This window comes from Gnatocerus cornutus, chromosome 8 (genome assembly GCF_029298725.1).
Source record: "Gnatocerus cornutus isolate USDA-ARS CGAHR chromosome 8, icGnaCorn1.1, whole genome shotgun sequence".
In the NCBI taxonomy this organism is placed as follows: domain Eukaryota; kingdom Metazoa; phylum Arthropoda; class Insecta; order Coleoptera; family Tenebrionidae; genus Gnatocerus; species Gnatocerus cornutus.
In genome coordinates, this window is record NC_142240.1 from 430646 (window position 1) to 501179 (window position 70534).

Consider the following 70534-nt stretch of genomic DNA (forward strand, 5'->3'; position numbering starts at 1 on the left):
GGACTCCTCTGATGACGGCCCTTGCCGGTCGGGTTTCGGGGAGCGAGTAGGTGAAATACTCCACCTTCTCTTGTTCCAGGAGTCGAGTGAGACCCCTGAATTCCTCCGACGAAGCCGTCTGGATCCTCATGCCGCCGTCAGCGGTGGCGGCAGCCTTGTGGATCGCGATGCCGGCGGTCCTCGCTTTCCTCTGGACGGAGAGGAATTTCGTCGAGTCCAACATTGTGATGGGCGGGACTCGAGTTTTCTTTGGTGACGCTTCGGCGTCGTCACCGTCGGAATGGTCTTGCGACCTGGTGGAGGAGGATCTTCGTTCTTCCCCGATCTTGTCGCCCTCTTCGCCGACGCCTTCCATGGCGTCGTTGACGAGCTGGTTCGCAATGATGGCGATGCTCGTCTGGGAGGTGGTGGTTCCCCGTGAAGTGGAGGGGACGATGTCGGAGTCGGGGGCGGCTGCAGGGGTCGGCCTGCTTACCGCAACGTCGCGGAACGAGGGGGCAGTTGTCGTCTTTTTTGACGACTTGGAGCCCTTGGTGGACTTCTTGGAGTCCTTTGATGTCTTCGTGGTTTTCTTCGTCTTTTCTGGCACGGGGCGGCCGAGCGGTGCCAGCTTTTGGCTGCTCGGGGCGCTGGGGCGCAGGTTCAAGACTTCCGTCGGGATGGGGGAGGCGTTCCTCGGCGTCGTGAGGCGGCTGCCTTCCTGGCTCCACGAGGGGCGGATCGCAGGGCGGAGTTTGGGTTTTACCCCCGAAGTGGTCTGGAAAGGGAAGAAATTAAAGCCGGGCTCCGGCGATTTCTTACCCCTGGTCCTCTTGGGGATGGATTGGCCGTCCTCGTCCTCGAGGTCGGCCAGGGCAGCAAACTTGTTGCTGGTGGCGAGCGGGGCGTCCCTTGTTGGGGACCTGGGGAACGACCTCTTCGAGGAGAATGACATCTCCGAAAAGGCCGGGCTGAAGGACCTCACGGTCCTGGGAGTGGCGATGGCGGCGGTGGTGGTGAGTTCGCTGATGGCCGCTGTGGTGACGGCCATTTGGAGCTCGAGTCCTCCGAGTCGGGTTGAGAAGTTCTCGGTGAACTCCTCGAACTGCTGCTGCAGTAGTTGCTGCAGTTGCTGCTGCTGCTGTTGGAGGGCCGTCGAGAGGGACTGGGCGAGGGACTGCTGGAGTCCAGCGATGAGTTCCTCCATCCTGGTGGAACTCATGTTGTCGGGGGTTGATTCGCACTTCACTGAGTGTCCATCAGGGGAAAAGGCGCAGAAACGTCTTTTGTCGTTGCACTGCTTGCAATGCACCGCTCACTTCGCAGCTCACGGGCACTGCTCTCTGGGAAAGATGTGTGGAGCGCAGCAGCGCCGCTTCCCGTCCGGCGTTGGATGGGTGACCGCTACTTGTCGCAGCAACGGTGTCCGCGGTCCGACGTGGATGGGTGGGCACTGGGTCGCACTGGTTGCAGGGATGTCGCAGAAAATTCGCTGTCGGGAACGATGCTCTGAAGACACGTCTTCTCACTTCGAACGCTCGACTCGGAATAACAAATGCCGAAAGCGTGGAAGGCTAGAAATTTATATGGTCGGTACAGCGCCATCTCGTTAAGGCAATGGTCGAACGACGAACTAAGGTGGAGCGTCTGTTTGACGCTCGCTCGTTATAAATAGAGGGATTTTAGGTGTGCGGCGTTAATTTCTCTGACGACCTGTCGTGCTGAGAACATCACTTGTGAATTCGCTCGAAGCCACAAATCTCCAAACCATCTTTCGAAATGGCCGCATCTGGTACCTGGGACCTCAACACCATGACGGTGGACACCTTGGATCGCTTGATGGAAGTGATCGCCATGCGTCGGGAATTTCTCGTCGCAATGGGTGCCCCGTCAACGTCTGAGCCCCAACCCAATTCGGCCCCCATCGACTCCGACCCGGAAATGGACGTGGAAGTCCGCGAAGAGGGTGAAGCCAAGAAGAAAGGAAAGAAGAGACAATCGAAGGAAGAACAAGAAGAAGGGTACGAAAACCCCAAAAGAACGTCGAAAAGATCGACTCCGAAAACCCCCAAACCCGTGGAGACGAAGAACATCTTCGAAAAACTCCGCAACGACGACCATCAAGACGAACCGGAAAACGAGAAGACCGAAGAAAAGGAAACAAAAGAGGACGAACCGCGCCGGAATAAGGTAGGTGATAATTCTGGACAAAATACTACACCGATCATTTTAAGAGACCGAACGAAGTGGACGAGAGTTTGCGCCGCTCTCAAAAGGAAGCACATAAACTGGACGAAGGCAACGTCAACGAGGGAAGGAATCAAAATCCAGCCGGAAACGGTACAGGATTACCGGGCAATGTACCGGTTCCTGAAGGAAGAAGGCCAGGAATTCCACACTCACCAACTCAGGGAAGAAAGGCGACTGAAGGTGGTGATCAAAGGAGTCCCGCAAGAAGTCACAGAGGAAGAAATCAAAGAAGAATTGCATCAAGAAGGATATCCGGCGGAAATGGTCCGTCGGATGAAAAATCGAGAAGGGAAACCACGACAGTGTGTCATCGTGGAGATTGGTAAGGATTACAAGTCGATATATAATAAAAGGAACATTTTAGGTCTGTGCGTCACCGTCGAGGCGCTGAGGGCGCGCACGGAGGCACTGCAGTGCCACCGGTGCCAATTGTTCGGGCACGTGCAGCGGAACTGCTTTGCAGAATACCGCTGCATGAAGTGCGCCGGCAATCACAGCACACACGAGTGCACGAAGCAAAGGACAACGGCCGCGAAGTGCGCCAACTGCGGGGGAGAGCACATCTCCGCCTGGAGAAGGTGTCCCGAGCGGCCAGGAATGGAGAAGTCAAGGGAACCGAAGAAGTGGGCCGAAATCCCGAAGAAGCCGCAACCAACACTCAAGGAAATTCAGCAGGAGGAAAGGAAGAAAAAAGAAGAGGAGAAACCACACTCCTCCAAAAAATCGGAATCAAAGTCCGCCCCAAAAACGGACACAGGTAAGTTAGCTGAAGAACTGTCATCTCTATTGATTCAATTTCAGGCTAAAAATCCAACGGATGAGGAAATCCTCCAATTCCACAAAACCATCGGTCGCATCATCAGGATGACCGCGAATTAAGAAGAACACTTTGAGTGGGAGTAAGAAAAAAGAAAAAATGAAGAAACAACTGGCGGACGGTTTGAAAATCGCCGCCTGGAACGCAGATGGGATCAAGAATAAGAAGCAAGAGCTGGAGCTCTTCCTCAAGGAGAAGGAAATAGATGTGGCCCTCTTAAATGAGACCCATCTATCAGGTAAGGACAGTTTAAAATTTCAACATTTTTATTGTTTTAGAAAAGACAGAGAAAACAGACAAGGAGGGGGTGTGGCCATTCTCATCAGGAAGAACATCCAGCACCACCCACTCAACAACACAGCCGCCAATGAAAACGTGGAACAAACCGGAATCGTGGTCTCCACGAAGAGCGGTAAACTCGCGTTGTTCGCGGTTTACTCGCCGCCAGGAGCACCAATCGACGAAGAGGAACTCGACGAAATCTTCAAAAGGAGGGAACCGACGATCGCAATGGGCGACTTCAACGCCAAACACATCGTCTGGAACAGCAAAATCACCAACACGCAAGGAAGAAAACTTTTAAGGTACGTAGAAAATCGAACACTCACCGTTATTTCCACAGATGAGCCGACAAGATACCCGCCTGGAAACTGTGGACAGCCGGACATCCTGGACATCGGAATCATCAAGGACATCAACAAAAGGTTCAAGCTGGAAGTGGAAGACGAGCTCAGTTCCGATCACAACCCGATCGTGCTGACGCTGGACGGAAGCCGAAAGCGAGAACCAAGGATCATCGAGAAGGTCAACTGGAACAAGTACGAAGAAAACTTCACCATCGAAGAAATCGACATCAACAACGGAGAAGAACTAGAAGAAGCAACGAAGAAACTTGAAGGAGCCATTCAATCAGCGATGGAAAAATCCAAAACGAGTAAGATTCAATATGAAATACCAGAGAAAGTTCGCGACGAGATCAAAGAGATCGTCAAGAAAAAAAGAAAAGCTAAAAAAGTGTTTCAGAGAACCCTCGCACCACAGGACAAGAGCGAACTCAACAGATGGAACCACGAACTCAGCCGGATTCTCAGGGAAGAAGAAAACCGGAAGTGGGAAAGAAAAATGGAAGAACTCAACGAAGAAGATCATCCACCATGGAGAATGGCAAGAGCACTGAGGAAGAAAAGAGAAGAAATCCCCCCCCTCGAAACGGAAACCGGAACGGCGTACGAAGACAGGGAGAAGGCAGAAGTTTTCGCGGAGAAGATGGAAGAACAATTCACCAACAACCCCTCACAGGACAGGAACTTCGAGATGGAAACCGACCAGAACGTCCAGCATCACCTCCAGGTACCAGAAGGGTACAGGATGGATGAAGCAACCGAAGAAGAAATCGAAAGAATCATCAAGGACCTCAACCCGAAGAAAGCTCCGGGAAAGGACGGAATCACCAACACGGCAATCCAAAAATTGCCACAGGTAGGTAAACAAGCACTACTGAAAATAACCAATGCAATTTTAGGTCTCCGGAAGTTCCCGGAAGCATGGAAGGAAGCAAGAATCATCATGATCCACAAACCAGGAAAGAAGAAGAAGGACCCCGCCAGCTACCGACCCATCAGTCTGCTCTCCAGTCTGAGCAAGGTAGCCGAACAAGTCATCCAAAGAAGAATTCTCGAAGTAATTGAAGAAAGAAAAATCATCCCGGAAGAACAACACGGATTCAGAAGAAGACACGGAACCATCCACCAAACAACAAGGATCACAGACTTCATCATCCAAGGATTCAACGTCTCAAAAGTGACAACAGGAGTCTTTTTGGACATCGAAAAGGCCTTCGACAGAGTCTGGCACCAAGGACTCGTCCGGAAACTTATCGATTTCCGGATCCCGTTGGCCTACGGTAAGTTAATCCACTCGTACCTTACTAATCGCTGTTTTCAGGTCAAAGTCAACGAAGAGGAATCCACCAAGAAGTGGAGCAAAGCAGGAGTCCCTCAGGGTTCTGTCCTAGGGCCGCTCCTGTATTTGCTCTACACCGCGGACGTTCCAACGACGGATGACACCGTCATCGCTACGTTCGCGGACGACACGGCCATCCTGGCCCAAGGAAGACACACCGCAGGACTCGCCAAGAAGATCAACACCCACCTGGAGGAAATCGAAAAATGGACAGAAAAATGGAAGATCAAAGTCAACGGGAAGAAGAGCAACGGAATCATCTTCACGAAGAGACCAAAGAAGCACAAACCAATAAGAAGCATCAAGTTCAGCGAAGAAGACATCCCATGGAAGACGGAAGTCAAGTACCTTGGAATCACCATGGACCAAAAACTTGACTTCCAGAAGCACATCAACGAAGCGGAAATCAAGGCGAAAAGGATCAACCAGGAACTCTACCCACTCCTCAACCGGAGGAGTAAGGTAAGTATTGAAAACAAAATACGTATTTACACTTCTGTTATTAGGCCCACCATGACGTACGGAGCACCAACCTGGAACCAAGCAGACGAAAGAAGAAAGAAGAAACTCCAAATCGTGCAGAACAGGACCCTGAGGAACGCCATCGACGCCCCATGGTTCATGACCAACGAACAAATCCACAACGACCTGAAGATTCCACCCATTGAAGATGTCATCCAGAAGATCGCCAGGAGGCACTTCGAGAAGGCAGCAGAACATGACAACCCAACAATTCGGAAGCAAACAGAGGAAACCACCACGAGAAGATTCAAGAGGCCAAGACTCGCAATGGAAGAAGAATAGAAGAAAGAAGAAGAAGAAGAAGAAAAGGTCCCACACTGGAAACACAAGACCCACCGAAGAAGAAAGAAGAAAAACCACCGAAACAATAGGCCACCGAAGAAAACAAGAAGAAAGAAGAAAACCACCGAAGAAAAGGATCCATGACTGTGGAAGAACACGAAGATCGTGAGACCACGAAAAAGTAACCACAGACCAAATGATGATGTGCGGCGTTATTCTCTGACGACCTGTCGTGCTGAGAACATCACTTGTGAATTCGCTCGAAGCCACAAATCTCCAAACCGTCTTTCGAAATGGCCGCATCTGGTACCTGGGACCTCAACACCATGACGGTGGACACCCTGGATCGCTTGTTGGAAGTGATCGCCATGCGTCGGGAATTTCTCGTCGCAATGGGTGCCCCGTCAACGTCTGAGCCCCAACCCAATTCGGCCCCCATCGACTCCGACCCGGAAATGGACGTGGAAGTCCGCGAAGAGGGTGAAGCCAAGAAGAAAGGAAAGAAGAGACAATCGAAGGAAGAACAAGAAGAAGGGTACGAAAACCCCAAAAGAACGTCGAAAAGATCGACCCCGAAAACCCGCAAACCCGTGGAGACGAAGAACATCTTCGAAAAACTCCGCAACGACGACCATCAAGACGAACCGGAAAACGAGAAGACCGAAGAAAAGGAAACAAAAGAGGACGAACCGCGCCGGAATAAGGTAGGTGATAATTCTGGACAAAATACTACACCGATCATTTTAAGAGACCGAACGAAGTGGACGAGAGTTTGCGCCGCTCTCAAAAGGAAGCACATAAACTGGACGAAGGCAACGTCAACGAGGGAAGGAATCAAAATCCAGCCGGAAACGGTACAGGATTACCGGGCAATGTACCGGTTCCTGAAGGAAGAAGGCCAGGAATTCCACACTCACCAACTCAGGGAAGAAAGGCGACTGAAGGTGGTGATCAAAGGAGTCCCGCAAGAAGTCACAGAGGAAGAAATCAAAGAAGAATTGCATCAAGAAGGATATCCGGCGGAAATGGTCCGTCGGATGAAAAATCGAGAAGGGAAACCACGACAGTGTGTCATCGTGGAGATTGGTAAGGATTACAAGTCGATATATAATAAAAGGAACATTTTAGGTCTGTGCGTCACCGTCGAGGCGCTGAGGGCGCGCACGGAGGCACTGCAGTGCCACCGGTGCCAATTGTTCGGGCACGTGCAGCGGAACTGCTTTGCAGAATACCGCTGCATGAAGTGCGCCGGCAATCACAGCACACACGAGTGCACGAAGCAAAGGACAACGGCCGCGAAGTGCGCCAACTGCGGGGGAGAGCACATCTCCGCCTGGAGAAGGTGTCCCGAGCGGCCAGGAATGGAGAAGTCAAGGGAACCGAAGAAGTGGGCCGAAATCCCGAAGAAGCCGCAACCAACACTCAAGGAAATTCAGCAGGAGGAAAGGAAGAAAAAAGAAGAGGAGAAACCACACTCCTCCAAAAAATCGGAATCAAAGTCCGCCCCAAAAACGGACACAGGTAAGTTAGCTGAAGAACTGTCATCTCTATTGATTCAATTTCAGGCTAAAAATCCAACGGATGAGGAAATCCTCCAATTCCACAAAACCATCGGTCGCATCATCAGGATGACCGCGAATTAAGAAGAACACTTTGAGTGGGAGTAAGAAAAAAAGAAAAAATGAAGAAACAACTGGCGGACGGTTTGAAAATCGCCGCCTGGAACGCAGATGGGATCAAGAATAAGAAGCAAGAGCTGGAGCTCTTCCTCAAGGAGAAGGAAATAGATGTGGCCCTCTTAAATGAGACCCATCTATCAGGTAAGGACAGTTTAAAATTTCAACATTTTTATTGTTTTAGAAAAGACAGAGAAAACAGACAAGGAGGGGGTGTGGCCATTCTCATCAGGAAGAACATCCAGCACCACCCACTCAACAACACAGCCGCCAATGAAAACGTGGAACAAACCGGAATCGTGGTCTCCACGAAGAGCGGTAAACTCGCGTTGTTCGCGGTTTACTCGCCGCCAGGAGCACCAATCGACGAAGAGGAACTCGACGAAATCTTCAAAAGGAGGGAACCGACGATCGCAATGGGCGACTTCAACGCCAAACACATCGTCTGGAACAGCAAAATCACCAACACACAAGGAAGAAAACTTTTAAGGTACGTAGAAAATCGAACACTCACCGTTATTTCCACAGATGAGCCGACAAGATACCCGCCTGGAAACTGTGGACAGCCGGACATCCTGGACATCGGAATCATCAAGGACATCAACAAAAGGTTCAAGCTGGAAGTGGAAGACGAGCTCAGTTCCGATCACAACCCGATCGTGCTGACGCTGGACGGAAGCCGAAAGCGAGAACCAAGGATCATCGAGAAGGTCAACTGGAACAAGTACGAAGAAAACTTCACCATCGAAGAAATCGACATCAACAACGGAGAAGAACTAGAAGAAGCAACGAAGAAACTTGAAGGAGCCATTCAATCAGCGATGGAAAAATCCAAAACGAGTAAGATTCAATATGAAATACCAGAGAAAGTTCGCGACGAGATCAAAGAGATCGTCAAGAAAAAAAGAAAAGCTAAAAAAGTGTTTCAGAGAACCCTCGCACCACAGGACAAGAGCGAACTCAACAGATGGAACCACGAACTCAGCCGGATTCTCAGGGAAGAAGAAAACCGGAAGTGGGAAAGAAAAATGGAAGAACTTAACGAAGAAGATCATCCACCATGGAGAATGGCAAGAGCACTGAGGAAGAAAAGAGAAGAAATCCCCCCCCTCGAAACGGAAACCGGAACGGCGTACGAAGACAGGGAGAAGGCAGAAGTTTTCGCGGAGAAGATGGAAGAACAATTCACCAACAACCCCTCACAGGACAGGAACTTCGAGATGGAAACCGACCAGAACGTCCAGCATCACCTCCAGGTACCAGAAGGGTACAGGATGGATGAAGCAACCGAAGAAGAAATCGAAAGAATCATCAAGGACCTCAACCCGAAGAAAGCTCCGGGAAAGGACGGAATCACCAACACGGCAATCCAAAAATTGCCACAGGTAGGTAAACAAGCACTACTGAAAATAACCAATGCAATTTTAGGTCTCCGGAAGTTCCCGGAAGCATGGAAGGAAGCAAGAATCATCATGATCCACAAACCAGGAAAGAAGAAGAAGGACCCCGCCAGCTACCGACCCATCAGTCTGCTCCCCAGTCTGAGCAAGGTAGCCGAACGAGTCATCCAAAGAAGAATTCTCGAAGTAATTGAAGAAAGAAAAATCATCCCGGAAGAACAACACGGATTCAGAAGAAGACACGGAACCATCCACCAAACAACAAGGATCACAGACTTCATCATCCAAGGATTCAACGTCTCAAAAGTGACAACAGGAGTCTTTTTGGACATCGAAAAGGCCTTCGACAGAGTCTGGCACCAAGGACTCGTCCGGAAACTTATCGATTTCCGGATCCCGTTGGCCTACGGTAAGTTAATCCACTCGTACCTTACTAATCGCTGTTTTCAGGTCAAAGTCAACGAAGAGGAATCCACCAAGAAGTGGAGCAAAGCAGGAGTCCCTCAGGGTTCTGTCCTAGGGCCGCTCCTGTATTTGCTCTACACCGCGGACGTTCCAACGACGGATGACACCGTCATCGCTACGTTCGCGGACGACACGGCCATCCTGGCCCAAGGAAGACACACCGCAGGACTCGCCAAGAAGATCAACACCCACCTGGAGGAAATCGAAAAATGGACAGAAAAATGGAAGATCAAAGTCAACGGGAAGAAGAGCAACGGAATCATCTTCACGAAGAGACCAAAGAAGCACAAACCAATAAGAAGCATCAAGTTCAGCGAAGAAGACATCCCATGGAAGACGGAAGTCAAGTACCTTGGAATCACCATGGACCAAAAACTTGACTTCCAGAAGCACATCAACGAAGCGGAAATCAAGGCGAAAAGGATCAACCAGGAACTCTACCCACTCCTCAACCGGAGGAGTAAGGTAAGTATTGAAAACAAAATACGTATTTACACTTCTGTAATTAGGCCCACCATGACGTACGGAGCACCAACCTGGAACCAAGCAGACGAAAGAAGAAAGAAGAAACTCCAAATCGTGCAGAACAGGACCCTGAGGAACGCCATCGACGCCCCATGGTTCATGACCAACGAACAAATCCACAACGACCTGAAGATTCCACCCATTGAAGATGTCATCCAGAAGATCGCCAGGAGGCACTTCGAGAAGGCAGCAGAACATGACAACCCAACAATTCGGAAGCAAACAGAGGAAACCACCACGAGAAGATTCAAGAGGCCAAGACTCGCAATGGAAGAAGAATAGAAGAAAGAAGAAGAAGAAGAAGAAAAGGTCCCACACTGGAAACACAAGACCCACCGAAGAAGAAAGAAGAAAAACCACCGAAACAATAGGCCACCGAAGAAAACAAGAAGAAAGAAGAAAACCACCGAAGAAAAGGATCCATGACTGTGGAAGAACACGAAGATCGTGAAACCACGAAAAAGTAACCACAGACCAAATGATGATGTGCGGCGTTTTAGATCGAGTATACTCGTCGTAACGTGCACGTCGTGTCTGTCTCGTTTTCTCTGTTTTTTTAAACGTTTTTATAACTCTACGACCAGAAAAAAAGTATATAATGCCACCCAAGACCAGCGGTAAGGCGGCCAAGAAGGCCGGAAAAGCTCAAAAGAACATCTCGAAGAGCGACAAGAAAAAGAAGCGCAGGAGGAAGGAGAGTTACGCCATCTACATTTACAAGGTGTTGAAGCAGGTCCATCCCGATACCGGTATCTCCAGCAAGGCTATGTCTATCATGAACAGTTTCGTGAACGACATCTTCGAACGTATAGCCGCCGAAGCGAGTCGTCTCGCTCATTACAACAAACGTTCGACCATAACCAGCAGGGAGATCCAGACGGCGGTGCGTCTTCTTTTGCCCGGTGAATTGGCGAAGCACGCCGTTTCTGAAGGAACCAAGGCCGTCACCAAATACACCAGTTCAAAGTAAAAATCCTCCTCGAGCAGCTTGGAAGTTGGTTGGAAAAACAACAACAAAAAAAAAAAAAAAATCGGTTCTTTTCAGAACCACAAATTCAACTCGAACGAATTAAAAATTTTTGTCTTAATAAACTATAAGTTCCTCAGAGAGAATATAAACGACGATGGAAAAAAAAAAAATATATATATATTTAAAAAAAGTTTGACATCAGAAATGTTAATTAAAAAAGAAAAGAGGAGAGACAACGGCACGCGGTGTTCCCAAGCGGTCACCCATCCAAGTACTGACCGCGCCCGACGTTGCTTAACTTCGCTGATCAGACGAGAAGCGGTGCATTCAACGTGGTATGGCCGTTGCCTGGTAAAATTTTCCAATATGGTAGGTCGTCGTTGACGATTTTTTGTGATTGTTCTATCGTTTGAATGTGACAGTCTTCGATGGTACGCATTTCAGAAAATATACAAGATTTAAAAGAAGAAATTAAATTTTTTCTTTTTTGCGAGTGGCTTTTCTAGTATTTTTTTTTGCGACGAAATGACGAGAAAGAACTCGTCGTATCAGGCGTCAAATTGTTGTTCGTTTGACGATCTGTACGAATCACTTGCGATTAACGTAATTTAAAATTTGATTTAAAATTGATTTTACTTACTTGCTTAGATGAAAACGGCACCCACTTGATGTAAACGCCGACACAGACCGTAGATAAATGAACCCCGAACGGGGTTAATTCATGAACTGACCGTAATACTACGGTTGAAGGTTCGCCGCCGCCGCCGCTACCTGCTTTCTTTCTGCGAACTGATAACAGGGTCGGTTTCTTTGTCCGTTCATTCATCGAAATTCCCACCACTCTGGTCGGGCGAGGCGAGGTGTTGTTGTTTCATGATTTGTTTTCGATTCATTCTTTTTCTGACGTTCGATTCATAGTGATGTGTTGTCGAAAGTGTCGTCGTCGTCACGTTTAAACAAGAACGTTTAAGTGAGTACATATTTCATTTAAAAACGTTCGTCGTACGTCGTTTCTACTCGAAATGTCGACGATTAAGAGGGAATGTTTTGTGAATTTGTATGTTTTTCGTTTTTGTCAAGAACGAATGAAAATTTCGTTCGATTTCTGTCGACCGACGACCGACCGAAAATCCGCCGACATCGACGTAGTTTTGTTTGGAGTGTCGGTAAAATGCAAACAATGCAAGATTTTCGTATTTTTTTTGGTTTGTGGTGTTTGGGTATTTTTTCTTGGATAATAAAATGGTTTCTTCGAGAGAAATTGCTTCTTTCGAAATGAATTGCCGAGAAAAATTAAAAATCTCGTCCGTTCCCGTCGCTCGATGTTCGACGGTCGTCTGTCTGATTTTCTCTTTATTTTCGTTAAATTGACGAGAATTTCGCCGTCAAAACTGTTTTCGGTCAAGCTTCGATGATCGGATTTTGTCGTGTGAGGTCATTTTTGAGAAAAAAATGCCGATTTTGCGGAAAAAGTCGTTGAAAAAGTCCGTTCGTCGTATAAATTCGTTTCTCATGGTCGAGTCCGAAATTGACGTCGTTTTTTTTCCGACTTGTTCGTCAAGATCGTTTTCAAAAATCAACTCACACGAAAGGGGACGGTTTTATCTTCGTTCTTGAAAAAATTCGACCTCTTCGGACGTCATCTTCGACCTTTTGGGAATTTTTTTCCTACACTCTGCACGTTCGTCGGTCGTCGTTCCGATCCGTGCTGCGTCTCTTTGCGAGGCGATTTTCGATAACATCGCACGTACTTTTCGACCGTTTCGTTCGTGAAACTTGTAGAGGATGGTTCCAAGTTTGTCTGGTCGAAAGCGTAACTTTCCTGTTATTCGTGGAAAACGCGTAACGTCTACGTCGAACTTGGATGTCATCTCCTTGTTTCGGAAGGTCTTTGTTCGAGTCGACGTTCGATCGGTCCCCGTTCGCTTTTGGAGGTCGGCTGGTCGTCCGGGAAAACTTGAGGTAATCCAGGAGGCCATCGCCGACCGAATCGCTCACGTTCCCGCACCCGGAGGCGGTGATCTTCGCGTAAAGAGAACGATGCCATCACGCGAAAGCTGGATTCGAGTAGTAGTAGTAAAATGTAGTTTATTCAGCAGTTGTACAGTCATGTGATACAAATTGACAAAAGATGTTAAAAACAAGCTGCTGAAAGCGCCGCTATAGGCTTGTGCCTCTTCAGCGCTGTGTACATGGTGATTGTGTTGGTACAAAAAAGAAAAAAATTAACATGTTTATCAGAGTACAAAAAAAAAAAAAATTAATTGATTGATTGCGTGTATTTGGTGTCTTCGGTGACGTGTGAAGAAGAAGGTGCATCCTGAAGCGTCCACGGCCGACTTATCGACGTGATTCCCGCATTTGCGCAGAGTACATAGGAAAACCGTGGAAAACCTATGTCGGAATCGTCTCGCGGATGCAGCGAAGAAAGGTGAAATGAGGAAACTGAGTGAAGAATGGCTGTTTGTGGGTTCCGAGAAGCCGATGGTCGCGCTGCCCATTCTCCGCCACTTCCTGTTGCCAACCTTGGACGTCGAGACGACCTTGGGTGGCTTCGGGGATGGCGGCCGTTGTCCTGCGCGGCGTGGCAATCTCAACTGGAACAAAAAACAAACGGCAGAAAACAGAAAACAAGATTGTGTGTGTGTGTGTGTGTGTGGTTTTGTGTTTATGGAAACTGCAGAAAAAAGAAGAGAAAAGAGTATGAATTGGAGAAAGAAATAGGAAAGATGGGAAGTGCAGCTTCGAGGTTTTTGGTCGACTTGTTTTCCGTTGCGGCGATCGGGCGAGAAATTGAATTTGTGAGACGGGAGACTTGCGTCGTGGAACAGAGAGAGAGAGAGACTTGGCGCTGGATTGAGTGTTGGATTACACACGATCGGAATGCGGTTGTGGAATTACGCTGGCGGAGCAGCGGTGAAGGTTCGTTGTCCGAGGTGGACAGGGCCGGCTTAGGTTTGCTTTCAGCTGTTGTTGTTTCGGGGCGGTGGGAAATTTGCCCCGAAAATTTGTGGAGGGCGTAACGAAAGTGGAGTTTCGTCAATGATGTTAGTTAAACCTGGAGAAGATTCGAAAAAGAGCGAATGTGCCTGAATGAGGGCGCTGGGAAGATGGATTTTCTTCTGCCTTGGTTTGACTGGAAATCTCCTCTGGTCGCGACCTGTGGGAGCAAATGGAGTAAGCCAGTGTTCAAAAATCGTGTTCTTCGCCAATGCGCTGTTGCTCCGAAGGGAGCGTTGCACATACGACGCCTGGAGTTTGATGAGACGTTCCAGGATTGGTTGGGTCCGTGTGATCTCGGGCAACTGGGCTGAAGGGTACCTAGGACTTAGGCGGAAAATTTTTCTCAAGATTTTTCTTTCGCACGACGCGATGGACTCCAAACTGGATCGGTCAAGAGAGGCTAAAAGGGCTGATTTAAATTCGAAAAGAGGTCTGATGTACATCTTGTAAGTGTGGAGGAGGGTTGGGGGTGAACACCCCCTGAGTCCACCCCTTAACCTGGAAATTAAGCCAACTCTTTTTCTGACCTTGGAGATTGTGTTTTTGAGATCGGGAGAAGAAAGGGAGCCGTATCTGTGGAATTCCACACCCAAGTATCGAACACTGTCCTTTAGCGGAATTTCTTTGTTCCAGAGAGTGAGCTGGACGTTTCTTGGAAAGAATTTCTTCGCTCTCGTCTGCTTTCCATTTCTGAAAAGGACGGCTGATGACTTCTCTGGATTTGGTGAAATTCGCCATTTCGAGGCCCATTCCTGGATGGTGTCGAGGACGCTCTGGGCATCGTTTGCCGCTCTCAAAGAGGTGGTGTTTCCGGCCCAAAGTGCTGTGTCATCCGCGAATTGAAACGTTCTTATTGTTTCGTTGTTTACTGCCGGAAAATCGTGGCAGTAAATCAGGTAAAGAAGTGGCGAGATGACTGAACCTTGGGGAACTCCCGCTTCGATTTCGATCGGTTCCGAGAGTTCTTTTCCGACTTTGATTTTGACGGTCCTGTTCGTGAGGAATGAATCGATGAGGCCGGTGAATCTGTCCGAGAATTTGAGGGTCTTGAGTTTCTGAATTATCCCAGCGTGCCAAACTCGGTCAAATGCCTTCTCAATGTCTAAAAAGACACCAACAACACACTGTCCCGAGTTTAGGTACCTTGCGATGTCAGTCTGCAATGCTACGAGAGGATCGGTGGTGGATCGACTTGCCCGAAAACCAAATTGTGGGTCAGGCAGTATTCGATTCCGTTCACATCTGTCGCTGAGTCTTAGGGTAATAATTCTTTCGAATATTTTGCCTATCGAGCACAGGAGCGTGATGGGACGGTAAGAGTTGGGATCCTCTGTAGGCTTGCCAGGTTTCGAAATTGCTATGGCCAACCCGCTTTTCCAGTCCTTAGGAAAGTAGGAGGCGTCCAGACAATTGTTGAAAATCTGACATATTGCAGCAATGACTTCATTGGGAATTTTCTTCAGAGTGAGGTTGTTCACTTGATCCGGACCTGGAGCTTTTCGCGTCTTGAGGGCTGAGATTGTCGCCTTGATCTGACCTGGAGTGACCGGATCAAGCAGTTCGTCTTCTTCCTGGGCGTCTTCGCGGTCTTGTTGCGAGAGAAAGATGGTGGAACTGCGCAAGCGCTTCCTGAATTTTTCTCTGAAAGCTTCTGTTCTTTTGATGTGATTTTCATCGTGCCGTGGGTCTTCTGGAATTCGGAATGAATTCTTGAAGTGGTTGGCGAACGCTTCAGATTTTTCTTTGTCGGAAATCATGACGTCATTTCCGACCTTCAGGTGGTTGCGAGTTCTCGTTTTCTGGCCGGTCAAGACCTTGAACTTGTGCCAGAAACTGGCGCCGTTTCGGAAGTCGAGTTCTGAACACGCTTGAATCCATTGGTTTTCTCGGTGTTTGTTGATCATTAGCCGAATCTTGGCATTTAATCTGTTCCACTCGGTCTTGATGTTTGGATCTCGTGAAGCGACGAATTCTCTGTAGATTCTGCGCTTTTGTCGGATCAGTGAAACGATGTAGGGCGGGAGAGGCTTTTTCGTGGGATTAATTAATTTCTCGGGAGTCGAGTCGAGGACACATGATTGGATGTGTTGGGTGAGGTCAGCGACTTGTTTGTCGATGACGTCAGGATTGCGTGTTTCGAGAATTGAAGGCAGCCGCTCGATGCAGGTGGCTGAAAACTGGTTCCAATTTGTTCGCTTGAAATCTCGAATTTTAACCAGCGATGGAATTGCGGTCACGGGCCTACCTAAATTAATTTCGACGATGATCGGAACGTGATCAGATGTTATTGTTGTGCCGATGGTCGCTTCCTCGCTGCACCTGTGTGAGAATGAGTCATGCACAAGAATGTGATCGATGTTTGATGCCCCATTGTTGCTTAGAAAAGTCGGTTGACAATTTCTGATGCGACAAATGGAGAGACTCTGCGTTGCGTTGAGGAGGATGCGGCCGTTGGAATTTGTGTAGGTGTCGCCGAAATCTGCATGACGCGCATTGAAGTCACCTAGAATTATCGAATTTTCGATCGAAGCGACAAAGGTTAAAAAGTTAAGACTCAAGCGGGAACCTGGAGGAACGTAAATTGAAAAAACGGTTAAAACAAAATCGTCGATGTTCACTTGGGCTGCAACGCATTCAAGATTCTGAAAATTAATTGGCAGAGCGAATTGTTTAAAACCGTAGACATTCTTGACGAGAAGAGCCACTCCTCGATGATTGGGACCTGCAGGTGTCACTGACGGACGGTGGATGGCATTGAAACCTCTGAAATTCGGAAGACTTGGAGATTTTGTCTCGGTCAAAGCGAGAATGGAAATTTTGTCAGTGACAATGAAATTTTCGACGGCTGCCTTTTTGCGGCGGATGCCGCAACAGTTAACGGTAGCGACCTTGACCTTTTCAGCCACACTTGTTCACTGAGACGTGGAGATTTGAACCGGAGAAGTTGAAGATTACTTCCCGGTTAAAGAAGAGTTTGGCGTGTCGCTTGATGTTTTCAGCGACCAGGACTCGACGTTCAGGGAATGAGTTCACCAGGGTGTAACTCAGCATCCTGACGAGGTTGTCGATGTGGGGGACTTCCTCGGGTTTTTTGGGAGGAGGAAGGGGGGTGTCCAGCGGGTTGATCCTCTGGACCGGGGCTCCGGGGACGACCGGAGTTTGCCTGGCTGGACACCGGAGTGAAAAGGCGAGATGTTGTCCGTTACAGTTAGCACAACGAGTTTCCTCGCTGGTGCAAGCTGAGAGACGGTGCGGACCTCCGCATTTGGGGCATTTCACCTGATTTTGTGGGCAGGTGTTTTGAGTGTGACCCACGCCTTGGCAGCGTGGGCACATTGCTGGAATTGGGGCGGGCACGTGGGAAGGTTCGCAACGGCGAACCTTGAAAAAGACCACCAACCCTTTTTTGAGGAGGGCGTCCAGAGAGGGTTGGTGACGAGTCACCAACCGGAAGAGACGTGTTGGGCGATTTGTCGCCCGGGACTTGATCCTCCAGGTCCTTTCGACCTGGAGCTCTGCCTCCGCGCAGGCCTCGAGAACGTCTCTCTCGTTGATGTCGAGGTCGACGTCTCGCATGACGCATGAGAAGGTCGGGTTGGTGGGTGGATTTCTTGGCCGGGCAGTTTTTTGTGCCTTTATGGCCGAAGAAATCCGACAGTCGGGGGTTCCAAACTGGTCCTGCAACATCTGAAGGTGTTGTTGTTGAGGAGCAATTGTTGTTGTGAAAGTGGCTTTTCCATCCCTGAAGACGTTTAGGGATGAAATTTTGATCGCCGACGCTTTGAGAGCGTTGGCCAGCGCCTTTGTCGAGCGGAAATTTGCCGGCAAGTTTTCGATGACAAACTTGTTTTGTGCGGCGGCTCGAGGTTGAGTTTGACGACCCGTCTGGGTGGTCTGGACTGGTGACGTCACTGCTGACGTCACTGGCGGGACTTGTTGCTGACGGCGGCTTCCTGACGAATTGGAAGCCGGTTTGTCGGCAACTTTTGTTTTTGATGATGAGGTGGTGCTTCCGGAAGTGGAAGCGAAAAGCGGGGGAAGAAGAGAAGTCTGGGCTTGGTTGGTGGAGGTTTGAGCTGCTTGTCTCAGGCTAATCAGTTGATTAACCTGCTCTCGAATCGAGAGTAGCTCCTCCAAGGAGGGGTCAATTGGGGGCAGAGGGGTAGCTGCTGGAGGAGGACTCACCGAATTCCTCTCCAGGGGCTGGGTGGTTGTGGGAACTTCGCTCTGGGCTAGCACTGAGGCGTAGCTTCGAGTCTGGCTTCCCTGACTGGTCCTCTGGGTCCTGGGGGCCGGGGTGGGGGGCGTCCTCGAGGTGGACGGGATGGGGTCCTCGAACTGGAGGTCGAGGAGGGAGAGCAGCTCGGACGGCTGCTGGGTTTTCGGACGCTTCGAGGTCCTGGGGATGAAGAGCTCCTCCGAAGAAGACGAGATCGGAGAGCAACTCCGTGTCTTCTTCTTCTTGTTCTTCTTTTTTTTCTTCTGGTTTTTCCCAGAAGAATGTTGTTGGGTTTGCGGGTTGCCTTTCAAGAACGACTCCCCCGCAACGGAAGCCGCTCTCGCCTTGGTGTTGCGCAATTCGCGCATCGCGTATTCTTCGCTCTCTCTGTGACGTCTGCACTGCACGACGTCTGAACTCAGAATGCTGCTGGATTCGAGGCCCACTGAATTTTCTAACTTGACGAGAAGGCTCTCGTTTAGTCCGCGGTCCGCGCGTTTTCGAACGCGCCAACACTTTGACTTTGGCGCCCAATTCGTTCTGTAAAGTTCATTCGTTCTTTCACGAAGAATAAGTACATACCTGCCCATAATAAAAAGAAAAAAAAACACGAAAATATGGCCGACGTAGAAAATCAAGCAGCTTCGACGGTCGCCGGTGCCACTTCCGGCTCCTCACCGGTGAAGAAAGAGAAAAAGCCCAAAAATCCGAGAAGCAAACCTTCTCATCCGCCCACTTCGGAGATGGTCACCAACGCCATCAAGGGTTTGAAGGAACGCGGCGGTTCTTCGTTGCAGGCGATCAAGAAATACGTCGCGGCCAACTACAAAGTCGACGCGGAAAAATTCGCGCCTTTCATCAAGAAGTACCTTAAGGGGGCCGTCGCTTCAGGTTCGTTGGTCCAAACCAAAGGAAAAGGAGCTTCCGGTTCGTTCAAGTTGGCTTCTGCCGTCACCGGTGCAGCTAAGGCTCCGTCCGCCACGAAAAAGAGGTCAACCGCTGCGACCGCGTCGTCATACTTGGAACAGTCGGGTCACAAATGTCAAAGGACGGTTGCTGCACAGATTTGTCGATCAGCGGGACATGGTAGTTCTTGGACCGGAGGAGCCGACCCATTTCGGGCATGTCGGCCGACCTGACGTCCTAGACATCGCAGTCCTGAAAGATGTCGTCCACCAGACGAGAATCCAAGTGATCGGCGGCGAGTTGGACTCGGATCATGACCCGGTGATTCTTCACCTGGGGCGTGAAGACGAGATGGACCCGCCGGCAGAATACGACAAAGTTAACTGGCAACTTTTCAAGGAGTCATTAGCTACCAGAGTCGGTCCAGTGCCGCGGATTTGGGTGAAGGAGGATATCGATCTAGCTATCGAAAACCTCGAGAGCCGCATCCGAGAGGCGAAAACTGACGCTACGACCACGGTGTCTCTAAGAACACGTCGTGACGGCCTACCGCCAGACATTCGAGACCTAGTGCGAGATCGAAACCGAGCTAGAAGGCGGTACCGCCGCACCCTAGCTCCAGTAGATCGAGCCGATGTGAATCGTTTGTGTGCGGAAGTCAGACGGAGACTTCAGGAGTACCGTAACAGTAAATGGTGCCAAAAACTCGAAGAGTTGACCACGGAGGACTGTTCATTGTGGAGAATGACCAAAGTCCTTCGAAATCAGCGCAAGCCGCTTCCTCCAATTCACGGTGAAGACGGAGTCGTCTACACAGATGAGGAGAAAGCTGAGGCTTTTGCGCTAAATCTTGAACGACAATGCAGCCCCAATTGGGAGCATGCAGACCCTGACTTTGTCGAGCTGATCGAAAGATGCGTCGAAAGACGCCTCAACCAAGTGCGCGCTCCTGAGATTCGACCAGTTTCTCCAGCAGAAGTACGGTCGATGATCAAAAAACTGAAAGTCAGAAAGGCCCCAGGTCCTGATGGCATCAGCAACAAGATGGTACGACAATTTCCTGATCTCGCGGTCATGCATCTTGTCGCCATCTACAACGGAATGCTGCGATTAGTACATTTCCCCGAGAAATGGAAAATCGCCGACGTGATCTTTCTCCCGAAGGGGGGCGGAGCTCAACAGTTTCCACAAAATTATCGCCCAATCAGTCTACTTCCCTGCATGGGGAAAATGGCGGAGAAGGTGATATTGTGGAGACTAAAGGACTTCGAACGAGAACACGACATCATCCCACCGGAGCAATTCGGATTCAGGGATGGACATTCTACCACCGACCAAGTGCTGCGAGTAGTGGAACATGTCACAGACAGTTTCAATCGAAAACGGCACACTGGCGCGGTGTTCTTGGATGTGGCAAAAGCATTTGACAAAGTGTGGCACGAGGGGCTTCTCCACAAGCTACTCGACGCCGGCTTTCCGATCGGTTTGGTGCAAATCATCCGATCATACCTGGAAAACAGGAAATTCCGAGCGAAGATTGGAACAACGAGATCGACAATGAAAGACATCACTTCTGGGGTACCTCAGGGGTCCATACTTTCGCCGTTCTTGTTTGCCATCTTCATGTCAGACGTCCCGAAGCCAGTAGACGCCGACTCCACAACGGCACTCTACGCTGACGACACAGCAGTCTTGGTTCGAAGCGGTTCCGCTGAGACCGTGACTCGCAAACTCCAAGAAAACCTTGACAGGTTGGAGGAGTGGTTCACTCGCTGGAGAATTGAAGTTAACGCTGCCAAAAGCAGCGCGGTACTCTTCACCAAAAAGCGAACCAGGGACAACAGAGTAATAGACCCAGATGGTGAAGTCTTCATGTTCGATACCCCAATCCCATGGAGATCCGAAGCCAAATATCTGGGTGTTACTCTGGATCGAGGAATGACCTGCAAAACTCACACCACTGGTGTGAGGAACAAGGCTTATGGCATCATCTCGCAGATTTATTCCATGATTGGGCGACGCAGTCGTCTCTCGATTGGCAATAAACTCTTGATGTATAAGACCATCGTCCGACCGGTAATGATGTACGCGTCCCCAGCTTGGGGTCACGCTGCAGCGACGCACATCAGACGCCTCCAGAGGGTTCAGAACAAGTTCCTTCGCATTGCACTCAACGCACCATGGTTCGTTCGCAACACCCAGCTTCATGAAGAAGCAAAAATGCCGTCTCTTAAAGACTTTATGCTGGCAACAGCAGAAAAGTACTTCCAAAGAGCGGCTCAACATCGAAACCCACTCGTTCGCGTAGCCGTGGACTACGACGAACAAATTCATCACAAGCACAAGCGCCCGAAAATGGCGCTTGTGAGGTAAGGTACTCTGTATCTCAGGCCGAACAAGTTCGGCACAAATCAGTTTTGGTTTAATATTAATTCATTTGTATGTTTCAGACAATCAAGCAGACGGAAGAGTTCATGGCACGTCCCAACACTCTGCAAGCAACAAGTTGCTCCTTTTAAAAAAAAAAAAAAAAAAAAAACCGCGTCGTCATCGGCAAAATCCAAAAAGACGGGCGTTGCGAAACGTTCCGTCGCGTCAGCGCCGACGTCCGCCGAAAAAGGATCCGCCTCTAAGGCCGGTAAGAAGACCGCCCCCGCCGCTTCGGCGAAATCTAAGAAAACTGCCGCCGAAAAGAAGAGCGTCGCCGTATCGAAGGCGAGAAAGGCTGCGTCCGCTCCCGAAAAGAAAGCCAGCGCCGCCTCCAGATCGCCCGTCAAACAACCCAAGACCCCATCGAAAGCGAAGAAATCCAACAAGGCCGGTCCAACGAAGAAACCTAAAGCGCCAAAACCGAAAACGGCGAAAGCCGTCACCGCCAAAGCCAAAAAAACCGCTTCACCCAAGAGAAAGAAGTGAAAAGTCGACGACGATGATGATTTAATTTTTTCAACGGCGACGACGACGACGTCCTGGTGGTTTCGGGAACGTGCTCCGATCGTATATATCGACGTAGGGGCACCATCGATACAACAAATAAATGGCCCTTTTCAGGGCCACAATTATTTTCAAGAAACGAACGAAAGATTCGCTTAAAATAATGCATACATTCTTGAGATACTTATTTCATTCATAATTTTCCCGCCTCGTAACTCGATATTCCAAACAGTGTTTTACAAAGAATGATAAACTTAATATAATAATGTTGTTTCAAATAGTCTCAGTTAAAAGAAGCTGGGTGATAATTTGGCAACATTTCTATTACATTTCATGAAATGAAAAAGAAAAAAAGAAAAACAAAAGTTTATCGTTTTATGTAAGTACGAGTTTTGTGAATAAATCACATAACCTAACTTTTTTTTTTTTTTTTTTTTTAATATTTATCTCAAGAAGTTGCATGCGCGAACGATAAATTTTTAATTCGTTGGAAAATAATTGTGGTTCTGAAAAGAACCGATTTTTTTTTTTTTTTTCTCCTTTTAACACCTTCGTAGATGAAGAATTTGTTAATTCCAGGTGGTCGAATCGTCATCGGATGAAATTTAAGCCCTCTCGCCACGAATGCGTCTCGCCAATTGGATGTCTTTCGGCATGATCGTGACACGTTTGGCGTGGATGGCGCACAAGTTGGTGTCTTCGAAGAGGCCGACGAGGTACGCCTCGCTGGCTTCTTGAAGTGCCATCACGGCCGAACTTTGGAAACGGAGATCGGTCTTGAAATCTTGGGCGATCTCTCGGACGAGACGTTGGAAAGGCAGCTTGCGGATCAAAAGTTCAGTGCTCTTTTGATAACGACGAATCTCACGAAGGGCGACCGTGCCGGGCCTGTAACGGTGAGGTTTCTTGACACCTCCTGTCGCGGGAGCGCTTTTTCTGGCCGCCTTCGTGGCCAACTGTTTCCTAGGTGCCTTGCCACCGATGGATTTACGAGCCGTCTGTTTAGTTCTCGCCATCTTGGATGAATTGAAACTTATCAATTAACGTAGTAGCTTCGACTGACCTGACCGACCGACCGTACGTACGAACGTTCGAAAGTCAACTGAAAATTTGCGTCGCTCGAACGGCCGTTTTATAAACTCGATGAGTCATACGGCGACGCCATTGGTGGATTCGTTTTTAACGCGAGGTGGAGCTGCCGTAACTTATAAATAGTCTCCTAGAATGAAATTATGACGGTAGTTCCATAACGAACTTGGTCGAAGCTACGTCGTTTTGTACGAAGAATTTCCTAATTTTATCAAGATGACCGGTCGTGGTAAAGGTGGCAAAGGATTGGGTAAAGGTGGCGCCAAACGTCATCGCAAAGTTCTCCGCGATAACATCCAAGGTATAACGAAACCGGCGATCAGAAGATTGGCTCGTCGTGGTGGTGTGAAACGTATTTCCGGTCTCATCTACGAAGAAACCAGAGGTGTGTTGAAGGTCTTCCTCGAGAACGTCATCCGTGACGCCGTAACTTACACCGAACACGCAAAACGTAAGACCGTCACCGCAATGGACGTCGTCTACGCCCTGAAACGTCAAGGTCGTACCCTTTACGGTTTCGGCGGTTAATTTTATCATTTTATGACGTGTATATCCGCACCCTCAGAGGAATAACAACAACCCCCCCCCCGCAGGCAAACAAAAAAAAAACGGTTCTTTTCAGAACCACAAAATAAATCAAGCGAATTAAATATGTTGCTCATATGTGTTTTGTCTTTAATTCGAAATAATAATAATAAAAAAAAAAAAAAACGTACGGAGTGATCATTTTAATTTGTGATCCAGGTGGCCTTGACAATTTTAACAGTTTTAGGTTAGAACCTGGAAAAAGCGAAAAACTTTGACAAGTAATAAATAAATCCTCTCATCAAATGACGATCGTTACATCCGGTCGGTCATTAAGACACTAAAATAGCTTGAGGTTTCAAAAAAGAATGTTTTTGCCATGATGAGTAAATTTGAGGTTATGTCAAATGTGGGGTAGAAGTTACTCTCAGACGTGACTTGAAACAAAATCTCATAGCCGCCTACGTCACAAAATAAAACGATTGATTGTATTAGGATGTTCGAGACGGAGAGCACGTATAGGCTACCATCGGTGTCTGTATGCATGCATGCGTTCTTAACAGTTTCATGTGGGAAATGTGCAAAAATTTACGACGAATCGGAATGTTTCTTGAATTAAATAATCAATAGATAGTTTTGTCGAGTTCGTGCTTTCGTCGGGCGTTGAAATTTTCTAAAAATTACGATAAAAAGTCGTAAAAATCATCTTTCTTGGTTGAACGCAATCGAAAATTTTCCGTTCAGTCTGCGCTCGTATAATGAATTAATTAATTAATCGATTTAACTTCTTAAAATGGATCTTTTTCGATAAATCAGTATGAATAAATTATTAGGTTTTCTTTCGATCAAAAAAAAAAAAAAAAAAAAGTAACAGAAATTCCGATATTTATGCGTTTGTTTTATTAAATCTAACGACGTTTGGCTAAGTGAAATCGAAAAGACTTTTTTGGTCTCATGAATTGTAAACGTCAAATTAACATTCAATTGACAGCTTCGGAAACACTAGATTTACAAGCGCCCTGGACGTTTACACACGCCGTGCTGTAAAAAAATTGCCCAAATCGTCTGCTCTTCACATGCGTTTATAAATTAAAATCACTTTACCCATAATGAAGATTGATCACCAAAGTGGAATCTACCTAAATTATTATCTCAATTAAGACAATATTTCTATTTTTTAAGTAATATTAAAACGTTTTTTATACAGCGCCATCTTGTGTACTTTTTGTGCACCAACTACAAAATTGACAGAATTGACAGATGATGAAATTTACAAATGTCAGATGTGACAGTTCCCATAAATTTTGAAAAATCCAATTATTTAAATTAAAATTTTACGGCCAAAAAGTTTAATACAACTCTTGTGCGTTAACCATTTTACAGAGCTCAATGATTAAAGCACTCCGGGGCTACGCCGTCGTGCTTCAAACTGATTTCGCGCTGTAAAATGTAAGTTACCACACGCGACTGTAAATAACTATTAACATGATTCTCATAGGTAGGTTGTTGTTTTTTTTTTTTTTGGCGAAAAAATCAATTCGTTCGAGTTGAATTTTTGGCCCTGAGAAGGGCCGATGTGAAGATGGTCTTTTATACAAGTTTTTGTTTTTCGTTTGAGAAGACGACGACGAACGAATTAAATTTAAGGCTTCTTTTCGGTCTTCTTTGGCAACAAAACCGCCTGGATGTTAGGCAAGACACCGCCTTGGGCGATGGTCACGCCGGAAAGGAGCTTGTTTAACTCCTCGTCGTTCCTTATGGCCAATTGAAGATGTCTCGGAATGATACGTGTTTTCTTGTTATCTCTGGCGGCGTTTCCTGCCAATTCGAGTACTTCAGCGGCGAGATATTCCATAACGGCTGCCAAATAAACGGGAGCACCTGCACCCACTCTTTCGGCGTAGTTTCCTTTACGCAGAAGACGATGAATTCTGCCGACGGGGAACTGAAGTCCGGCACGACTGGAACGAGACTTCGCCTTTCCCTTCACTTTACCGCCTTTTCCTCTTCCGGACATGTTGTTGTTTGTTGTATTACGTTAAACAGCCAAAACACCACACCTACTGCGACTGACGACACGAAGCGCACGGACAAACGTACTGCTTCAAATAAATGCCGAAAGCGTGGAAGGCTAGAAATTTATATGGTCGGTACAGCGCCATCTCGTTAAGGCAATGGTCGAACGACGAACTAAGGTGGAGCGTCTGTTTGACGCTCGCTCGTTATAAATAGAGGGATTTTAGGTGTGCGGCGTTTTAGATCGAGTATACTCGTCGTAACGTGCACGTCGTGTCTGTCTCGTTTTCTCTGTTTTTTTAAACGTTTTTATAACTCTACGACCAGAAAAAAAGTATATAATGCCACCCAAGACCAGCGGTAAGGCGGCCAAGAAGGCCGGAAAAGCTCAAAAGAACATCTCGAAGAGCGACAAGAAAAAGAAGCGCAGGAGGAAGGAGAGTTACGCCATCTACATTTACAAGGTGTTGAAGCAGGTCCATCCCGATACCGGTATCTCCAGCAAGGCTATGTCTATCATGAACAGTTTCGTGAACGACATCTTCGAACGTATAGCCGCCGAAGCGAGTCGTCTCGCTCATTACAACAAACGTTCGACCATAACCAGCAGGGAGATCCAGACGGCGGTGCGTCTTCTTTTGCCCGGTGAATTGGCGAAGCACGCCGTTTCTGAAGGAACCAAGGCCGTCACCAAATACACCAGTTCAAAGTAAAAATCCTCCTCGAGCAGCTTGGAAGTTGGTTGGAAAAACAACAACAAAAAAAAAAAAAAAATCGGTTCTTTTCAGAACCACAAATTCAACTCGAACGAATTAAAAATTTTTGTCTTAATAAACTATAAGTTCCTCAGAGAGAATATAAACGACGATGGAAAAAAAAAAATATATATATATTTAAAAAAAGTTTGACATCAGAAATGTTAATTAAAAAAGAAAAGAGGAGAGACAACGGCACGCGGTGTTCCCAAGCGGTCACCCATCCAAGTACTGACCGCGCCCGACGTTGCTTAACTTCGCTGATCAGACGAGAAGCGGTGCATTCAACGTGGTATGGCCGTTGCCTGGTAAAATTTTCCAATATGGTAGGTCGTCGTTGACGATTTTTTGTGATTGTTCTATCGTTTGAATGTGACAGTCTTCGATGGTACGCATTTCAGAAAATATACAAGATTTAAAAGAAGAAATTAAATTTTTTCTTTTTTGCGAGTGGCTTTTCTAGTATTTTTTTTTGCGACGAAATGACGAGAAAGAACTCGTCGTATCAGGCGTCAAATTGTTGTTCGTTTGACGATCTGTACGAATCACTTGCGATTAACGTAATTTAAAATTTGATTTAAAATAGATTTTACTTACTTGCTTAGATGAAAACGGCACCCACTTGATGTAAACGCCGACACAGACCGTAGATAAATGAACCCCGAACGGGGTTAATTCATGAACTGACCGTAATACTACGGTTGAAGGTTCGCCGCCGCCGCCGCTACCTGCTTTCTTTCTGCGAACTGATAACAGGGTCGGTTTCTTTGTCCGTTCATTCATCGAAATTCCCACCACTCTGGTCGGGCGAGGCGAGGTGTTGTTGTTTCATGATTTGTTTTCGATTCATTCTTTTTCTGACGTTCGATTCATAGTGATGTGTTGTCGAAAGTGTCGTCGTCGTCACGTTTAAACAAGAACGTTTAAGTGAGTACATATTTCATTTAAAAACGTTCGTCGTACGTCGTTTCTACTCGAAATGTCGACGATTAAGAGGGAATGTTTTGTGAATTTGTATGTTTTTCGTTTTTGTCAAGAACGAATGAAAATTTCGTTCGATTTCTGTCGACCGACGACCGACCGAAAATCCGCCGACATCGACGTAGTTTTGTTTGGAGTGTCGGTAAAATGCAAACAATGCAAGATTTTCGTATTTTTTTTGGTTTGTGGTGTTTGGGTATTTTTTCTTGGATAATAAAATGGTTTCTTCGAGAGAAATTGCTTCTTTCGAAATGAATTGCCGAGAAAAATTAAAAATCTCGTCCGTTCCCGTCGCTCGATGTTCGACGGTCGTCTGTCTGATTTTCTCTTTATTTTCGTTAAATTGACGAGAATTTCGCCGTCAAAACTGTTTTCGGTCAAGCTTCGATGATCGGATTTTGTCGTGTGAGGTCATTTTTGAGAAAAAAATGCCGATTTTGCGGAAAAAGTCGTTGAAAAAGTCCGTTCGTCGTATAAATTCGTTTCTCATGGTCGAGTCCGAAATTGACGTCGTTTTTTTTCCGACTTGTTCGTCAAGATCGTTTTCAAAAATCAACTCACACGAAAGGGGACGGTTTTATCTTCGTTCTTGAAAAAATTCGACCTCTTCGGACGTCATCTTCGACCTTTTGGGAATTTTTTTCCTACACTCTGCACGTTCGTCGGTCGTCGTTCCGATCCGTGCTGCGTCTCTTTGCGAGGCGATTTTCGATAACATCGCACGTACTTTTCGACCGTTTCGTTCGTGAAACTTGTAGAGGATGGTTCCAAGTTTGTCTGGTCGAAAGCGTAACTTTCCTGTTATTCGTGGAAAACGCGTAACGTCTACGTCGAACTTGGATGTCATCTCCTTGTTTCGGAAGGTCTTTGTTCGAGTCGACGTTCGATCGGTCCCCGTTCGCTTTTGGAGGTCGGCTGGTCGTCCGGGAAAACTTGAGGTAATCCAGGAGGCCATCGCCGACCGAATCGCTCACGTTCCCGCACCCGGAGGCGGTGATCTTCGCGTAAAGAGAACGATACCATCACGCGAAAGCTGGATTCGAGGCCCACTGAATTTTCTAACTTGACGAGAAGGCTCTCGTTTAGTCCGCGGTCCGCGCGTTTTCGAACGCGCCAACACTTTGACTTTGGCGCCCAATTCGTTCTGTAAAGTTCATTCGTTCTTTCACGAAGAATAAGTACATACCTGTCCATAATAAAAAGAAAAAAAAACACGAAAATATGGCCGACGTAGAAAATCAAGCAGCTTCGACGGTCGCCGGTGCCACTTCCGGCTCCTCACCGGTGAAGAAAGAGAAAAAGCCCAAAAATCCGAGAAGCAAACCTTCTCATCCGCCCACTTCGGAGATGGTCACCAACGCCATCAAGGGTTTGAAGGAACGCGGCGGTTCTTCGTTGCAGGCGATCAAGAAATACGTCGCGGCCAACTACAAAGTCGACGCGGAAAAATTCGCGCCTTTCATCAAGAAGTACCTTAAGGGAGCCGTCGCTTCAGGTTCGTTGGTCCAAACCAAAGGAAAAGGAGCTTCCGGTTCGTTCAAGTTGGCTTCTGCCGTCACCGGTGCAGCTAAGGCTCCGTCCGCCACGAAAAAGAGGTCAGCCGCTGCGACCGCGTCGTCATCGGCAAAATCCAAAAAGACGGGCGTTGCGAAACGTTCCGTCGCGTCAGCGCCGACGTCCTCCGAAAAAGGATCCGCCTCTAAGGCCGGTAAGAAGACCGCCCCCGCCGCTTCGGCGAAATCTAAGAAAACTGCCGCCGAAAAGAAGAGCGTCGCCGTATCGAAGGCGAGAAAGGCTGCGTCCGCTCCCGAAAAGAAAGCCAGCGCCGCCTCCAGATCGCCCGTCAAACAACCCAAGACCCCATCGAAAGCGAAGAAATCCAACAAGGCCGGTCCAACGAAGAAACCTAAAGCGCCAAAACCGAAAACGGCGAAAGCCGTCACCGCCAAAGCCAAAAAAACCGCTTCACCCAAGAGAAAGAAGTGAAAAGTCGACGACGATGATGATTTAATTTTTTCAACGGCGACGACGACGACGTCCTGGTGGTTTCGGGAACGTGCTCCGATCGTATATATCGACGTAGGGGCACCATCGATACAACAAATAAATGGCCCTTTTCAGGGCCACAATTATTTTCAAGAAACGAACGAAAGATTCGCTTAAAATAATGCATACATTCTTGAGATACTTATTTCATTCATAATTTTCCCGCCTCGTAACTCGATATTCCAAACAGTGTTTTACAAAGAATGATAAACTTAATATAATAATGTTGTTTCAAATAGTCTCAGTTAAAAGGAACTGGGTGATAATTTGGCAACATTTCTATTACATTTCATGAAATGAAAAAGAAAAAAAGAAAAACAAAAGTTTATCGTTTTATGTAAGTACGAGTTTTGTGAATAAATCACATAACCTAACTTTTTTTTTTTTTTTTTTTTTAATATTTATCTCAAGAAGTTGCATGCGCGAACGATAAATTTTTAATTCGTTGGAAAATAATTGTGGTTCTGAAAAGAACCGATTTTTTTTTTTTTTTTCTCCTTTTAACACCTTCGTAGATGAAGAATTTGTTAATTCCAGGTGGTCGAATCGTCATCGGATGAAATTTAAGCCCTCTCGCCACGAATGCGTCTCGCCAATTGGATGTCTTTCGGCATGATCGTGACACGTTTGGCGTGGATGGCGCACAAGTTGGTGTCTTCGAAGAGGCCGACGAGGTACGCCTCGCTGGCTTCTTGAAGTGCCATCACGGCCGAACTTTGGAAACGGAGATCGGTCTTGAAATCTTGGGCGATCTCTCGGACGAGACGTTGGAAAGGCAGCTTGCGGATCAAAAGTTCAGTGCTCTTTTGATAACGACGAATCTCACGAAGGGCGACCGTGCCGGGCCTGTAACGGTGAGGTTTCTTGACACCTCCTGTCGCGGGAGCGCTTTTTCTGGCCGCCTTCGTGGCCAACTGTTTCCTAGGTGCCTTGCCACCGGTGGATTTACGAGCCGTCTGTTTAGTTCTCGCCATCTTGGATGAATTGAAACTTATCAATTAACGTAGTAGCTTCGACTGACCTGACCGACCGACCGTACGTACGAACGTTCGAAAGTCAACTGAAAATTTGCGTCGCTCGAACGGCCGTTTTATAAACTCGATGAGTCATACGGCGACGCCATTGGTGGATTCGTTTTTAACGCGAGGTGGAGCTGCCGTAACTTATAAATAGTCTCCTAGAATGAAATTTTGACGGTAGTTCCATAACGAACTTGGTCGAAGCTACGTCGTTTTGTACGAAGAATTTCCTAATTTTATCAAGATGACCGGTCGTGGTAAAGGTGGCAAAGGATTGGGTAAAGGTGGCGCCAAACGTCATCGCAAAGTTCTCCGCGATAACATCCAAGGTATAACGAAACCGGCGATCAGAAGATTGGCTCGTCGTGGTGGTGTGAAACGTATTTCCGGTCTCATCTACGAAGAAACCAGAGGTGTGTTGAAGGCCTTCCTCGAGAACGTCATCCGTGACGCCGTAACTTACACCGAACACGCAAAACGTAAGACCGTCACCGCCATGGACGTCGTCTACGCCCTGAAACGTCAAGGTCGTACCCTTTACGGTTTCGGCGGTTAATTTTATCATTTTATGACGTGTATATCCGCACCCTCAGAGGAATAACAACAACCCCCCCCCCGCAGGCAAACAAAAAAAAAACGGTTCTTTTCAGAACCACAAAATAAATCAAGCGAATTAAATATGTTGCTCATATGTGTTTTGTCTTTAATTCGAAATAATAATAATAAAAAAAAAAAAAACGTACGGAGTGATCATTTTAATTTGTGATCCAGGTGGCCTTGACAATTTTAACAGTTTTAGGTTAGAACCTGGAAAAAGCGAAAAACTTTGACAAGTAATAAATAAATCCTCTCATCAAATGACGATCGTTACATCCGGTCGGTCATTAAGACACTAAAATAGCTTGAGGTTTCAAAAAAGAATGTTTTTGCCATGATGAGTAAATTTGAGGTTATGTCAAATGTGGGGTAGAAGTTACTCTCAGACGTGACTTGAAACAAAATCTCATAGCCGCCTACGTCACAAAATAAAACGATTGATTGTATTAGGATGTTCGAGACGGAGAGCACGTATAGGCTACCATCGGTGTCTGTATGCATGCATGCGTTCTTAACAGTTTCATGTGGGAAATGTGCAAAAATTTACGACGAATCGGAATGTTTCTTGAATTAAATAATCAATAGATAGTTTTGTCGAGTTCGTGCTTTCGTCGGGCGTTGAAATTTTCTAAAAATTACGATAAAAAGTCGTAAAAATCATCTTTCTTGGTTGAACGCAATCGAAAATTTTCCGTTCAGTCTGCGCTCGTATAATGAATTAATTAATTAATCGATTTAACTTCTTAAAATGGATCTTTTTCGATAAATCAGTATGAATAAATTATTAGGTTTTCTTTCGATCAAAAAAAAAAAAAAAAGTAACAGAAATTCCGATATTTATGCGTTTGTTTTATTAAATCTAACGACGTTTGGCTAAGTGAAATCGAAAAGACTTTTTTGGTCTCATGAATTGTAAACGTCAAATTAACATTCAATTGACAGCTTCGGAAACACTAGATTTACAAGCGCCCTGGACGTTTACACACGCCGTGCTGTAAAAAAATTGCCCAAATCGTCTGCTCTTCACATGCGTTTATAAATTAAAATCACTTTACCCATAATGAAGATTGATCACCAAAGTGGAATCTACCTAAATTATTATCTCAATTAAGACAATATTTCTATTTTTTAAGTAATATTAAAACGTTTTTTATACAGCGCCATCTTGTGTACTTTTTGTGCACCAACTACAAAATTGACTGAATTGACAGATGATGAAATTTACAAATGTCAGATGTGACAGTTCCCATAAATTTTGAAAAATCCAATTATTTAAATTAAAATTTTACGGCCAAAAAGTTTAATACAACTCTTGTGCGTTAACCATTTTACAGAGCTCAATGATTAAAGCACTCCGGGGCTACGCCGTCGTGCTTCAAACTGATTTCGCGCTGTAAAATGTAAGTTACCACACGCGACTGTAAATAACTATTAACATGATTCTCATAGGTAGGTTGTTGTTTTTTTTTTTTTTGGCGAAAAAATCAATTCGTTCGAGTTGAATTTTTGGCCCTGAGAAGGGCCGATGTGAAGATGGTCTTTTATACAAGTTTTTGTTTTTCGTTTGAGAAGACGACGACGAACGAATTAAATTTAAGGCTTCTTTTCGGTCTTCTTTGGCAACAAAACCGCCTGGATGTTAGGCAAGACACCGCCTTGGGCGATGGTCACGCCGGAAAGGAGCTTGTTTAACTCCTCGTCGTTCCTTATGGCCAATTGAAGATGTCTCGGAATGATACGTGTTTTCTTGTTATCTCTGGCGGCGTTTCCTGCCAATTCGAGTACTTCAGCGGCGAGATATTCCATAACGGCTGCCAAATAAACGGGAGCACCTGCACCCACTCTTTCGGCGTAGTTTCCTTTACGCAGAAGACGATGAATTCTGCCGACGGGGAACTGAAGTCCGGCACGACTGGAACGAGACTTCGCCTTTCCCTTCACTTTACCGCCTTTTCCTCTTCCGGACATGTTGTTGTTTGTTGTATTACGTTAAACAGCCAAAACACCACACCTACTGCGACTGACGACACGAAGCGCACGGACAAACGTACTGCTTCAAATAAATGCCGAAAGCGTTGGAAGGCTAGAAATTTATATGGTCGGTACAGCGCCATCTCGTTAAGGCAATGGTCGAACGACGAACTAAGGTGGAGCGTCTGTTTGACGCTCGCTCGTTATAAATAGAGGGATTTTAGGTGTGCGGCGTTTTAGATCGAGTATACTCGTCGTAACGTGCACGTCGTGTCTGTCTCGTTTTCTCTGTTTTTTTAAACGTTTTTATAACTCTACGACCAGAAAAAAAGTATATAATGCCACCCAAGACCAGCGGTAAGGCGGCCAAGAAGGCCGGAAAAGCTCAAAAGAACATCTCGAAGAGCGACAAGAAAAAGAAGCGCAGGAGGAAGGAGAGTTACGCCATCTACATTTACAAGGTGTTGAAGCAGGTCCATCCCGATACCGGTATCTCCAGCAAGGCTATGTCTATCATGAACAGTTTCGTGAACGACATCTTCGAACGTATAGCCGCCGAAGCGAGTCGTCTCGCTCATTACAACAAACGTTCGACCATAACCAGCAGGGAGATCCAGACGGCGGTGCGTCTTCTTTTGCCCGGTGAATTGGCGAAGCACGCCGTTTCTGAAGGAACCAAGGCCGTCACCAAATACACCAGTTCAAAGTAAAAATCCTCCTCGAGCAGCTTGGAAGTTGGTTGGAAAAACAACAACAAAAAAAAAAAAAAAATCGGTTCTTTTCAGAACCACAAATTCAACTCGAACGAATTAAAAATTTTTGTCTTAATAAACTATAAGTTCCTCAGAGAGAATATAAACGACGATGGAAAAAAAAAATATATATATATATTTAAAAAAAGTTTGACATCAGAAATGTTAATTAAAAAAGAAAAGAGGAGAGACAACGGCACGCGGTGTTCCCAAGCGGTCACCCATCCAAGTACTGACCGCGCCCGACGTTGCTTAACTTCGCTGATCAGACGAGAAGCGGTGCATTCAACGTGGTATGGCCGTTGCCTGGTAAAATTTTCCAATATGGTAGGTCGTCGTTGACGATTTTTTGTGATTGTTCTATCGTTTGAATGTGACAGTCTTCGATGGTACGCATTTCAGAAAATATACAAGATTTAAAAGAAGAAATTAAATTTTTTCTTTTTTGCGAGTGGCTTTTCTAGTATTTTTTTTTGCGACGAAATGACGAGAAAGAACTCGTCGTATCAGGCGTCAAATTGTTGTTCGTTTGACGATCTGTACGAATCACTTGCGATTAACGTAATTTAAAATTTGATTTAAAATTGATTTTACTTACTTGCTTAGATGAAAACGGCACCCACTTGATGTAAACGCCGACACAGACCGTAGATAAATGAACCCCGAACGGGGTTAATTCATGAACTGACCGTAATACTACGGTTGAAGGTTCGCCGCCGCCGCCGCTACCTGCTTTCTTTCTGCGAACTGATAACAGGGTCGGTTTCTTTGTCCGTTCATTCATCGAAATTCCCACCACTCTGGTCGGGCGAGGCGAGGTGTTGTTGTTTCATGATTTGTTTTCGATTCATTCTTTTTCTGACGTTCGATTCATAGTGATGTGTTGTCGAAAGTGTCGTCGTCGTCACGTTTAAACAAGAACGTTTAAGTGAGTACATATTTCATTTAAAAACGTTCGTCGTACGTCGTTTCTACTCGAAATGTCGACGATTAAGAGGGAATGTTTTGTGAATTTGTATGTTTTTCGTTTTTGTCAAGAACGAATGAAAATTTCGTTCGATTTCTGTCGACCGACGACCGACCGAAAATCCGCCGACATCGACGTAGTTTTGTTTGGAGTGTCGGTAAAATGCAAACAATGCAAGATTTTCGTATTTTTTTTGGTTTGTGGTGTTTGGGTATTTTTTCTTGGATAATAAAATGGTTTCTTCGAGAGAAATGGCTTCTTTCGAAATGAATTGCCGAGAAAAATTAAAAATCTCGTCCGTTCCCGTCGCTCGATGTTCGACGGTCGTCTGTCTGATTTTCTCTTTATTTTCGTTAAATTGACGAGAATTTCGCCGTCAAAACTGTTTTCGGTCAAGCTTCGATGATCGGATTTTGTCGTGTGAGGTCATTTTTGAGAAAAAAATGCCGATTTTGCGGAAAAAGTCGTTGAAAAAGTCCGTTCGTCGTATAAATTCGTTTCTCATGGTCGAGTCCGAAATTGACGTCGTTTTTTTTCCGACTTGTTCGTCAAGATCGTTTTCAAAAATCAACTCACACGAAAGGGGACGGTTTTATCTTCGTTCTTGAAAAAATTCGACCTCTTCGGACGTCATCTTCGACCTTTTGGGAATTTTTTTCCTACACTCTGCACGTTCGTCGGTCGTCGTTCCGATCCGTGCTGCGTCTCTTTGCGAGGCGATTTTCGATAACATCGCACGTACTTTTCGACCGTTTCGTTCGTGAAACTTGTAGAGGATGGTTCCAAGTTTGTCTGGTCGAAAGCGTAACTTTCCTGTTATTCGTGGATAACGCGTAACGTCTACGTCGAACTTGGATGTCATCTCCTTGTTTCGGAAGGTCTTTGTTCGAGTCGACGTTCGATCGGTCCCCGTTCGCTTTTGGAGGTCGGCTGGTCGTCCGGGAAAACTTGAGGTAATCCAGGAGGCCATCGCCGACCGAATCGCTCACGTTCCCGCACCCGGAGGCGGTGATCTTCGCGTAAAGAGAACGATGCCATCACGCGAAAGCTGGATTCGAGGCCCACTGAATTTTCTAACTTGACGAGAAGGCTCTCGTTTAGTCCGCGGTCCGCGCGTTTTCGAACGCGCCAACACTTTGACTTTGGCGCCCAATTCGTTCTGTAAAGTTCATTCGTTCTTTCACGAAGAATAAGTACATACCTGCCCATAATAAAAAGAAAAAAAAACACGAAAATATGGCCGACGTAGAAAATCAAGCAGCTTCGACGGTCGCCGGTGCCACTTCCGGCTCCTCACCGGTGAAGAAAGAGAAAAAGCCCAAAAATCCGAGAAGCATACCTTCTCATCCGCCCACTTCGGAGATGGTCACCAACGCTATCAAGGGTTTGAAGGAACGCGGCGGTTCTTCGTTGCAGGCGATCAAGAAATACGTCGCGGCCAACTACAAAGTCGACGCGGAAAAATTCGCGCCTTTCATCAAGAAGTACCTTAAGGGAGCCGTCGCTTCAGGTTCGTTGGTCCAAACCAAAGGAAAAGGAGCTTCCGGTTCGTTCAAGTTGGCTTCTGCCGTCACCGGTGCAGCTAAGGCTCCGTCCGCCACGAAAAAGAGGTCAGCCGCTGCGACCGCGTCGTCATCGGCAAAATCCAAAAAGACGGGCGTTGCGAAACGTTCCGTCGCGTCAGCGCCGACGTCCTCCGAAAAAGGATCCGCCTCTAAGGCCGGTAAGAAGACCGCCCCCGCCGCTTCGGCGAAATCTAAGAAAACTGCCGCCGAAAAGAAGAGCGTCGCCGTATCGAAGGCGAGAAAGGCTGCGTCCGCTCCCGAAAAGAAAGCCAGCGCCGCCTCCAGATCGCCCGTCAAACAACCCAAGACCCCATCGAAAGCGAAGAAATCCAACAAGGCCGGTCCAACGAAGAAACCTAAAGCGCCAAAACCGAAAACGGCGAAAGCCGTCACCGCCAAAGCCAAAAAAACCGCTTCACCCAAGAGAAAGAAGTGAAAAGTCGACGACGATGATGATTTAATTTTTTCAACGGCGACGACGACGACGTCCTGGTGGTTTCGGGAACGTGCTCCGATCGTATATATCGACGTAGGGGCACCATCGATACAACAAATAAATGGTCCTTTTCAGGGCCACAATTATTTTCAAGAAACGAACGAAAGATTCGCTTAAAATAATGCATACATTCTTGAGATACTTATTTCATTCATAATTTTCCCGCCTCGTAACTCGATATTCCAAACAGTGTTTTACAAAGAATGATAAACTTAATATAATAATGTTGTTTCAAATAGTCTCAGTTAAAAGAAACTGGGTGATAATTTGGCAACATTTCTATTACATTTCATGAAATGAAAAAGAAAAAAAGAAAAACAAAAGTTTATCGTTTTATGTAAGTACGAGTTTTGTGAATAAATCACATAACCTAACTTTTTTTTTTTTTTTTTTTTTAATATTTATCTCAAGAAGTTGCATGCGCGAACGATAAATTTTTAATTCGTTGGAAAATAATTGTGGTTCTGAAAAGAACCGATTTTTTTTTTTTTTTCTCCTTTTAACACCTTCGTAGATGAAGAATTTGTTAATTCCAGGTGGTCGAATCGTCATCGGATGAAATTTAAGCCCTCTCGCCACGAATGCGTCTCGCCAATTGGATGTCTTTCGGCATGATCGTGACACGTTTGGCGTGGATGGCGCACAAGTTGGTGTCTTCGAAGAGGCCGACGAGGTACGCCTCGCTGGCTTCTTGAAGTGCCATCACGGCCGAACTTTGGAAACGGAGATCGGTCTTGAAATCTTGGGCGATCTCTCGGACGAGACGTTGGAAAGGCAGCTTGCGGATCAAAAGTTCAGTGCTCTTTTGATAACGACGAATCTCACGAAGGGCGACCGTGCCGGGCCTGTAACGGTGAGGTTTCTTGACACCTCCTGTCGCGGGAGCGCTTTTTCTGGCCGCCTTCGTGGCCAACTGTTTCCTAGGTGCCTTGCCACCGGTGGATTTACGAGCCGTCTGTTTAGTTCTCGCCATCTTGGATGAATTGAAACTTATCAATTAACGTTGTAGCTTCGACTGACCTGACCGACCGACCGTACGTACGAACGTTCGAAAGTCAACTGAAAATTTGCGTCGCTCGAACGGCCGTTTTATAAACTCGATGAGTCATACGGCGACGCCATTGGTGGATTCGTTTTTAACGCGAGGTGGAGCTGCCGTAACTTATAAATAGTCTCCTAGAATGAAATTTTGACGGTAGTTCCATAACGAACTTGGTCGAAGCTACGTCGTTTTGTACGAAGAATTTCCTAATTTTATCAAGATGACCGGTCGTGGTAAAGGTGGCAAAGGATTGGGTAAAGGTGGCGCCAAACGTCATCGCAAAGTTCTCCGCGATAACATCCAAGGTATAACGAAACCGGCGATCAGAAGATTGGCTCGTCGTGGTGGTGTGAAACGTATTTCCGGTCTCATCTACGAAGAAACCAGAGGTGTGTTGAAGGTCTTCCTCGAGAACGTCATCCGTGACGCCGTAACTTACACCGAACACGCAAAACGTAAGACCGTCACCGCCATGGACGTCGTCTACGCCCTGAAACGTCAAGGTCGTACCCTTTACGGTTTCGGCGGTTAATTTTATCATTTTATGACGTGTATATCCGCACCCTCAGAGGAATAACAACAACCCCCCCCCCGCAGGCAAACAAAAAAAAAACGGTTCTTTTCAGAACCACAAAATAAATCAAGCGAATTAAATATGTTGCTCATATGTGTTTTGTCTTTAATTCGAAATAATAATAATAAAAAAAAAAAAAAACGTACGGAGTGATCATTTTAATTTGTGATCCAGGTGGCCTTGACAATTTTAACAGTTTTAGGTTAGAACCTGGAAAAAGCGAAAAACTTTGACAAGTAATAAATAAATCCTCTCATCAAATGACGATCGTTACATCCGGTCGGTCATTAAGACACTAAAATAGCTTGAGGTTTCAAAAAAGAATGTTTTTGCCATGATGAGTAAATTTGAGGTTATGTCAAATGTGGGGTAGAAGTTACTCTCAGACGTGACTTGAAACAAAATCTCATAGCCGCCTACGTCACAAAATAAAACGATTGATTGTATTAGGATGTTCGAGACGGAGAGCACGTATAGGCTACCATCGGTGTCTGTATGCATGCATGCGTTCTTAACAGTTTCATGTGGGAAATGTGCAAAAATTTACGACGAATCGGAATGTTTCTTGAATTAAATAATCAATAGATAGTTTTGTCGAGTTCGTGCTTTCGTCGGGCGTTGAAATTTTCTAAAAATTACGATAAAAAGTCGTAAAAATCATCTTTCTTGGTTGAACGCAATCGAAAATTTTCCGTTCAGTCTGCGCTCGTATAATGAATTAATTAATTAATCGATTTAACTTCTTAAAATGGATCTTTTTCGATAAATCAGTATGAATAAATTATTAGGTTTTCTTTCGATCAAAAAAAAAAAAAAGTAACAGAAATTCCGATATTTATGCGTTTGTTTTATTAAATCTAACGACGTTTGGCTAAGTGAAATCGAAAAGACTTTTTTGGTCTCATGAATTGTAAACGTCAAATTAACATTCAATTGACAGCTTCGGAAACACTAGATTTACAAGCGCCCTGGACGTTTACACACGCCGTGCTGTAAAAAAATTGCCCAAATCGTCTGCTCTTCACATGCGTTTATAAATTAAAATCACTTTACCCATAATGAAGATTGATCACCAAAGTGGAATCTACCTAAATTATTATCTCAATTAAGACAATATTTCTATTTTTTAAGTAATATTAAAACGTTTTTTATACAGCGCCATCTTGTGTACTTTTTGTGCACCAACTACAAAATTGACAGAATTGACAGATGATGAAATTTACAAATGTCAGATGTGACAGTTCCCATAAATTTTGAAAAATCCAATTATTTAAATTAAAATTTTACGGCCAAAAAGTTTAATACAACTCTTGTGCGTTGACCATTTTACAGAGCTCAATGATTAAAGCACTCCGGGGCTACGCCGTCGTGCTTCAAACTGATTTCGCGCTGTAAAATGTAAGTTACCACACGCGACTGTAAATAACTATTAACATGATTCTCATAGGTAGGTTGTTGGTTTTTTTTTTTTTGGCGAAAAAATCAATTCGTTCGAGTTGAATTTTTGGCCCTGAGAAGGGCCGATGTGAAGATGGTCTTTTATACAAGTTTTTGTTTTTCGTTTGAGAAGACGACGACGAACGAATTAAATTTAAGGCTTCTTTTCGGTCTTCTTTGGCAACAAAACCGCCTGGATGTTAGGCAAGACACCGCCTTGGGCGATGGTCACGCCGGAAAGGAGCTTGTTTAACTCCTCGTCGTTCCTTATGGCCAATTGAAGATGTCTCGGAATGATACGTGTTTTCTTGTTATCTCTGGCGGCGTTTCCTGCCAATTCGAGTACTTCAGCGGCGAGATATTCCATAACGGCTGCCAAATAAACGGGAGCACCTGCACCCACTCTTTCGGCGTAGTTTCCTTTACGCAGAAGACGATGAATTCTGCCGACGGGGAACTGAAGTCCGGCACGACTGGAACGAGACTTCGCCTTTCCCTTCACTTTACCGCCTTTTCCTCTTCCGGACATGTTGTTGTTTGTTGTATTACGTTAAACAGCCAAAACACCACACCTACTGCGACTGACGACACGAAGCGCACGGACAAACGTACTGCTTCAAATAAATGCCGAAAGCTTGGAGCAACTTGTTGCTTGTAGAGTGTTGGAACGTGCCATGGACTCTTCCGTCTGCTTGATTGTCTGAAAACATACAAATGAATTAATATGGAACCAAAACTGATTCGTGCCGAACATGTTCGGCCTGAGATACAGAGTACCTTACCCCACAAGCGCCATTTTCGGGCGCTTGTGCTTGTGATGAATTTGTTCGTCGTAGTCCACGGCTACGCGAACGAGTGGGTTTCGATGTTGAGCCGCTCTTCGGAAGTACTTTTCTGCTGTTGCCAGCATAAAGTCTTTAAGAGACGGCATTTTTGCTTCTTCATGGAGCTGGGTGTTGCGAACGAACCATGGTGCGTTGAGTGCAGTGCGAAGGAACTTGTTCTGAACCCTCTGGAGGCATTTGATGTGCGTCGCTGCAGCGTGACCCCAAGCTGGGGACGCGTACATCATTACCGGTCGGACGATGGTCTTATACATCAAGAGTTTATTGCCGATCGAGAGACGACTGCGTCGCCCAATCATGGAATAAAGCTGCGAGATGATGCCATAAGCCTTGTTCCTCACACTGGTGGTGTGAGTTTTGCAGGTCATTCCTCGATCCAGAGTAACACCCAGATATTTGGCTTCGGATCTCCATGGGATTGGGGTATCGAACATGAAGACTTCACCATCCGGGTCTATTACTCTGTTGTCCCTGGTTCGCTTTTTGGTGAAGAGTACCGCGCTGCTTTTGGCAGCGTTAACTTCAATTCGCCAGCGAGTGAACCACTCCTCCAACCTGTCAAGGTTTTCTTGGAGTTTGCGAGTCACGGTCTCAGCGGAACCGCTTCGAACCAAGACTGCTGTGTCGTCAGCGTAGAGTGCCGTTGTGGAATCGGCGTCTACTGGCTTCGGGACGTCTGACATGAAGATGGCAAACAAGAACGGCGAAAGTATGGACCCCTGAGGTACCCCAGAGGTGATGTCTTTCATTGTCGATCTCGTAGTTCCAATCTTCGCTCGGAATTTCCTGTTTTCCAGGTATGATCGGATGATTTGCACCAAACCGATCGGAAAGCCGGCGTCGAGTAGCTTGTGGAGAAGCCCCTCGTGCCACACTTTATCGAATGCTTTTGCTACATCCAATAACACCGCGCCAGTGTGCCGTTTTCGATTGAAACTGTCTGTGACATGTTCCACTACTCGCAGCACTTGGTCGGTGGTAGAATGTCCATCCACGAATCCGAATTGCTCCGGTGGGATGATGACGTGTTCTCGTTCGAAGTCCTTTAGTCTCCACAATATCACCTTCTCCGCCATTTTCCCCATGCAGGGAAGTAGACTGATTGGGCGATAATTTTGTGGAAACTGTTGAGCTCCGCTCCCCTTCGGGAGAAAGATCACGTCGGCGATTTTCCATTTCTCGGGGAAATGTACTAATCGCAGCATTCCGTTGTAGATGGCGACAAGATGCATGACCGCGAGATCAGGAAAATGTCGTACCATCTTGTTGCTGATGCCATCAGGACCTGGGGCCTTTCTGACTTTCAGTTTTTTGATCATCGACCGTACTTCTGCTGGAGAAACTGGTCGAATCTCAGGAGCGCGCACTTGGTTGAGGCGTCTTTCGACGCATCTTTCGATCAGATCGACAAAGTCAGGGTCTGCATGCTCCCAATTGGGGCTGCATTGTCGTTCAAGGTTTAGCGCAAAAGCCTCAGCTTTCTCCTCCTCTGTGTAGACGACTCCGTCTTCACCGTGAATTGGAGGAAGCGGCTTGCGCTGATTTCGAAGGGCTTTGGTCATTCTCCACAATGAACAGTCCTCCGTGGTCAACTCTTCGAGTTTTTGGCACCATTTACTGTTACGGTACTCCTGAAGTCTCCGTCTGACTTCCGCACACAAACGATTCGCATCGGCTCGATCTACTGGAGCTAGGGTGCGGCGGTACCGCCTTCTAGCTCGGTTTCGATCTCGCACTAGGTCTCGAATGTCTGGCGGTAGGCCGTCACGACGTGTTCTTAGAGACACCGTGGTCGTAGCGTCAGTTTTCGCCTCTCGGACGCGGCTCTCGAGGTTTTCGATAGCTAGATCGATATCCTCTTTCACCCAAATCCGCGGCACTGGACCGACTCTGGTAGCTAATGACTCCTTGAAAAGTTGCCAGTTAACTTTGTCGAATTCTGCCGGCGGGTCCATCTCGTCTTCACGTCCCAGGTGAAGAATCACCGGGTCATGATCCGAGTCCAACTCGCCGCCGATCACTTGGATTCTCGTCTGGTGGACGACATCTTTCAGGACTGCGATGTCTAGGACGTCAGGTCGGCCGACATGCCCGAAATGGGTCGGCTCCTCCGGTCCAAGAACTACCATGTCCCGCTGATCGACAAATCTGTGCAGCAACCGTCCTTTGACATTTGTGACCCGACTGTTCCAAGTGGGATGCTTGGCATTCAGGTCCCCAGCCAATACGGTAGCGCCGCCGTCATTGTCGAAGATCTCCTCCAGGTCAGACTCCAGGAGTCGAGAGGGTGGTGCATAGGCGGCGTACAATTTCAGCGTACCAGCGTTTGCTGTGTGTACGGCGATGCCAGTCACCTCCAATCGTTCCAGTTGCGGAGTCGCAATCTCATTGTGATCGATCGAATTTTTGACGTAAACAGCGGTTCCTCCACCTCCGCCGTTTTGTCTGTCATTTCTGTACAGGACGAAATTTCTCAATTTTGGATTATCTGCTGGTCGCAGATGTGTTTCCGTAATTAAGAGAATATCCGCCTGGACATCCGTTGCGAAACGCTCTAGGTCGTTGCGCTTGTGTCGGAGGCCGTTGGCATTCCAAACGACCACCTGCAGTGACTCCGGCTTAGTTTTTCTAACCATGCAATGCCTGGCTTAAAATTTCCATCAGCTGGTCTGTCTGCTTTTTGAAGCGCTTTAACCTGTCGGGACTTGGTTTAGTGGCTGCGAAGTCGCTCCACATCTCGCCAATTGTCCGCGCCACTATCTCCATGGAGTTGGAGTCTGTGGCAGAGGACTGTCCCTTGTGAGCCTTCGGGGGCGGCGTCACCTTGGGTGGACCTGGAGTTCCGCTTTTAACCTGCTTTGCAGCAGATTTAGCGGGTTTCCCGGTCTCCACTTTTGGTTTCGACGCTTCGGGCATGCCCCTTGCTGGTACCGGCTTCTTTGGCGCCGCCACGGTGGGAGTGGCGACTTGGGGTTTGTCCGATCCCGCATTGGGATGCTTGGGACAGCCCCTAAAATTAGCCGGGTGCGAACCTCCGCAATTCGCACATTTCTTTGGGTTTTTGCCATCGCATTCTCGAGAGACATGGGGTCCAGCGCATTTCACGCACCTGGTGGTAGCGTGACAGCCGCGCTGTGAGTGACCCCACTGCTGGCAACGGAAGCACTGGCCGTTAGACCGGCGCTTCTTCAGCGGCTCTGTCGTCACCTGGAGGCCTTGAACCGTGGTTAGGTCGTAAATGTGCCGATGTTCACGTGGAACCTCGACTACGACCATGTCCAGCGGTTTTTTATTCGCCATCATGCGTGAGCATTTGCCCACGGCGAATCCGCGCCCCAGGAGTTCTTGTTCGACCGACTTTATGTCAGCCATTGACGAGACTCCACGTAGGACGACTTTCAACGGTTTTTCGCTTTTCAGCGAAAAGGAGTGGAAAGGCAGCTTTTCCACGTCAAACAATTTCGTCATGCGACGGAAATCGTCGACAGTACTTGGCTGGATTCTTATTCCACCCACGACCGCTTTTGCCTTGGTGTAGCTGATGGTACGACTCCGAAGAAGTGTGGAGACCTCATTCCACGACTTCGTTATTTCGTCCCTGTGGAGAATCACCGGTGGGATTTTCTCCAGACGATCCGAAGTCGCGTTTTGGTCGCGAGATTCGGGGACGACCTTTTGGGGCTTTTTAGCCGACTTGAAGTTCCTCGAAAGGGCCTTCGTCGACAATTTCGCCTCGCGTTCGTCGTCCTCCTCGCTCTCAGAAACAACCACTCTTCGTTTTTTGGCCTTTCGGCTAAGAACGGTAGTGAATAGTTCCTCTTCAGGTTCCGATTCCTCCGAAAAGGAGAAAACCAGTTCCATTGACGCGTCGGCCTCTGGGACGCCGCCGCCTACTAACACCTCCTCAGAGGTCTTTTCGGGGAATAGCGGCGTCGAGACGTCGGCGGACGTCGATGGAACAGCTGTCTCAGCCGTTGCTGATTGGCCAGCCGTTTCCATCGGTTCGGGTGCCTTCTTCTTCGGTTTCTTCGATTTCTTCGATTTCTTCTTCTTCTTCTCCGCTTTTTCTTCGTCCGTTGGTGGAGGAAGGACAGCGGGGGATTGCGGTCGTGCCTGGAGAACCACGTCGATGAGGTCGCGACGGATGTCTGAAAAGACACCGTTCACCAGCGACTCAAGCAGTTCTGCTCGCAGTTTTTCCCCCAAGTCCGCGACGGCTTTCGCCACCGTTTCTTCGAGGGACAGCGTCCCAGCCATCTTCGGGATTGGGCGGACCTCGTGGAATTTTCTTCTGTCCGGGTGCGATGCGAATTTTAATTCGTGTCTCAGATTGTGCGAAAATTAATTTGTGACGGGTGGGCGGAGTCACCCAACATGAATTTTATTTTCATGTGTCGGGACTTTGGGAAGTCAGGATTATTTATTATTAATTGAGCTTTATCTCATTAATGATTTGCGATGTGCTGAAAAGCACGTCTTTGTAGTGCTGAAAAGCACGATTTGTTTGCGCTGAAAAGCACTGGTTATGCGCTGAAAAGCACGATTTGGTTCGCTGCGAAAGCCACGAATGGGAGTTCTGGATCGCTGAGAGAAACAAGGAGGCGTGACCCTTCTCGTTCCGATGCTGGACTCAGAGTATGCCGAAAGCGTGGAAGGCTAGAAATTTATATGGTCGGTACAGCGCCATCTCGTTAAGGCAATGGTCGAACGACGAACTAAGGTGGAGCGTCTGTTTGACGCTCGCTCGTTATAAATAGAGGGATTTTAGGTGTGCGGCGTTTTAGATCGAGTATACTCGTCGTAACGTGCACGTCGTGTCTGTCTCGTTTTCTCTGTTTTTTTAAACGTTTTTATAACTCTACGACCAGAAAAATAAAAGTATAATGCCACCCAAGACCAGCGGTAAGGCGGCCAAGAAGGCCGGAAAAGCTCAAAAGAACATCTCGAAGAGCGACAAGAAAAAGAAGCGCAGGAGGAAGGAGAGTTACGCCATCTACATTTACAAGGTGTTGAAGCAGGTCCATCCCGATACCGGTATCTCCAGCAAGGCTATGTCTATCATGAACAGTTTCGTGAACGACATCTTCGAACGTATAGCCGCCGAAGCGAGTCGTCTCGCTCATTACAACAAACGTTCGACCATAACCAGCAGGGAGATCCAGACGGCGGTGCGTCTTCTTTTGCCCGGTGAATTGGCGAAGCACGCCGTTTCTGAAGGAACCAAGGCCGTCACCAAATACACCAGTTCAAAGTAAAAATCCTCCTCGAGCAGCTTGGAAGTTGTTTGGAAAAACAACAAAAAAAAAAATCGGTTCTTTTCAGAACCACAAATTCAACTCGAACGAATTAAAAATTTTCGTCTTAATAAACTATAAGTTCCTCAGAGAGAATATAAACGACGATGGAAAAAAAAAAATATATATATATATTTAAAAAAAGTTTGACATCAGAAATGTTAATTAAAAAAGAAAAGAGGAGAGACAACGGCACGCGGTGTTCCCAAGCGGTCACCCATCCAAGTACTGACCGCGCCCGACGTTGCTTAACTTCGCTGATCAGACGAGAAGCAAAATTCAAATTCAAATTCAAATTCAAATTCAAAAAGGGGTCTTTATTATTTGAAAGTGATACAGATATGGGCCCGCTGGGCGCACATGTAGTAGTCATATTGTACATTTTACCAGATAACAAAGTGTTTAATTGCGGTTATGCTGTAGGCTTAAGAGGGTGTGGTTTTTAAGATTAGTTGTTTACATTGTATTAAATGTTCAGTTTGAACTGCAGGAAAACCAGTTGAAAAACCTGCACAGATCTGCTTAAACTAACTTAACCTAATTATTTACAGAAATATTTACAGTGTGAAAGTGGAGAAGTTGTCGTTCTTTCTCATTTAGATGGTGGCAATTAAAAAACATTTACGTGTCGTGTCCTGTCGTTTGCGTTCAGTGTGTCTCATTCGTTCGTTGGCACGCACCGCCGAGTCAGTTATCGTCGCGCTATCAAGTTACGTCGCAGGTGTTCGATGCACCTGCACGCACAGCTGCACCATTTAGTCAGTCCTTTTGTTTGGAAGTCTGTTTTGTCATTGTTTAGTCTGTACATTTTGCTTTCGTTATCGCGGTGTAATTAAGATTCTAGAAGTCGTAACCTTCCAGGTTATTTGCAAAGTCAAGATAGGCGGTTAATTTCTCTTGTTTAGAGGTGGCTTTTTCTAACAATTTACATAGATCATTGGCGCAACGCATCAGTTCGTTTAGATTACATATTTGATTTATGCGCTGTAGAGGAGCAATTATGTCTGCGAGATTAGCACTTGCACTTGTTTTCATTGGGACGGTAGCACTTGCACTTGCACTTACGTTTGTTTTCATTGGAGGCCAAATATTGGCGTAGGTTGTCGATGCTGTTGATGTGGTAGGCGTTTGATGGCGAGTCCATGGATTAGTTTTAGGTTGCGGTGCGGGCACATAATTAGTAACATTATTATTTGTGTTTAGTTTAGCTTGTAGTGTTTCTACTCTCTTTTTGTACTCAGGGCAGTCTGTGCTGCTCGCTAGGTGTTCACCGTGACAGTTGTTGCACTTGGTTGTTGGGTTTAAACAGGTTTTCACGTTGTGTGGTTCACTACACTTCAGACATACAATTTGAGCCGCGCACATTGACGTTGAGTGCCCCCACTGTTGGCAATTGTGACATTGAATAATTAGTCTTTTGTTGATGTGGCGTTCCCAGGTTACTTTGGTGTGTAGGATTACGTAGAATTTGTTGTTTAGTCCTTTGAGTGTGACTTCTTGTTGCGTGATGACTAAGAACTTTGGTCTCAACGTTTTCTTCATTTCAATTACGTTTACAACAGGGATGCGTAGTGTTTGTAGTTCTTCATGCAGTTCTGCAATGGTAGGGTTTGAGTCTAAGCCTTTAAGGACAAAGGCGTGAGTTTTGTCCTCTTTGTGCATATAAGGGTGATGATTAATTTCTTCACTTTTGAGAGCATTGGAGAGATTTATCCAGTCTTCTTTCGTAGATGTTTGAATTGTTGTTCTGTTTCTTGTGTACTTTAGCGTGTACCCTTTTGTTGTGCTTTTTTTGATGAGTTCATTTAGAGTGGTGTAGTTTGTTGGTTGCCCGTGTAGGATGATAGGTGGTGGCGGTTTGGTTGTGATTTTCTTTGGAGGCGGTACGTCGTCCTCATCTTCACTTGTGTTGTCTAGGGGTTGAAATTTGTTTTTAGTTGGTACTGCTTTTGTTTTAAAGTCCGCCTTTTTGAGAAGGACTGCTGTTTTTCTGGGGGGTGGAAGTTTGAAGTCTCCGTCCTCTTCCATGCTCGTGTAGCCGTCTTCGCTGTTCATTTTAAATGTGATTAACGTTTCCTTGGTGGTTTTGTCTTGTTTTGGTTTTTCGATAAGATGATCGAGTTTGCTTTTTTCTGGCTTGTTAATGGGGTCAATTTTGGTGTCGCTGGCGTTTTTAGCGGTGATTTTGAAGGGAGTCCATCTTGAAGATTCACCTTTAATTGGTTGGCATTTTGGTCTCATGCAATTGTTTTTGTTTAATAAGTTTGCACGTACACGTGCAGCCTTATCATTACGTCGTACTTTCGGTTTATTTTGCACTATTGTCTGTTGCTATGCGCTCGCTCAATGGAGCGGCGTTTCACACACAGCGCGACGCGGGGGCACAAAGTGCAACGTTGCGGTTCACGAGGCGATGCACACGTGCAAGTGTGGCTTAGCTCGCACAAAGAAAGTTTTATTCACGCAACACGTCCGTTCACTTCGAGTGCTGGAAGCAGACTAAGACGAGAAGCGGTGCATTCAACGTGGTATGGCCGTTGCCTGGTAAAATTTTCCAATATGGTAGGTCGTCGTTGACGATTTTTTGTGATTGTTCTATCGTTTGAATGTGACAGTCTTCGATGGTACGCATTTCAGAAAATATACAAGATTTAAAAGAAGAAATTAAATTTTTTCTTTTTTGCGAGTGGCTTTTCTAGTATTTTTTTTTGCGACGAAATGACGAGAAAGAACTCGTCGTATCAGCCGTCAAATTGTTGTTCGTTTGACGATCTGTACGAATCACTTGCGATTAACGTAATTTATAATTTGATTTAAAATTGATTTTACTTACTTGCTTAGATGAAAACGGCACCCACTTGATGTAAACGCCGATACAGACCGTAGATAAATGAACCCCGAACGGGGTTAATTCATGAACTGACCGTAATAGTACGGTTGAAGGTTCGCCGCCGCCGCCGCTACCTGCTTTCTTTCTGCGAACTGATAACAGGGTCGGTTTCTTTGTCCGTTCATTCATCGAAATTCCCACCACTCTGGTCGGGCGAGGCGAGGTGTTGTTGTTTCATGATTTGTTTTCGATTCATTCTTTTTCTGACGTTCGATTCATAGTGATGTGTTGTCGAAAGTGTCGTCGTCGTCACGTTTAAACAAGAACGTTTAAGTGAGTACATATTTCATTTAAAAACGTTCGTCGTACGTCGTTTCTACTCGAAATGTCGACGATTGAGAGGGAATGTTTTGTGAATTTGTATGTTTTTCGTTTTTGTCAAGAACGAATGAAAATTTCGTTCGATTTCTGTCGACCGACGACCGACCGAAAATCCGCCGACATCGACGTAGTTTTGTTTGGAGTGTCGGTAAAATGCAAACAATGCAAGATTTTCGTATTTTTTTTGGTTTGTGGTGTTTGGGTATTTTTTCTTGGATAATAAAATGGTTTCTTCGAGAGAAATTGCTTCTTTCGAAATGAATTGCCGAGAAAAATTAAAAATCTCGTCCGTTCCCGTCGCTCGATGTTCGACGGTCGTCTGTCTGATTTTCTCTTTATTTTCGTTAAATTGACGAGAATTTCGCCGTCAAAACTGTTTTCGGTCAAGCTTCGATGATCGGATTTTGTCGTGTGAGGTCATTTTTGAGAAAAAAATGCCGATTTAGCGGAAAAAGTCGTTGAAAAAGTCCGTTCGTCGTATAAATTCGTTTCTCATGGTCGAGTCCGAAATTGACGTCGTTTTTTTTCCGACTTGTTCGTCAAGATCGTTTTCAAAAATCAACTCACACGAAAGGGGACGGTTTTATCTTCGTTCTTGAAAAAATTCGACCTCTTCGGACGTCATCTTCGACCTTTTGGGAATTTTTTTCCTACACTCTGCATGTTCGTCGGTCGTCGCTCCGATCCGTGCTGCGTCTCTTTGCGAGGCGATTTTCGATAACATCGCACGTACTTTTCGACCGTTTCGTTCGTGAAACTTGTAGAGGATGGTTCCAAGTTTGTCTGGTCGAAAGCGTAACTTTCCTGTTATTCGTGGAAAACGCGTAACGTCTACGTCGAACTTGGATGTCATCTCCTTGTTTCGGAAGGTCTTTGTTCGAGTCGACGTTCGATCGGTCCCCGTTCGCTTTTGGAGGTCGGCTGGTCGTCCGGGAAAACTTGAGGTAATCCAGGAGGCCATCGCCGACCGAATCGCTCACGTTCCCGCACCCGGAGGCGGTGATCTTCGCGTAAAGAGAACGATGCCATCACGCGAAAGCTGGATTCGAGGCCCACTGAATTTTCTAACTTGACGAGAAGGCTCTCGTTTAGTCCGCGGTCCGCGCGTTTTCGAACGCGCCAACACTTTGACTTTGGCGCCCAATTCGTTCTGTAAAGTTCATTCGTTCTTTCACGAAGAATAAGTACATACCTGCCCATAATAAAAAGAAAAAAAAACACGAAAATATGGCCGACGTAGAAAATCAAGCAGCTTCGACGGTCGCCGGTGCCACTTCCGGCTCCTCACCGGTGAAGAAAGAGAAAAAGCCCAAAAATCCGAGAAGCAAACCTTCTCATCCGCCCACTTCGGAGATGGTCACCAACGCCATCAAGGGTTTGAAGGAACGCGGCGGTTCTTCGTTGCAGGCGATCAAGAAATACGTCGCGGCCAACTACAAAGTCGACGCGGAAAAATTCGCGCCTTTCATCAAGAAGTACCTTAAGGGGGCCGTCGCTTCAGGTTCGTTGGTCCAAACCAAAGGAAAAGGAGCTTCCGGTTCGTTCAAGTTGGCTTCTGCCGTCACCGGTGCAGCTAAGGCTCCGTCCGCCACGAAAAAGAGGTCAACCGCTGCGACCGCGTCGTCATCGGCAAAATCCAAAAAGACGGGCGTTGCGAAACGTTCCGTCGCGTCAGCGCCGACGTCCGCCGAAAAAGGATCCGCCTCTAAGGCCGGTAAGAAGACCGCCCCCGCCGCTTCGGCGAAATCTAAGAAAACTGCCGCCGAAAAGAAGAGCGTCGCCGTATCGAAGGCGAGAAAGGCTGCGTCCGCTCCCGAAAAGAAAGCCAGCGCCGCCTCCAGATCGCCCGTCAAACAACCCAAGACCCCATCGAAAGCGAAGAAATCCAACAAGGCCGGTCCAACGAAGAAACCTAAAGCGCCAAAACCGAAAACGGCGAAAGCCGTCACCGCCAAAGCCAAAAAAACCGCTTCACCCAAGAGAAAGAAGTGAAAAGTCGACGACGACGATGATGATTTAATTTTTTCAACGGCGACGACGACGACGACGTCCTGGTGGTTTCGGGAACGTGCTCCGATCGTATATATCGACGTAGGGGCACCATCGATACAACAAATAAATGGCCCTTTTCAGGGCCACAATTATTTTCAAGAAACGAACGAAAGATTCGCTTAAAATAATGCATACATTCTTGAGATACTTATTTCATTCATAATTTTCCCGCCTCGTAACTCGATATTCCAAACAGTGTTTTACAAAGAATGATAAACTTAATATAATAATGTTGTTTCAAATAGTCTCAGTTAAAAGAAACTGGGTGATAATTTGGCAACATTTCTATTACATTTCATGAAATGAAAAAGAAAAAAAGAAAAACAAAAGTTTATCGTTTTATGTAAGTACGAGTTTTGTGAATAAATCACATAACCTAACTTTTTTTTTTTTTTTTTTTTAATATTTATCTCAAGAAGTTGCATGCGCGAACGATAAATTTTTAATTCGTTGGAAAATAATTGTGGTTCTGAAAAGAACCGATTTTTTTTTTTTTTTTCTCCTTTTAACACCTTCGTAGATGAAGAATTTGTTAATTCCAGGTGGTCGAATCGTCATCGGATGAAATTTAAGCCCTCTCGCCACGAATGCGTCTCGCCAATTGGATGTCTTTCGGCATGATCGTGACACGTTTGGCGTGGATGGCGCACAAGTTGGTGTCTTCGAAGAGGCCGACGAGGTACGCCTCGCTGGCTTCTTGAAGTGCCATCACGGCCGAACTTTGGAAACGGAGATCGGTCTTGAAATCTTGGGCGATCTCTCGGACGAGACGTTGGAAAGGCAGCTTGCGGATCAAAAGTTCAGTGCTCTTTTGATAACGACGAATCTCACGAAGGGCGACCGTGTCGGGCCTGTAACGGTGAGGTTTCTTGACACCTCCTGTCGCGGGAGCGCTTTTTCTGGCCGCCTTCGTGGCCAACTGTTTCCTAGGTGCCTTGCCACCGGTGGATTTACGAGCCGTCTGTTTAGTTCTCGCCATCTTGGATGAATTGAAATTGAAACTTATCAATTAACGTAGTAGTAGTAGTAGCTTCGACAACTGACCTGACCGACCGACCGTACGTACGAACGTTCGAAAGTCAACTGAAAATTTGCGTCGCTTGAACGGCCGTTTTATAAACTCGATGAGTCATACGGCGACGCCATTGGTGGATTCGTTTTTAACGCGAGGTGGAGCTGCCGTAACTTATAAATAGTCTCCTAGAATGAAATTTTGACGGTCGAGGACCGCCGGCATCGCGATCCACAAGGCTGCCGCCACCGCTGACGGCGGCATGAGGATCCAAACGGCTTCGTCGGAGGAATTCAGGGGTCTCACTCGACTCCTGGAACAAGAGAAGGTGGAGTACTTCACCTACTCGCTCCCCGAAGCCCGACCGGCAAGAGCCGTCATCAGAGGAATCCCAGTCGGGATCTCCTCCGAAGAGGTCCTCCAGGACCTGCTGAAGACCGGCATCCCAGCCCTGCGCGCCAGCAGGATGCATCGCCAGGGAAGGAAGCTCCCCCTGGTCCTGGTTGAGGTCCCATCCAACCAGACGGAGAACATCCACCGCGTGACCAGGATGTTCGAGGCCATCTCCGTCAAGGTGGAGAAGCCCCACAAGAAAGAAGCGACGAGTCAGTGCCACCGCTGCCAACGCTTCCACCACTCACAGACGCACTGCACTGCCAAGCCGCGCTGCGTGAAGTGTGCAGGCGAACATCGTTCTGGGGAATGCCAGAAACCCAGAACCGCCCCCGCCAAGTGCGCAAATTGTAGTGGCACTCACACTGCCAACTACAAGGGGTGCACAAAGTTCCCGAAACCAGCGAGGAACCCCCCGACACCGAAGAGGACGCAAGCAGCCGCCGCTCCCCGGACCACCGCCGCAGCTCCCAGGACCGCCACCGCCGCTCCCAGGACCGCCGCCCCCAGGACCCCCGCCGCCCCCGGAACCATCTCATGGGCCGAGATGGTCAAAGGAGGAACACCGGCGAAGAAGCAAGAAGTGAACTTCGCCCTCCAGAAGGACCAACTCCTGGAGGCCATCACTCAAGCCAAAGACACCAAGGATCTCGCCAGGAAACTGGCAGCGTTTGTATCGCTCCTGTGCTAAATGGGTAGTTCTTCATTAACTCCTTCTTCCCTACAGATTGCGTTCTGGAACGCCAACGGACTCCGGCAAGCTCGTAATGAGCTTGAGGAATTCATGGACCGACTTGAAGTGGACATCGTACTTCTGTGCGAGACGAGGCTTCAAGAGGCGTCCCGGGACCCAAAAATTCCTGGATTCACACTTCATCGATCCGATAGGCCGAATGGACGTGGAGGTGGCACCGCCATCTACGTGAGAAGCGCCATCAAGCACAACGCTGCGAACGTCCCAGATCTCCAACATCTGGAAGCGACGACCGTCACGATCTCGACCACCAGGGGACCCCTCCGGCTTGTAGCTTGCTACAATCCACCGGGGCACAACACCCGACTCCTCGAAGCTGACCTTCTGGCCATCATGGACGGCAACACTCCAGTCATCGCTGCTGGCGACTTCAACGCCAAGCACAACAACTGGGGCAGCCGAACCAACAACCAAAATGGCCTCACTCTCGACGTTCTTCTGCAACGACACCCCGACATCGGAGTTTGTGCGCCGGTTCAACCGACGTACCACAACTACCGAACTGGGCTTCCCGACACTCTTGACATCGCCATCGTCAAGAACGTGCGCCACCAGATTGAGCTGACGACAATTGACGAACTTTCTTCGGATCACAGCCCCGTTCTGATGCAAATCGGCAACGAGGCAAACGAACCAGAAGTCGTCACCACGTCAACAGTGAACTGGATGGATTTCATCGCCCACGCGGAGAATGAGTTCAGAGAATTCCCCGAGATCGAACACCAAGGTCAAATCGAGGCAGCAGTCGAAGAATTCGAGAGACGGATTCAAGCCGCCATCGCCCAATCCACCACGACATCCTCCCGGCCGCCAACCAAACGGCGCACGATTCCCCAAAGAATCGTGGACATGATCAGGGAGAAAAACCGTGCCAGAAGAATCGCAAGGAGAAGCGGCCTTGCCGTGGACCGAACGATTGCGAACCGTCTCCAGCGAGAGATCACGATCGACCTCCAGGAGTTCAGAAATGAACAATGGGAGGAGAAACTCGAGTCTCTCACCACGGAAGACAACTCGATCTGGAGGATGACCAGGGCTCTTCGCAGCAGCAAGAAACCGCTCCCTCCCATCCACGGAAGAAATGGAATCGTCTTCACCGACGAGGAAAAGGCGGCGGCGTTTGCAGACAGCTTGGAACTGCAATGCAGAACCAACCTGGAGAACGCCGACGACGACCATCTCGACCACGTGGAAAGCCACGTCCGGGAAATCATCGATGAAGATCCCGAAATTCCCATCCCACCCACTTCTCCCGAAGAAATCCGACTCCTAATCCGGGGACTTCGACCCAGAAAAGCACCAGGTCCTGATAACATCACCAACAGGATCCTGAAACACCTGCCAGATAACACGGTTGTATCGTTAGCGAATATTTGTAATGCCGCATTCAAATTTCGTTATTTTCCAGATCGTTGGAAGTGCGCAACGGTGATCTTCATTCCGAAACCGGGCAAGGACCACAAATTTCCGCAAAACCATCGACCGATCAGCCTGCTGTCCGCAGTTGGCAAGGTCGCGGAAAAACTCATCCACTCCCGACTGGCGAAAATCGTCAAAGACTTCCACATCCTGCCAGATGAGCAATTTGGCTTCCGTCCAAAGCACTCCACCTCCGATCAGCTGCTAAGAGTCGTAGAATACGCCGCCACCGGGATCGAGCGCAAGCAAGTGACTGGTGCAGTCTTTCTCGACGTCTCCAAAGCCTTCGACACCGTTTGGCACGATGGACTTGTCTACAAGCTCCACACCAACGGCGTTCCGTTGGCGATGGTGCAGCTGGTTCACTCCTTCCTCCAGGACAGAAAATTCCGGACACGCATCGGCAATTCTCTCTCCGAACTCCACGACATCGAGGCCGGGGTCCCCCAAGGCTCCGCCCTCTCCCCTCTCCTGTACGCGGTGTACACCGCGGACATCCCCAGGACCCAGAGGACATCGTTGGCCGTCTACGCAGATGACACAGCGATTCTCGCCCGCTCGAAGCAACCGCTGCTGGCAACCCGATACCTTCAGGAAGCCGTCAGCCGCCTCGAAGACTGGTGCAAGCTCTGGCTGATCGACGTCAACCCCGAAAAGAGCACAGCGCTCTTAGTGACGCGACGTAGAGTTCAGCCAGAGGGTGAGATCGAGATGTTCAACAGAGTCATCCCCTGGAGAGACAGGGTGAAGTACCTGGGTGTCATCATCGACCAAAAGCTCGACTTCCGCCATCACCTTGACTACGCCGTAGACAAGGGGAAGATGGCCATAGGAATGCTCCACTCGCTCATCTGCAGACGCAGCAAGATGTCAACCAACAACAAACTCCTGCTGTTCCGAACCATCATCCGTCCGACCATCACCTACGCATCGGTCGCCTGGGCGCACGCTCCCTCGCGCACCAACATGCTTCGGCTGGAGGTCCTCCAAAACCGATTCCTCCGACAGGCCTTCAACGCCCCATGGTTCGTCCGCAACGCCCAACTCCACCGGGAAGCAGATCTCCCCCTCATGGGGGAGTTTCTCTACGACATTGCGGTCCGGTCCTTCAGGAAAGCTGAAGATCACCCCAACCCACTCGTCCGACTCGCCATCGATTACGATGAAGAAGGTCCCTCCAGATGCAAGCGGCCCAAGATGGCGCTGCTTAGAAGGTGATGGGAGAAGAAATCCACACCACCGCACCTTCCGACGAGCCCCCCAATTTGGTTTGAGCGTACCTTTTCGTCTTGCGCTTTGCGCAAATTTTCACGCATGATAGATTTTAATGCACGCCAAGACACTGTGAAAGTCAGTCCTCAGCTTCTCTGAGCACCGCCTCCCACAGAAGTCTCTCCCCTGCTTTGCATGGTAACCCGCAGACCTTGTTTTTTCCCCGCGTCCGCGTCGCGAAAAACAAAACCCGCCTGCTGGGAATCGGCTTCTTCTGCGAAGTAGTCAAATTCCACTAGGTGAAGTTTTGAATCACTGAGAAAGAACCCTCTGTTCTCTCTCAGGCATTCCGATTAGAATATAAGGGTAGCAAAAGCTACCCGCACATTCTCATTCCGCCCGATATATATATATATATAATTTTGACGGTAGTTCCATAACGAACTTGGTCGAAGCTACGTCGTTTTGTACGAAGAATTTCCTAATTTTATCAAGATGACCGGTCGTGGTAAAGGTGGCAAAGGATTGGGTAAAGGTGGCGCCAAACGTCATCGCAAAGTTCTCCGCGATAACATCCAAGGTATAACGAAACCGGCGATCAGAAGATTGGCTCGTCGTGGTGGTGTGAAACGTATTTCCGGTCTCATCTACGAAGAAACCAGAGGTGTGTTGAAGGTCTTCCTCGAGAACGTCATCCGTGACGCCGTAACTTACACCGAACACGCAAAACGTAAGACCGTCACCGCCATGGACGTCGTCTACGCCCTGAAACGTCAAGGTCGTACCCTTTACGGTTTCGGCGGTTAATTTTATCATTTTATGACGTGTATATCCGCACCCTCAGAGGAATAACAACAACCCCCCCCCCCCCCCGCAGGCAAACAAAAAAAAAACGGTTCTTTTCAGAACCACAAAATAAATCAAGCGAATTAAATATGTTGCTCATATGTGTTTTGTCTTTAATTCGAAATAATAATAATAAAAAAAAAAAAAAAAACGTACGGAGTGATCATTTTAATTTGTGATCCAGGTGGCCTTGACAATTTTGACAGTTTTAGGTTAGAACCTGGAAAAAGCGAAAAACTTTGACAAGTAATAAATAAATCCTCTCATCAAATGACGATCGTTACATCCAGTCGGTCATTAAGACACTAAAATAGCTTGAGGTTTCAAAAAAGAATGTTTTTGCCATGATGAGTAAATTTGAGGTTATGTCAAATGTGGGGTAGAAGTTACTCTCAGACGTGACTTGAAACAAAATCTCATAGCCGCCTACGTCACAAAATAAAACGATTGATTGTATTAGGATGTTCGAGACGGAGAGCACGTATAGGCAACCATCGGTGTCTGTATGCATGCATGCGTTCTTAACAGTTTCATGTGGGAAATGTGCAAAAATTTACGACGAATCGGAATGTTTCTTGAATTAAATAATCAATAGATAGTTTTGTCGAGTTCGTGCTTTCGTCGGGCGTTGAAATTTTCTAAAAATTACGATAAAAAGTCGTAAAAATCATCTTTCTTGGTTGAACGCAATCGAAAATTTTCCGTTCAGTCTGCGCTCGTATAATGAATTAATTAATTAATCGATTTAACTTCTTAAAATGGATCTTTTTCGATAAATCAGTATGAATAAATTATTAGGTTTTCTTTCGATCAAAAAAAAAAAAAAGTAACAGAAATTCCGATATTTATGCGTTTGTTTTATTAAATCTAACGACGTTTGGCTAAGTGAAATCGAAAAGACTTTTTTGGTCTCATGAATTGTAAACGTCAAATTAACATTCAATTGACAGCTTCGGAAACACTAGATTTACAAGCGCCCTGGACGTTTACACACGCCGTGCTGTAAAAAAATTGCCCAAATCGTCTGCTCTTCACATGCGTTTATAAATTAAAATCACTTTACCCATAATGAAGATTGATCACCAAAGTGGAATCTACCTAAATTATTATCTCAATTAAGACAATATTTCTATTTTTTAAGTAATATTAAAACGTTTTTTATACAGCGCCATCTTGTGTACTTTTTGTGCACCAACTACAAAATTGACAGAATTGACAGATGATGAAATTTACAAATGTCAGATGTGACAGTTCCCATAAATTTTGAAAAATCCAATTATTTAAATTAAAATTTTACGGCCAAAAAGTTTAATACAACTCTTGTGCGTTGACCATTTTACAGAGCTCAATGATTAAAGCACTCCGGGGCTACGCCGTCGTGCTTCAAACTGATTTCGCGCTGTAAAATGTAAGTTACCACACGCGACTGTAAATAACTATTAACATGATTCTCATAGGTAGGTTGTTGGTTTTTTTTTTTTTGGCGAAAAAATCAATTCGTTCGAGTTGAATTTTTGGCCCTGAGAAGGGCCGATGTGAAGATGGTCTTTTACACAAGTTTTTGTTTTTCGTTTGAGAAGACGACGACGAACGAATTAAATTTAAGGCTTCTTTTCGGTCTTCTTTGGCAACAAAACCGCCTGGATGTTAGGCAAGACACCGCCTTGGGCGATGGTCACGCCGGAAAGGAGCTTGTTTAACTCCTCGTCGTTCCTTATGGCCAATTGAAGATGTCTCGGAATGATACGTGTTTTCTTGTTATCTCTGGCGGCGTTTCCTGCCAATTCGAGTACTTCAGCGGCGAGATATTCCATAACGGCTGCCAAATAAACGGGAGCACCTGCACCCACTCTTTCGGCGTAGTTTCCTTTACGCAGAAGACGATGAATTCTGCCGACGGGGAACTGAAGTCCGGCACGACTGGAACGAGACTTCGCCTTTCCCTTCACTTTACCGCCTTTTCCTCTTCCGGACATGTTGTTGTTTGTTGTATTACGTTAAACAGCCAAAACACCACACCTACTGCGACTGACGACACGAAGCGCACGGACAAACGTACTGCTTCAAATAAATGCCGAAAGCGTGGAAGGCTAGAAATTTATATGGTCGGTACAGCGCCATCTCGTTAAGGCAATGGTCGAACGACGAACTAAGGTGGAGCGTCTGTTTGACGCTCGCTCGTTATAAATAGAGGGATTTTAGGTGTGCGGCGTTTTAGATCGAGTATACTCGTCGTAACGTGCACGTCGTGTCTGTCTCGTTTTCTCTGTTTTTTTAAACGTTTTTATAACTCTACGACCAGAAAAATAAAAGTATAATGCCACCCAAGACCAGCGGTAAGGCGGCCAAGAAGGCCGGAAAAGCTCAAAAGAACATCTCGAAGAGCGACAAGAAAAAGAAGCGCAGGAGGAAGGAGAGTTACGCCATCTACATTTACAAGGTGTTGAAGCAGGTCCATCCCGATACCGGTATCTCCAGCAAGGCTATGTCTATCATGAACAGTTTCGTGAACGACATCTTCGAACGTATAGCCGCCGAAGCGAGTCGTCTCGCTCATTACAACAAACGTTCGACCATAACCAGCAGGGAGATCCAGACGGCGGTGCGTCTTCTTTTGCCCGGTGAATTGGCGAAGCACGCCGTTTCTGAAGGAACCAAGGCCGTCACCAAATACACCAGTTCAAAGTAAAAATCCTCCTCGAGCAGCTTGGAAGTTGGTTGGAAAAACAACAAAAAAAAAAATCGGTTCTTTTCAGAACCACAAATTCAACTCGAACGAATTAAAAATTTTCGTCTTAATAAACTATAAGTTCCTCAGAGAGAATATAAACGACGATGGAAAAAAAAAAATATATATATATATTTAAAAAAAGTTTGACATCAGAAATGTTAATTAAAAAAGAAAAGAGGAGAGACAACGGCACGCGGTGTTCCCAAGCGGTCACCCATCCAAGTACTGACCGCGCCCGACGTTGCTTAACTTCGCTGATCAGACGAGAAGCGGTGCATTCAACGTGGTATGGCCGTTGCCTGGTAAAATTTTCCAATATGGTAGGTCGTCGTTGACGATTTTTTGTGATTGTTCTATCGTTTGAATGTGACAGTCTTCGATGGTACGCATTTCAGAAAATATACAAGATTTAAAAGAAGAAATTAAATTTTTTCTTTTTTGCGAGTGGCTTTTCTAGTATTTTTTTTTGCGACGAAATGACGAGAAAGAACTCGTCGTATCAGCCGTCAAATTGTTGTTCGTTTGACGATCTGTACGAATCACTTGCGATTAACGTAATTTATAATTTGATTTAAAATTGATTTTACTTACTTGCTTAGATGAAAACGGCACCCACTTGATGTAAACGCCGATACAGACCGTAGATAAATGAACCCCGAACGGGGTTAATTCATGAACTGACCGTAATAGTACGGTTGAAGGTTCGCCGCCGCCGCCGCTACCTGCTTTCTTTCTGCGAACTGATAACAGGGTCGGTTTCTTTGTCCGTTCATTCATCGAAATTCCCACCACTCTGGTCGGGCGAGGCGAGGTGTTGTTGTTTCATGATTTGTTTTCGATTCATTCTTTTTCTGACGTTCGATTCATAGTGATGTGTTGTCGAAAGTGTCGTCGTCGTCACGTTTAAACAAGAACGTTTAAGTGAGTACATATTTCATTTAAAAACGTTCGTCGTACGTCGTTTCTACTCGAAATGTCGACGATTGAGAGGGAATGTTTTGTGAATTTGTATGTTTTTCGTTTTTGTCAAGAACGAATGAAAATTTCGTTCGATTTCTGTCGACCGACGACCGACCGAAAATCCGCCGACATCGACGTAGTTTTGTTTGGAGTGTCGGTAAAATGCAAACAATGCAAGATTTTCGTATTTTTTTTGGTTTGTGGTGTTTGGGTATTTTTTCTTGGATAATAAAATGGTTTCTTCGAGAGAAATTGCTTCTTTCGAAATGAATTGCCGAGAAAAATTAAAAATCTCGTCCGTTCCCGTCGCTCGATGTTCGACGGTCGTCTGTCTGATTTTCTCTTTATTTTCGTTAAATTGACGAGAATTTCGCCGTCAAAACTGTTTTCGGTCAAGCTTCGATGATCGGATTTTGTCGTGTGAGGTCATTTTTGAGAAAAAAATGCCGATTTAGCGGAAAAAGTCGTTGAAAAAGTCCGTTCGTCGTATAAATTCGTTTCTCATGGTCGAGTCCGAAATTGACGTCGTTTTTTTTCCGACTTGTTCGTCAAGATCGTTTTCAAAAATCAACTCACACGAAAGGGGACGGTTTTATCTTCGTTCTTGAAAAAATTCGACCTCTTCGGACGTCATCTTCGACCTTTTGGGAATTTTTTTCCTACACTCTGCATGTTCGTCGGTCGTCGCTCCGATCCGTGCTGCGTCTCTTTGCGAGGCGATTTTCGATAACATCGCACGTACTTTTCGACCGTTTCGTTCGTGAAACTTGTAGAGGATGGTTCCAAGTTTGTCTGGTCGAAAGCGTAACTTTCCTGTTATTCGTGGAAAACGCGTAACGTCTACGTCGAACTTGGATGTCATCTCCTTGTTTCGGAAGGTCTTTGTTCGAGTCGACGTTCGATCGGTCCCCGTTCGCTTTTGGAGGTCGGCTGGTCGTCCGGGAAAACTTGAGGTAATCCAGGAGGCCATCGCCGACCGAATCGCTCACGTTCCCGCACCCGGAGGCGGTGATCTTCGCGTAAAGAGAACGATGCCATCACGCGAAAGCTGGATTCGAGGCCCACTGAATTTTCTAACTTGACGAGAAGGCTCTCGTTTAGTCCGCGGTCCGCGCGTTTTCGAACGCGCCAACACTTTGACTTTGGCGCCCAATTCGTTCTGTAAAGTTCATTCGTTCTTTCACGAAGAATAAGTACATACCTGCCCATAATAAAAAGAAAAAAAAACACGAAAATATGGCCGACGTAGAAAATCAAGCAGCTTCGACGGTCGCCGGTGCCACTTCCGGCTCCTCACCGGTGAAGAAAGAGAAAAAGCCCAAAAATCCGAGAACCAAACCTTCTCATCCGCCCACTTCGGAGATGGTCACCAACGCCATCAAGGGTTTGAAGGAACGCGGCGGTTCTTCGTTGCAGGCGATCAAGAAATACGTCGCGGCCAACTACAAAGTCGACGCGGAAAAATTCGCGCCTTTCATCAAGAAGTACCTTAAGGGGGCCGTCGCTTCAGGTTCGTTGGTCCAAACCAAAGGAAAAGGAGCTTCCGGTTCGTTCAAGTTGGCTTCTGCCGTCACCGGTGCAGCTAAGGCTCCGTCCGCCACGAAAAAGAGGTCAACCGCTGCGACCGCGTCGTCATCGGCAAAATCCAAAAAGACGGGCGTTGCGAAACGTTCCGTCGCGTCAGCGCCGACGTCCGCCGAAAAAGGATCCGCCTCTAAGGCCGGTAAGAAGACCGCCCCCGCCGCTTCGGCGAAATCTAAGAAAACTGCCGCCGAAAAGAAGAGCGTCGCCGTATCGAAGGCGAGAAAGGCTGCGTCCGCTCCCGAAAAGAAAGCCAGCGCCGCCTCCAGATCGCCCGTCAAACAACCCAAGACCCCATCGAAAGCGAAGAAATCCAACAAGGCCGGTCCAACGAAGAAACCTAAAGCGCCAAAACCGAAAACGGCGAAAGCCGTCACCGCCAAAGCCAAAAAAACCGCTTCACCCAAGAGAAAGAAGTGAAAAGTCGACGACGACGATGATGATTTAATTTTTTCAACGGCGACGACGACGACGACGTCCTGGTGGTTTCGGGAACGTGCTCCGATCGTATATATCGACGTAGGGGCACCATCGATACAACAAATAAATGGCCCTTTTCAGGGCCACAATTATTTTCAAGAAACGAACGAAAGATTCGCTTAAAATAATGCATACATTCTTGAGATACTTATTTCATTCATAATTTTCCCGCCTCGTAACTCGATATTCCAAACAGTGTTTTACAAAGAATGATAAACTTAATATAATAATGTTGTTTCAAATAGTCTCAGTTAAAAGAAACTGGGTGATAATTTGGCAACATTTCTATTACATTTCATGAAATGAAAAAGAAAAAAAGAAAAACAAAAGTTTATCGTTTTATGTAAGTACGAGTTTTGTGAATAAATCACATAACCTAACTTTTTTTTTTTTTTTTTTTTAATATTTATCTCAAGAAGTTGCATGCGCGAACGATAAATTTTTAATTCGTTGGAAAATAATTGTGGTTCTGAAAAGAACCGATTTTTTTTTTTTTTTCTCCTTTTAACACCTTCGTAGATGAAGAATTTGTTAATTCCAGGTGGTCGAATCGTCATCGGATGAAATTTAAGCCCTCTCGCCACGAATGCGTCTCGCCAATTGGATGTCTTTCGGCATGATCGTGACACGTTTGGCGTGGATGGCGCACAAGTTGGTGTCTTCGAAGAGGCCGACGAGGTACGCCTCGCTGGCTTCTTGAAGTGCCATCACGGCCGAACTTTGGAAACGGAGATCGGTCTTGAAATCTTGGGCGATCTCTCGGACGAGACGTTGGAAAGGCAGCTTGCGGATCAAAAGTTCAGTGCTCTTTTGATAACGACGAATCTCACGAAGGGCGACCGTGCCGGGCCTGTAACGGTGAGGTTTCTTGACACCTCCTGTCGCGGGAGCGCTTTTTCTGGCCGCCTTCGTGGCCAACTGTTTCCTAGGTGCCTTGCCACCGGTGGATTTACGAGCCGTCTGTTTAGTTCTCGCCATCTTGGATGAATTGAAACTTATCAATTAACGTAGTAGCTTCGACTGACCTGACCGACCGACCGTACGTACGAACGTTCGAAAGTCAACTGAAAATTTGCGCCTTGGAGCAACTTGTTGCTTGCAGAGTGTTGGGACGTGCCATGAACTCTTCCGTCTGCTTGATTGTCTGAAACATACAAATGAATTAATATTAAACCAAAACTGATTTGTGCCGAACTTGTTCGGCCTGAGATACAGAGTACCTTACCTCACAAGCGCCATTTTCGGGCGCTTGTGCTTGTGATGAATTTGTTCGTCGTAGTCCACGGCTACGCGAACGAGTGGGTTTCGATGTTGAGCCGCTCTTTGGAAGTACTTTTCTGCTGTTGCCAGCATAAAGTCTTTAAGAGACGGCATTTTTGCTTCTTCATGAAGCTGGGTGTTGCGAACGAACCATGGTGCGTTGAGTGCAATGCGAAGGAACTTGTTTTGAACCCTCTGGAGGCGTCTGATGTGCGTCGCTGCAGCGTGACCCCAAGCTGGGGACGCGTACATCATTACCGGTCGGACGATGGTCTTATACATCAAGAGTTTATTGCCAATCGAGAGACGACTGCGTCGCCCAATCATGGAATAAATCTGCGAGATGATGCCATAAGCCTTGTTCCTCACACCAGTGGTGTGAGTTTTGCAGGTCATTCCCCGATCCAGAGTAACACCCAGATATTTGGCTTCGGATCTCCATGGGATTGGGGTATCGAACATGAAGACTTCACCATCTGGGTCTATTACTCTGTTGTCCCTGGTTCGCTTTTTGGTGAAGAGTACCGCGCTGCTTTTGGCAGCGTTAACTTCAATTCTCCAGCGAGTGAACCACTCCTCCAACCTGTCAAGGTTTTCTTGGAGTTTGCGAGTCACGGTCTCAGCGGAACCGCTTCGAACCAAGACTGCTGTGTCGTCAGCGTAGAGTGCCGTTGTGGAATCGGCGTCTACTGGCTTCGGGACGTCTGACATGAAGACGGCAAACAAGAACGGCGAAAGTATGGACCCCTGAGGTACCCCAGAAGTGATGTCTTTCATTGTCGATCTCGTTGTTCCAATCTTCGCTCGGAATTTCCTGTTTTCCAGGTATGATCGGATGATTTGCACCAAACCGATCGGAAAGCCGGCGTCGAGTAGCTTGTGGAGAAGCCCCTCGTGCCACACTTTGTCGAATGCTTTTGCTACATCCAAGAACACCGCGCCAGTGTGCCGTTTTCGATTGAAACTGTCTGTGACATGTTCCACTACTCGCAGCACTTGGTCGGTGGTAGAATGTCCATCCCTGAATCCGAATTGCTCCGGTGGGATGATGTCGTGTTCTCGTTCGAAGTCCTTTAGTCTCCACAATATCACCTTCTCCGCCATTTTCCCCATGCAGGGAAGTAGACTGATTGGGCGATAATTTTGTGGAAACTGTTGAGCTCCGCCCCCCTTCGGGAGAAAGATCACGTCGGCGATTTTCCATTTCTCGGGGAAATGTACTAATCGCAGCATTCCGTTGTAGATGGCGACAAGATGCATGACCGCGAGATCAGGAAATTGTCGTACCATCTTGTTGCTGATGCCATCAGGACCTGGGGCCTTTCTGACTTTCAGTTTTTTGATCATCGACCGTACTTCTGCTGGAGAAACTGGTCGAATCTCAGGAGCGCGCACTTGGTTGAGGCGTCTTTCGACGCATCTTTCGATCAGCTCGACAAAGTCAGGGTCTGCATGCTCCCAATTGGGGCTGCATTGTCGTTCAAGATTTAGCGCAAAAGCCTCAGCTTTCTCCTCATCTGTGTAGACGACTCCGTCTTCACCGTGAATTGGAGGAAGCGGCTTGCGCTGATTTCGAAGGACTTTGGTCATTCTCCACAATGAACAGTCCTCCGTGGTCAACTCTTCGAGTTTTTGGCACCATTTACTGTTACGGTACTCCTGAAGTCTCCGTCTGACTTCCGCACACAAACGATTCACATCGGCTCGATCTACTGGAGCTAGGGTGCGGCGGTACCGCCTTCTAGCTCGGTTTCGATCTCGCACTAGGTCTCGAATGTCTGGCGGTAGGCCGTCACGACGTGTTCTTAGAGACACCGTGGTCGTAGCGTCAGTTTTCGCCTCTCGGACGCGGCTCTCGAGGTTTTCGATAGCTAGATCGACATCCTCCTTCACCCAAATCCGCGGCACTGGACCGACTCTGGTAGCTAATGACTCCTTGAAAAGTTGCCAGTTAACTTTGTCGTATTCTGCCGGCGGGTCCATCTCGTCTTCACGCCCCAGGTGAAGAATCACCGGGTCATGATCCGAGTCCAACTCGCCGCCGATCACTTGGATTCTCGTCTGGTGGACGACATCTTTCAGGACTGCGATGTCTAGGACGTCAGGTCGGCCGACATGCCCGAAATGGGTCGGCTCCTCCGGTCCAAGAACTACCATGTCCCGCTGATCGACAAATCTGTGCAGCAACCGTCCTTTGACATTTGTGACCCGACTGTTCCAAGTGGGATGCTTGGCATTCAGGTCCCCAGCCAATACGGTAGCGCCGCCGTCATTGTCGAAGATCTCCTCCAGATCAGACTCCAGGAGTCGAGAGGGTGGTGCATAGGCGGCGTACAATTTCAGCGTACCAGCGTTTGCTGTGTGTACGGCGATGCCAGTCACCTCCAATCGTTCCAGTTGCGGAGTCGCAATCTCATTGTGATCGATCGAATTTTTGACGTAAACAGCGGTTCCTCCACCTCCGCCGTTTTGTCTGTCATTTCTGTACAGGACGAAATTTCTCAATTTTGGATTATCTGCTGGTCGCAGATGTGTCTCCGAAATTAAAAGAATTTCCGCCTGGACATCCGTTGCGAAACGCTCTAGGTCGTTGCGCTTGTGTCGGAGGCCGTTGGCATTCCAAACGACCACCTGCAGTGACTCCGGCTTAATTTTTCTAACCATGCAATGCCTGGCTTAAAATTTCCATCAGCTGGTCTGTCTGCCTTTTAAAGCGCGTTAACCTGTCGGGACTTGGTTTAGTGGCTGCGAAGTCGCTCCACATCTCGCCAATTGTCCGCGCCACTATCTCCATGGAGTTGGAGTCTGTGGCAGAGGACTGTCCCTTGTGAGCCTTCGGGGGCGGCGTCACCTTGAGTGGACCTGGAGTTCCGCTTTTAACCTGCTTTGCAGCAGATTTAGCGGGTTTCCCGGTCTCCACTTTTGGTTTCGACGCTTCGGGGATGCCCCTTGCTGGTACCGGCTTCTTTGGCGCCGCCACGGTGGGAGTGGCGACTTGGGGTTTGTCCGATCCCGCATTGGGATGCTTGGGACAGCCCCTAAAATTAGCCGGGTGCGAACCTCCGCAATTCGCACATTTCTTTGGGTTTTTGCCATCGCATTCTCGAGAGACATGGGGTCCAGCGCATTTCACGCACCTGGTGGTAGCGTGACAGCCGCGCTGTGAGTGACCCCACTGCTGGCAACGGAAGCACTGGCCGTTAGACCGGCGCTTCTTCAGCGGCTCTGTCGTCACCTGGAGGCCTTGAACCGTGGTGAGGTCGTAAATGTGCCGATGTTCACGTGGAACCTCGACTACGACCATGTCCAGCGGTTTTTTATTCGCCATCATGCGTGAGCATTTGCCCACGGCGAATCCGCGCCCCAGGAGTTCTTGTTCGACCGACTTTATGTCAGCCATTGACGAGACTCCACGTAGGACGACTTTCAACGGTTTTTCGCTTTTCAGCGAAAAGGAGTGGAAAGGCAGCTTTTCCACGTCAAACAATTTCGTCATGCGACGGAAATCGTTGACAGTACTTGGCTGGATTCTTATTCCACCCACGACCGCTTTTGCCTTGGTGTAGCTGATGGTGTGACTCCGAAGAAGTGTGGAGACCTCATTCCACGACTTCGTTGTTTCGTCCCTGTGGAGAATCACCGGTGGGATTTTCTCCAGACGATCCGACGTCGTGTTTTGGTCGCGAGATTCGGGGACGACCTTTTGGGGCTTTTTAGCCGACTTGAAGTTCCTCGAAAGGGCCTTCGTCGACAATTGCGCCTCGCGTTCGTCGTCCTCCTCACTCTCGGAAACAACCACTCTTCGTTTTTTGGCCTTTCGGCTTAGAACGGTCGTGAATTGTTCCTCTTCAGGTTCCGATTCCTCCGAAAAGGAGAAAACCAGTTCCATTGACGCGTCGGCCTCTGGGACGCCGCCGCCTACTAACACCTCCTCAGAGGTCTTTTCGGGGAATAGCGGCGTCGAGACGTCAGCGGACGTCGATGGAACAGCTGTCTCAGCCGTTGCTGATTGGCCAGCCGTTTCCATCGGTTCGGGTGCCTGCTTCTTCGGTTTCTTCGATTTCTTCGATTTCTTCTTCTTTTTCTCCGCTTTTTCTTCGTCCGTTGGTGGAGGAAGGACAGCGGGGGATTGCGGTCGTGCCTGGAGAACCGCATCGATGAGGTCGCGACGGATGTCTGAAAAGACTCCGTTCACCAGCGACTCAAGCAGTTCGGCTCGCAATTTTTCCCCCAAGTCCGCGACGGCTTTCGCCACCGTTTCTTCGAGGGACAGCGTCCCAGCCATCTTCGGGATTGGGCGGACTTCGTGGAATTTTCTTCTGTCCAGGTGCGATGCGTCAGCGCCGACGTCCGCCGAAAAAGGATCCGCCTCTAAGGCCGGTAAGAAGACCGCCCCCGCCGCTTCGGCGAAATCTAAGAAAACTGCCGCCGAAAAGAAGAGCGTCGCCGTATCGAAGGCGAGAAAGGCTGCGTCCGCTCCCGAAAAGAAAGCCAGCGCCGCCTCCAGATCGCCCGTCAAACAACCCAAGACCCCATCGAAAGCGAAGAAATCCAACAAGGCCGGTCCAACGAAGAAACCTAAAGCGCCAAAACCGAAAACGGCGAAAGCCGTCACCGCCAAAGCCAAAAAAACCGCTTCACCCAAGAGAAAGAAGTGAAAAGTCGACGACGATGATGATTTAATTTTTTCAACGGCGACGACGACGACGTCCTGGTGGTTTCGGGAACGTGCTCCGATCGTATATATCGACGTAGGGGCACCATCGATACAACAAATAAATGGCCCTTTTCAGGGCCACAATTATTTTCAAGAAACGAACGAAAGATTCGCTTAAAATAATGCATACATTCTTGAGATACTTATTTCATTCATAATTTTCCCGCCTCGTAACTCGATATTCCAAACAGTGTTTTACAAAGAATGATAAACTTAATATAATAATGTTGTTTCAAATAGTCTCAGTTAAAAGAAACTGGGTGATAATTTGGCAACATTTCTATTACATTTCATGAAATGAAAAAGAAAAAAAGAAAAACAAAAGTTTATCGTTTTATGTAAGTACGAGTTTTGTGAATAAATCACATAACCTAACTTTTTTTTTTTTTTTTTTTTAATATTTATCTCAAGAAGTTGCATGCGCGAACGATAAATTTTTAATTCGTTGGAAAATAATTGTGGTTCTGAAAAGAACCGATTTTTTTTTTTTTTTTCTCCTTTTAACACCTTCGTAGATGAAGAATTTGTTAATTCCAGGTGGTCGAATCGTCATCGGATGAAATTTAAGCCCTCTCGCCACGAATGCGTCTCGCCAATTGGATGTCTTTCGGCATGATCGTGACACGTTTGGCGTGGATGGCGCACAAGTTGGTGTCTTCGAAGAGGCCGACGAGGTACGCCTCGCTGGCTTCTTGAAGTGCCATCACGGCCGAACTTTGGAAACGGAGATCGGTCTTGAAATCTTGGGCGATCTCTCGGACGAGACGTTGGAAAGGCAGCTTGCGGATCAAAAGTTCAGTGCTCTTTTGATAACGACGAATCTCACGAAGGGCGACCGTGCCGGGCCTGTAACGGTGAGGTTTCTTGACACCTCCTGTCGCGGGAGCGCTTTTTCTGGCCGCCTTCGTGGCCAACTGTTTCCTAGGTGCCTTGCCACCGGTGGATTTACGAGCCGTCTGTTTAGTTCTCGCCATCTTGGATGAATTGAAACTTATCAATTAACGTAGTAGCTTCGACTGACCTGACCGACCGACCGTACGTACGAACGTTCGAAAGTCAACTGAAAATTTGCGTCGCTCGAACGGCCGTTTTATAAACTCGATGAGTCATACGGCGACTCCATTGGTGGATTCGTTTTTAACGCGAGGTGGAGCTGCCGTAACTTATAAATAGTCTCCTAGAATGAAATTTTGACGGTAGTTCCATAACGAACTTGGTCGAAGCTACGTCGTTTTGTACGAAGAATTTCCTAATTTTATCAAGATGACCGGTCGTGGTAAAGGTGGCAAAGGATTGGGTAAAGGTGGCGCCAAACGTCATCGCAAAGTTCTCCGCGATAACATCCAAGGTATAACGAAACCGGCGATCAGAAGATTGGCTCGTCGTGGTGGTGTGAAACGTATTTCCGGTCTCATCTACGAAGAAACCAGAGGTGTGTTGAAGGTCTTCCTCGAGAACGTCATCCGTGACGCCGTAACTTACACCGAACACGCAAAACGTAAGACCGTCACCGCCATGGACGTCGTCTACGCCCTGAAACGTCAAGGTCGTACCCTTTACGGTTTCGGCGGTTAATTTTATCATTTTATGACGTGTATATCCGCACCCTCAGAGGAATAACAACAACCCCCCCCCCGCAGGCAAACAAAAAAAAAACGGTTCTTTTCAGAACCACAAAATAAATCAAGCGAATTAAATATGTTGCTCATATGTGTTTTGTCTTTAATTCGAAATAATAATAATAAAAAAAAAAAAAAACGTACGGAGTGATCATTTTAATTTGTGATCCAGGTGGCCTTGACAATTTTAACAGTTTTAGGTTAGAACCTGGAAAAAGCGAAAAACTTTGACAAGTAATAAATAAATCCTCTCATCAAATGACGATCGTTACATCCGGTCGGTCATTAAGACACTAAAATAGCTTGAGGTTTCAAAAAAGAATGTTTTTGCCATGATGAGTAAATTTGAGGTTATGTCAAATGTGGGGTAGAAGTTACTCTCAGACGTGACTTGAAACAAAATCTC

The 70534-nt window shown here is 46.9% G+C and overlaps 4 protein-coding genes and 4 non-coding genes across 8 annotated transcripts; 4 read left to right on the plus strand and 4 right to left on the minus strand.

Moving 5' to 3' along the window:
- Positions 1-11078: 11078 nt before the first annotated feature.
- On the minus strand, positions 11079-11197 carry LOC148169279 (5S ribosomal RNA). The gene has a single exon (XR_015770661.1). It is a non-coding gene; the product is annotated as a 5S ribosomal RNA (ribosomal RNA).
- A 15285-nt stretch (positions 11198-26482) lies between these two features.
- Positions 26483-26601, minus strand: LOC148169280 (5S ribosomal RNA). Its single transcript, XR_015770662.1, has one exon. It is a non-coding gene; the product is annotated as a 5S ribosomal RNA (ribosomal RNA).
- A 1896-nt stretch (positions 26602-28497) lies between these two features.
- Positions 28498-29262, plus strand: LOC148169281 (uncharacterized). Its single transcript, XM_088043462.1, has one exon. The coding sequence runs from the start codon at positions 28498-28500 to the stop codon at positions 29260-29262; it is 765 nt and encodes a 254-aa protein (XP_087899588.1).
- Positions 29263-33849: 4587 nt separating this feature from the next.
- Positions 33850-33968, minus strand: LOC148169282 (5S ribosomal RNA). The gene has a single exon (XR_015770663.1). It is a non-coding gene; the product is annotated as a 5S ribosomal RNA (ribosomal RNA).
- A 1896-nt stretch (positions 33969-35864) lies between these two features.
- On the plus strand, positions 35865-36629 carry LOC148169283 (uncharacterized). Its single transcript, XM_088043463.1, has one exon. It carries the CDS (start codon positions 35865-35867, stop codon positions 36627-36629), a length of 765 nt encoding a protein of 254 aa, XP_087899589.1.
- A 13690-nt stretch (positions 36630-50319) lies between these two features.
- On the plus strand, positions 50320-51084 carry LOC148169284 (uncharacterized). The gene has a single exon (XM_088043464.1). The coding sequence runs from the start codon at positions 50320-50322 to the stop codon at positions 51082-51084; it is 765 nt and encodes a 254-aa protein (XP_087899590.1).
- Positions 51085-59692: 8608 nt separating this feature from the next.
- On the minus strand, positions 59693-59811 carry LOC148169285 (5S ribosomal RNA). Its single transcript, XR_015770664.1, has one exon. It is a non-coding gene; the product is annotated as a 5S ribosomal RNA (ribosomal RNA).
- Positions 59812-60484: 673 nt separating this feature from the next.
- Positions 60485-62472, plus strand: LOC148169286 (uncharacterized). Its single transcript, XM_088043465.1, has 5 exons — positions 60485-60519; positions 60719-60797; positions 60927-60957; positions 61025-61071; positions 61777-62472. Exons 1-5 carry the CDS (start codon positions 60485-60487, stop codon positions 62470-62472), a joined length of 888 nt encoding a protein of 295 aa, XP_087899591.1.
- The last annotated feature ends 8062 nt before the right edge of the window (positions 62473-70534 follow it).

Excerpts from the sequence above, each read along its gene's own strand:
- LOC148169283 (XM_088043463.1), top strand. The coding sequence starts at position 35,865 with ATGGCCGACGTAGAAAATCAAGCAGCTTCGACGGTCGCCGGTGCCACT.
- LOC148169281 (XM_088043462.1), top strand. The coding sequence starts at position 28,498 with ATGGCCGACGTAGAAAATCAAGCAGCTTCGACGGTCGCCGGTGCCACT.
- LOC148169286 (XM_088043465.1), top strand. The coding sequence starts at position 60,485 with ATGTCGACGATTGAGAGGGAATGTTTTGTGAATTT. Across the intron at positions 60,520-60,718 it reads AGGGAATGTTTTGTGAATTT|AGAAATTGCTTCTTTCGAAA; the intron begins GTATGTTTTTCG and ends GGTTTCTTCGAG. Across the intron at positions 60,798-60,926 it reads TCGCTCGATGTTCGACGGTC|CGGAAAAAGTCGTTGAAAAA; the intron begins GTCTGTCTGATT and ends ATGCCGATTTAG.
- LOC148169284 (XM_088043464.1), top strand. The coding sequence starts at position 50,320 with ATGGCCGACGTAGAAAATCAAGCAGCTTCGACGGTCGCCGGTGCCACT.